Here is a 72,089-nt window from a genome sequence, read left to right on the forward strand (position 1 = left end):
TATGGAGTGTATAAAACAATTTACATCACAATGATATATAATTGTTATTTTGCAGTTGAAAGTCTTGTATTTAACTGCTAGGGTAGACAAATAATAAAATCACAAATCTAAGAACTAAGCTAAACCTCTGTAAATAACTTTTAAATACACACCGCGTGTTCTACCTTTCAAGAATATCAATTAGTTTCTAAGGCTTTTAGACATCACGGTTGCTTTAAGATTTCTCTTTTCATGAGATTTTCCAACTACCAGCACCCCCACCCCTCCCACCCCCAACTTAGATCAACCACGCCTTTTGTATTTCTGGAATAATGTTATTGGGACTTCATGAATTTTGCAAACAAGCCACTCAAATTACACAACAGGTCATTTAAATACAAACTGAACCAATCCCCAAGTCTCAATATATTTGAAATGGGTATTAGATTACTGGTAAGACAGTAACAATAAACTTTAACATTACATTAACATAGTTTAATGTAAGCCTTTGGGTTTAGCTGGTGTTTAAATTTGCTGAGTTTTATAAAAGCAGCCACCCAACCAAAACCTGGACAAAATGAATGATCATAATGAATGGCAGAGCAGGCTCAAAGGGCCAAATGTCCTACACCTGCTCCTATTTTCTGTTTCTATGTTTAAAATCCATCATATTTTTACCATAATTCTCTCTGGCCAACATTTTTCTGTTCCTCTGCTGCCATCTGCAGTTATTCCTTCACACCTGCATCCTGTATTTCCCCTAGTGCTCCCTGCTTGAAGTCTAACTGTACATCTGATTCCTGGCTTGATGCTTACCGCTGCGTCAAGCTCTGCACCAATCTGTTCCTCACCTGTACCAATAGAAACACAAGGGGTAGAAGCATTTATTGCTCACTCTGCTTGGAAAAAAATTCATGAGCCAAACAATGTCTATCATCTGGGACAAGGTAACTTTTCAATTAACAAAATACCAGAGTGAGTGAGAAATGAATACCTGGCATCTACAGGTCCCTCTCCAATTCACTTAGCAGATTGAAATCAAACTCCTCCAGTGGATTCAGGATGCTCTCTCGAATTGCTGAGTTCTCTCTCTCTCTCTGGTTTGTGTTTAATTTTTGTGCAATCATGAAGAGGTTAGTGAAGTACTGAGTGTGTTCCAAACTCTACTATTGTCATTGGCCAATCTGCCTCCCAAATCAAAAGTACAAGAACGGACAACTGGGTTTTGATGGAAATGTTTGGGGCCCTATCCACTGTCATTGCAAGTTGGGAATCTAGGAGCAGGAGGAGGCCATTCAGCCCCTTGAGCCTGTTCTGCCATTAATTCAATCATGGCTGTTCTGTATCTTAACTCCACCGACCTGCATTGGTTTTATAACCCTCTATATGCATTGTGGAATATGGAGAACAGGACTGTGCATAGTATTCTAAGCATGGTCTAATCAAGGTTCTATACAAGTTTTCAATCCTATTCCTCCAGAAATGAACCTCAGAAGTTTGAATTTTTAAAGCCTTGTTAGTTGCATTAGACGGAATCACCCCAGATTTGTACAAAGTGTGGTAGCGGACGGGGAGAAAGTCATTTACCTGCCAGCCGCAATGGCAGATTTTCACATTGTATCATCCCATTCCCACCTCATTGATTATGCAGCCACAGGAAGTACACTGCCTCACTGGTGGGCGGCCTCTGATTTGCCCGCTAAGCTGTTACCTCGCCGCTTTCTCATGTAGGGCGCCATATTTAGACTGTAGCCGTGCACACACTTCTCAAAGCTTGCAGCCTAAGATTGCTCCAGTAAAGACATGGCCCCAAAATCCAAGAAGAGTGCAGCCGCCTGACTCAGTGACACATCCCTGGGATGCCGTGGAGGTCCGCCGCAATGTCATCTACCCCCTCTCTTGGAAGGAGGCCCATCAACCTCACCACTCCGGCTTGGGAGGTGATGGCAGAGATGGTCAGTGTCAACACTGCACACAAGAGGTCAGCCATCCAGTACAGAAAACAGATGAATGATCTCATTCGTGCTGCCAGGGTGAGGCAACCATCTTATCACTCTAAACTCACACTTACAAGGCCATCACACGTTCACTGGCACCTCACTCACTGACAAGGGACATCACCACTCACTCTCTCACACACACCTCACATCTCCATCTGACCTCATCTCCTCTGAAGACTGCCTTCTCAGCCCTCACAATCTTGAGACTACAGACTTCCTGGCATATCCCCCTTCCCGAGTACAGCCCTCACCGTGCAGCCTCTTTCTTTGCCTGAGGCCACTTCTCCCCCATCCCCAAGCAATCCCTAGCCCTACAGCCATTGAAAAGCCACCGTCTCCTTAGGGCTGGTCTGGTAGGTAGAGAAATGCCCGTGAGCCCCCTGTAAAAGTGATGTGGTGCTGTCTGCAAAGCCTGGCGCTGATGACTGCAAGTGCTGCCCAAAGCAAGCTAGGCAAACAAACCTCAAACTCTCGAGCGAAGTGCAGGTCGCCAGGTGCACCTTGCTTACGTACATTCGTGAAACTTGCAATTTTTAGCCTTCTCGCCATATTGTCATTCCCCCCCGACCATCTGCCCGCCATGACGCCCGATGCCAACGAGGCCAGAAAATTCTGGCTATTGCTACTTTTCACGATTTGGGAATCTGTACTCCTAGATTCCTTTGCACAGCTAACGCATTTAGGTTCTTACTCCCCAAAGAGGATGTGACCTCCTTATTCCTCCTACCAAAATGCACCAGCTCACATTTATCAACATCGAAATCCATTTGTCAGTTACACGTCTGTTCTGCAAACCCATTAAAAAGTGTTATATTTTGCAGCAGTCCTTTTCCATATTAATATAGCCCACGATGTGGTGTTAGTCCTGCAGATACTTATTGTTCAAGGCTGAACCAGACTGTCCTCAATCTTGGTATCATATACGAACATACAAATTAGCAGCAGGAGAAGGCCCATTGGCCCGTCGAGCCTGCTCTACCATTCAATAAGATCATGGCTCATCTGTTTGTAGGCTCCTGCCTACCCTTTGTTAATCAAGAATCTATCTAGCTCTAGCTCTGCCTTAAGAATATTCAAAGACTCTGCTTCCACTGCCTTTTGAGGAAGAGAGCTCCAAAGACTCACAACACTCTGAGAGAAAAGATTTCTCCTCATCTCTGGGTTAAATGGATGACTCCTTATTTTGAAACTGTGACCCCTAGTTCTAGATTCTCCCAGAAGAGGAAACATCCTCTCCATATCCATCCTGTCAAGACCCCTCGGATCTTAAAGGTTTCAATCAATTCACCCCTTACTCTTCTAACCTCCAGTGGATACAAGGCTAGTTGTCCAACCTTTCCTCATAAGACAACCCTTCTCTGAACTGCTTCTAATTCATTTACATCTTTCTTTAATTAAAGAGACATATACTGCACACAGTTTTCCAGATGTGGTCCCCCAGTGTCCTGTACACCAGAAGCATAACCTCCCTACTTTTATATTTAATTCCCATTGCAATAAACGATAGCATTCTATTACCACTGGAAAAAGTGATATGTTGAAGCTTTTCATCTTGCACTGATCAGGACACTTCACAAGAATACCAATAAAAGGGGAAAATAACAATTTACACTGTATGTGAAGAGAGTGCTGATTGGTTGGCAAGTGGACTCTGATTGGTAGAAAGGTTACCATGGAGAATGCACCAGTGACGGTCACTGACAGTTGACTACCAAGTACTGTTTGAAATTTAAACCAGGCAGCTTGACCCTGGTTGGTCAAGGCATTGCCCTGAGGAATGAGTCAGCGAATGGCTGTCACTTATTTTATTTAGCCGAAACAGGCACAATGTGCGTACATGTTCTTTCTGTCTGCAAAGAACAGTGTCCTGTGTATTAATATACGTAGCTTTCAGTACATACAAATGCGCCACAATATGAGCCCGGTAAACAATCTTAAATTGGTTATCAGCATAATTCTTAGCACATAGAGGGTTATTAGCAAATGTTGACCAATCGTGGAATCACATCTAAGGCTGGACATTAAGTTTTGAGTTTTGCAAGCATGGGCTGGTTGGGTATGGTCTGTACCTTACCCATTGAGAACAGCAGTTGGTACATGCTGTTTGATACGATCCACCAGTCTTTGGAATCTCCAGCCTATATACCTAGCATAATACTGGCACTCAAATTCATATACCACATTACTCATTTGTGTGATAGGCAGAGCATATTTTTGTCTTGACGGCAGCATCCTGTTAGTGTCAAATACCATTCAAGTTACTACTGCACAGTAGCAGCGTGAAACAGCTAGCTTCACCTGTTGCTCAAATTTTTGAGAAACCTTGCCCTTACAGGGTAATCTGAGGTGGATTGGACACTTTTTATAGTAGAAAGTGATGGCCTTAGGCCTGTACTTAAAGTTGCACCTCTACCAATCAGAGTCCACTTGCCAACCGATCAGCACTCTCTTCACATACAGTATAAATTGTTGTTTTCTCTTAATATTAGTATTCTTGCGATATCCTGATGAGTGTAAGATGAAAAGCTTCAAAATGTCTCTTTTTTCAGCAATACTCAAGTTCTGTACTACCAAATACTCTATTAGCTTTCCTAATTACTTGCTGTGTCTGCATACTAGCCTTTTGCGATCCATGCACTAGGACCCCTAGTCCCCTCTGCATCTCGGAGCTCTGCAATCTATCATTTAGATAATATGCTTCTTTTTCATTCCTCCTGCCAAAATGGACAATTTCACATTATACTTCATTTGCCAGATCTTTGCCCACCCACTTAACGTATCTATGTCCATTTGTAGTCTCCTTCTGTCCTCTTCGCAATTTACTTTCCTACCTATTTTTGTGTCATCAGCAAATTTAGCAATCATACCTTTGGTCCCTTCATCCAAGACATTTATATTAATTGCAAAAAGTTGAGGCCCCAGCACTGATCCCTGTGGCACACCACTCGTTACATCTTGCCAACCAGAAAAAAACCCATTTAGCCGACTCTCTGTTTCCTATTAGCTAGCCAATCTTCTATCCATATGTTACCCCCTACACTATGAGCTTTTACTTTCTGCAATAACCTTTTGTGCGACACTTTATCATGAACATAAAGCAAAATAGTAAAATATTTTACGGGCATCCAAAAGCGGAAAGTCGTAATGGGAGTAGAGCCACTAAATAATGGACAAGATAATATCAGGAGCAACATTAGAGAAATGGCAGATTAAACAATTAATTTGCTTCAGTATTTACTGGGGAAACAGGACAGGTGGGCACAACATTGGACAATGAGGTTAGAATTAAGAGAACTGCATTTAAAATTAAAAGAGGTGAAATATTAAATCAAACTTAAAGAGGATAATATCCTGGTTTTGATGGATTACATCCACACATTTTATAAGAATCTATGGAAGAGATAGCAGAGGCATTACTATATGTTTTCAATAATTCTCTGGAAAAATGTGTAGTGTCAGAAGGCTGGTGGAAAGCTGCTGTTATACCTATATTTAAGAAGGGAGATAGAACATATTCAAGAACTATAGACCAGTCAGCTTAACATAGGTGGTAGCAAAAATAATGAAGTTTCTACTAAAGGAGAGAATAGAATAACAACTGGAAACCAAAATAATGAATAGTCAGCATGGTCTTCTAAAGTGAAAGTCTTATTTGATCGACCCTGCTGATTTCTTTTTGAAAAGGTAACAGCGAGCAGACAAGGGAAATGCAGTCAATGTAATTTATCTAGATTTTCAAAAGGTCTTCAATAAGGTACTGCATAATAGACTAATAAATAAGGTTAGAGAATGTTGGGAATTGGGAACAAGTAGCAGAATGGACAGCTAGCTGGCTTCAAGATGGAATGAAGAATGGCAGAAGGATGGATGTGGTGTTCCACAAGGATCAGTTTAATGGAGTATATGATGTTATTCACTTTGGTAGTAAAAATAGAAAAGTAGATTGTTTTTAAAGGGTATGAAACTTTTAAATGTTGGTATTCGGAGACACTTGGATGTGCTTGTTCAAAGAGGTAGAGCAAGCAATTAGGAAAGCAAATGGCATGTTGACCTTTATTGCAAGAGGTTTGGAGTGCAAGAATAAGGAACGTTGTAATTATATAGGACTTTACTGAGACCACACTTGGAATACTGTGTGCAATTTTGATCTCCATATCTAGGAAGGATATACTTGCATTGAAAGGGTGCAGCAAATGTTCACCAGATTGCTTCCTGAGATGAGGGGAATGTCCTGTGATGTGTTGCCTAATAAATTGGACCTATATGCTCTATATTTCTCTGTATTTAGAAGAATGAGATGTGATCTCATTGAGACATACAAGATTCAGAAGGGGCTTGACAGGGTAGATACTAAGAGGTTGTTTCCCCTGGCTAGCAAATCTTGGGGGAGAATTTTCTGGTTGGCGAGCAGGAGTAGGGCCCCTGCTTGCCGACACGTAAAATGACGCGCGGCGATGTCGGGCATGCGTCCCGATGTCACTGCGCATCATTTAGATTCTCAGTTCGGCGGGTGCGCAGCTGACTCGGCTGCACACCCGCCGAACTGTCAAAGGCCTATTAAGGCCTGTTTAAAACTAATTAAATCAGTTAAGTGAGCTGCTCATCCAACCTTAAGGTTGGCGGACAGGCAAAGAGCCCAGGGGGCCTTTGCATTTTTCATGGAACCTCATCCACAGGCAGGATGAGGATTCATGAAATGTTTATAAATTAAATACATTTTTTAATTAATGTTCCTTGACATGTTCCAGCTCAAGTGAGACTAGCATGCGTGAAAGAGCGCAGGCCCAGACTCAGGGAATAACCCCCTCGCCCGCACAGGGGGCGCTCAGCACTTCCGAGCAAACGTCACGCTGAGCGGGCCTTAATTGGCGCTTGCTCCCGCCTGCCCCTGCACAACCCCCCACAACGGGGGAAAATTCAGTCCTTGGAGAATGTTCACTCTGGGAGGTGGGGCAAACTCACATGTTAGGTAAGCAAACATTCAGGCTCCACAAGCAGCGACTTTCACAGTGAATGAAACTGCAGAGCCACTGGCACACACAACTGAAATGGTTAGTTCAAGCCAGGAAATATTCTGACTTAGCAGACCCACCTTGGTAGAAAGTGCCCCATAAGATCAAATTTTTGCTCCAGGCGTGAGTGTGGAAAAAAATTGGAGGCATCCACAGGGGTGGCCGACTGCCAAGGCAGGCTGGTTAAAAAGCTTTTGTCCCAGCTGTTTCATTAAATTTTAGACCCTATAGCCCTCACCCCTCACATCCCATCACCCTCATAATCCACTTGCCATGTCACATCCATGTTCCCCATGCCAACTCATGGCTCCCACCCACCTCATGGTCCCTTATAGCCCCAATGCCAACTTGATGTCAACCCATGTCAACGCATGCCAATCCACCCACCACCCTTGGCTCCTCATCATCCCCATGCCAATTTAATGCCACACCCATGTCAACTCATGCCAATCCACCAACATCCTTGGTCCTTAAACACTCCATGCCAACTCACTAAGTATCCACTGAAGGGGTTCAGATGGAAAAAGCAACCTGACATAACACATAAGAATTAGGACAGTTCAACAAAAGAGCAGATGTATGCCCCAGCCAGGATAAGGGAGTGTGCTGCAAGCGCAGCAAGATCACATAACAACATGGTTACAGTGAGTAATGTAGTAACAAGAAATTAGAACATTCAACTAAAGACATCAGTTGACCACTGTTATGTATAAAGTGATTAGACGAACTAACTGTCTCTGTGTAACCTTGTGACTAGTTTAGATGAGGAATCAGGTGTCATTATGAAAATCACAGTGGGTGTAGATCTTGGTCAACATGCTGGAAAAAAAAAGTTGATATAATAAAGAGATGATTGTTGAAATTGTATCTTGAGCATCAGAAGTTTTAATTCATTGTAACTAAAATCATGTGATGTTTAACCACAAAGCTACATGACTGAAAGTGTATTTAAGCTGGTGATTTGTTCACAGCAGTAGAGTTCACTTTGGACTGCCCATGGTGACTCTCCCTGTGTCGCTTGTACAATAAATGATTGTAAACTGTACCTGAGTCTCCAGGATGTTTGGATTTACAACATCAACTACAACACCACCATGGGCAGACCTGGGGAGCCATGTTGATGAAATAAAGGCCTAAAAATGTAATACAGCTTCACTATATTTTTTAAAATCCCATTCATTAAAGACCATCCAAAGCTTTTAAATCTCCTCAAGTGGTTCTCTCTTATAGAAACAAACTTCAATTCATAACCACACATCAAAGACAACTAATGATTTAATAATCTCTTTGAGCTGACAATCAAACTGTGAACTTAGAACCAACCCGCTGAGATAATTATAGCTTGTGGAAATCAGCCAAGCATTCATATAAAGCCCTTAGGGAAATGTCAACAATCAGCTTTGTAACTGCTAGAACAGAGTTCTTTTTAACTCTTGCTACCACTTGCAGATTTTTAAAAATGTTTTAATGTTTGAGCATTTAAATAACTTCATAGCATGACGGTTATATGGGCTTTATCCACCCATCAAGAACCTTTACATCTACTTCACAAATTTGTGACACCCACACTGCAGATTAAGGCCCTTTCTTCAGCCAAAATGGGGTCTGTTTGAACTGAACACTGAGTTCAAATAGCCCTGCTGAGTTCAGGTTTTCCTCATGTATGATTCACATCCTGCCCCGCAGCCCCTACAAGCTTAGGTGAGTGCGACTGCCCTTGACATCAAGGCAGCATTTGACCGAGAATAGCTGAAGGGAAATGGCTTACTGAGCTCAGAGTCTTTGCTTGTCTAATTCTGCATTCCCCAATTTTCTCTGACTCCTCCCGGGCAGGGTCTATAGCCAGCAGCTGCCTTTTAGCAACTCGCTCACATTGATGGTGAATCAGTACACTAGGTGTGAGAACTTGCTTCTTTACTTATTGGAGTGGTTTAGGGACTTAATAATGCTTACAGCAGATGAACCTTTCAACCCAGCATGGCAGCTAAAACTAACCAGGCATTTAGGCACTGAGTGGTTTTAAGTATTAGCAAATTTATACTACAAGTGATTTTGTGTAAAACAAATGCTGCTCTTACCACTTTACAATTGGGATTTTACTTTCCAGTTTTCTCCCAGAATTTACCTTCCCCTCCTTTCCCAACTTTAGTATTTCCCTATCACTCTGCCAACACTTGAGCACTTTGCTCACTTAAGTTAGATCTCAGGTGGGCAAGTGAAGGTTTTTCCTGATGTTGTGCTGTTTAAAGAAGCTGTAGACATTGAGTGGCATTCATCCAGCAAAGATTTTATATGAAAATAGACAACATTTTGGACGAAGATACATTGCATTCTTATGGTCTAGCTTTGTTTATTTATAACAGCAATCCTTTCTCCTTCAAAGACCTTTTTTTTAAAGGGCAGTGTGGAGAAGTTGTGCTCTCTTAACACAAGATATTTGTTGTGTTTTATTCTTGACAGAAGCCAGTGATTGAGAGAGAAGGTTCTGTAGGAATTTTATTGCTTGTGTTTTTCTGCTGGACTTACTCCACATTGTGAATGGTCTGTATGGAGAAGATGCTATGGAACTGGGGTAGCAGGCTAAGTATGACAGCACTTATTAGCTTCATCACACCTCCTGATTCTCCAGTGGCTTTCCACAATGTACAAGGCACAAGTCAGGATCATGATGGAATAACCTTCAATTGCCTGAATAGGTGCAGCTGCATTCATGAAGCTTGCTACTATCTAGGTCAGACAAATCAGTGTGCTTGATCAGTATTCACTCATTTAAACATTTATTCCCTCCATCACAGGTGCACCATGACTGTAGTGTGCACTATCTACAGGATTCACAGCAGCAAGTTGTCACAGATTCTTTGTCAACGGCTCTGACATCCACCACCTAGAACAGGCAATCCCAAACGTTACTTATTGTGTAACCCCTTCCAGATCTACCAGCTGCCCGCATACCCCTACTAGCAGACAGGTTGAATGCATTAACCCCTTTAATACCCAGGCATTGTACAAATTATAATACACAATGCAACATATACAACAATGCTTTAATAGTACTACTCACCATTTATATGGCGAATGAGGTTGTTTGGTCAAGAATAGGTGCATAATGTTTGAAGTGAAAGGTGATATTTGGAATCATAAGTTGTTTTCTACACAAAAGTGCTGACAGTACTTTGATTTAATTCCAGTGAGAGATGAAAATGCACTTTCATACAGGTGAGTTGTAGCAAAAGATTGCAAAATCTTGACAGTCCTGCCTGACAGTTCAGGAAACTGCTTGCATTTGCACCCAAAAATCAACCAGCTGTTTTTGGTGGAGCTCAATCTTGAATCTGGCATCAGTTCAAATGTTCATGAGGTTCTCTTGTTCTTTCATTAACAAGTCTTGCAGCAAGGGTAAGGTCATGGAGGGATTTGAAAACAAGGGTGGGAATTTTAAGATCAAGACATTGCTTGACTGGGAGCCAATTTAAGTCAGCGAGTGCAGAGGTGATAGGGGAATGGGACTTACTGCAAGTTATGACATGGGCAGCAGAGTTTTGGATGCCCTCAAGTTTATGGAGGAGAGACCAACCAGGTGTGTGTAGGAAATAGTCAAGTCTAGAGGTAATGAAGGCATGGCTGAGGGTTTCAGCAGCTGATGATCTGAGACAGAGGTTGTCGGAGACTAATCACACCAAGGCATCATTAATACATAGAAACCCCATTTATTACTTGTGCACAAGGGAGAACAATACAACGAGAGCTATTGTACCGTCTCAAAGCAGAATACAGAAACACTTGCTTAAAAGCATTTTACAACCAATCAGTAAATTTTGCACATCTCAATCCGCTTATTTGCATAAATTAACTGACCAATTCTTGTTTTAATTCATTTCCATTCCCACCACAACAGATGCGGTGCCTACGCACTTGGTTATCACAACTTTCATTACATTCGGCCTGAGAAAGAACAAAATGGAATGTCTCAGGGCTCATCCAACAACAGTGGTCAGACAAGATGGTATTGTTCTTCAAGGTTGCAGTATTTTTCTCTTAGGCCTAGGCATTTAATTCAATTTCTCCATTAACCATTTTAGTACTAAGTGGGTTCCCTATTTGCCTAGGCCACCACACTTCCTCCCTTTTGTCCTACAAGGACAATCCACCACCCTTAGCCAAGTTCTATGTATCGTAGCCACCGGGCTTCATCCTCAGAGGGGTCTTGATCCCGGAGGACAGGGAGGAAATAGATAGCTGGCTTGAATCAGCAAGGTAGGCACAGGGACCCAATGGCAGCCCACCCAAGTGCTACCCTTGGTATAATTTCTCCTGATGCATTGCCAGGCCTCCCCCTTAACAACCACAAAGGTGGGCTCCCGTCTCCAAATGAGCACTTGATGGATGAGGGCCCCTGTATTACCTAGGGACCATGCGGCATCTGTGGGGAAAGCCACAAAATGTATATCTGAGGAGGAGGGGTTAGACCATAAGACCATAAGACATAGGAGCAGAAATTAGGCCATTTGGCCCATCGCTCTGCTCCGCCATTCAATCATGGCTGATAAGTTTCTCAACCCCATTCTCCCGCCTTCTCCCCGTAACCTTTGATCCCTTACCAATTAAGAACCTATCTATCTCAGTCTTAAATACACTCAATGACCTGGCCTCCACAGCCTCCTGTGGCAATGAATTCCATAGATTCACCACTCTCTGGCTAAAGAAGTTTCTCCTCATCACTGTTCTAAAAGGTCTTCCCTTTACTCTGAGGCTGTGTCCTCGGGTCCTAGTCTATCCTACTAATGGAAACATCTTCCCCACGTCCACTCTATCCAGGCCTTTCAGTATTCTGTAAATTTCAATCAGATCCCCAATCATCCTTCTAAACTCCATCGAGTATAGACCCAGAGTCCTCAAACGTTCCTCATATGTTAAGCCTTTCATTGCTGGGATCGTTCTCATGAACCTCTTCTGGACCCTCTCCAGGGCCAGCACATCCTTCCTGAGATACGGGGCCCAAAATTGCTCACAATATTCTAAATGTGGTCTGACCAGAGCCTTATAAAGCCTAAGCAGCACATCCCTGCTTTTATATTCTAGTCCTCTCGAAATAAATGCCAACATTGCATTTGCCTTCCTAACTACCGACTCAACCTGCAAGTTAACCTTAAGAGAATCCTGGACTAGGACTCCCAAATCCCTTTGCACTCCAGATTTCTGAATAATCTCCCCATTTAGAAAATAGTCTATGCCTCTATTCTTCCAACCAAAGTGCATGACCTCACACTTCCCCACATTGTATTCCATCTGCCACTACTTTGCCCATTCTCCTAATCTGTCCAAATCCTTCTGCAGCCTCCCTACCTCCTCAATATTACCTGTCCCTCCACCTATCTTTGTATCATCTGCAAACTTAGCCAGGATGCCCTCAGTTCCTTCATCTAGATCATTAATGTATAAAGTGAAAAGTTGTGCTCCCAACACTGACCCTTGTGGAACTCCACTAGTCACCGGCCGCCATCCTGAGAAGGACTCCCTTATCTCCACTCTCTGCCTCCTGCCAGACAGCCAATCTTCTATCCATGCTAGTACCTTGCCTCTAACACCATGGGCTCTTATCTTACTGAGCAGCCTCCTGTGCGGCACCTTGTCAAAGGCCTTCTGGAAGTCCAAGTAGATAACATCAATTGGCTCTCCTTTGTCTAACCTGCTCGTTACCTCCTCAAAGAATTCTAACAGATTTGTCAGGCGTGACCTCCCCTTGATGAAACCATGCTGACTTTGCCCTATTTTACCATGCACTTCCAAGTATTCTGAAATCTAATCCTTAATAATGGACTCTAAAATCTTACCAACGACCGAGGTCAGGCATACTCACCTCTGCCCCCCGACTCTCTTGAATTTTGGGGATGTTCCTCGTGTCTTCCACCGTGAAGACTGACGCAAAGTACCTATTCAGTTCCTCCGCCATTTCTTTGTTCCCCACTACTACTTCTCCAGCGTCATTTTCCAGCGGCCCAATGTCCACTTTTGCCTCTCTCTTACCCTTTATATATCTAAAAAAACTCTTGCAATCTTCTTTTATATTACTGGCTAGTTTACCCTCATATTTAATATTCTCCCACCTTATTTTTTTTTAGTTGTCCTCTGTTGGTCTTTGTAGGCTTCCCAATCCCCTGACTTCCCACTGCTCTTCGCTGCATTGTATGCTTTCTCTTTAGCTTTTACGCTGTCCCTGACTTCCCTTGTCAGCCATGGTTGCCTCGTCCTCCCTTTAGTACACTTCTTCCTAGGGATGAATTTTTGCCGAGTCTCCAAAATTACTCCCAGAAACTCCTGCCATTGCTGTTCCACTGTCTTTCCTGCTAGGCTCATCCCCCAGTCAATTTTGGCCAGCTCCTCCCTCATGACTCTGTAGTTACCTTTATTCAACCGTAATACCGTTACATCTGATTCCAGCTTTTTCCTCTCAAATTGCAGTGTAAATTCTATCATATTATGGTCACTTCCTCCTAAGGGTTCCTTCACCTTAAGCTCCCTTATCAAATCTGCCTCATTACACATCACTAAATCTAGAATTGCCTGTTCCCTAGTGGGCTCCACCACAAGCTGCTCCAAAAAGCCATCTCGTAGACATTCCACAAATTCATTTTCTTGGGATCCACTACCAACCTGATTTTCCCAGTTTACCTGCATATTGAAATCCCCATGATCACTGTAACCTTACACGCCTTTTCTATCTCCTGGTGTATCTTGTGCCCCATATCCTGACTACTGTTCGGAGGCCTGTACATAACTCCCATTATGGTTTTTGTACCTTTGCGGTTCCTCAACTCTACCCACACAGATTCTACATCATCTGACCCTATGTCGTTTCTTGCTATCGATTTAATTTCATTTCTTACTAACAAAGCAACCCGACCCCCTTCTGCCAACCTGCCTATCTTTTCGATAGGATGTATAGCTCCCAGTCCTGATCCCCCTGCAGCCATGTCTCCACGATGCCCACCACATCATACCTGCCAATTTCAATCTGCGCCACAAGCTCATTTACCTTATTTCGTATACTGCGTGCATTCAGATACAACACCTTCAGCCCTGTAGTTCCCGTCCCCCTTCTCATTGTCGTCTCTTTATCTGATGTGCTTGAAGTTAGATTCCTAGCCCTTTCCAAACACTCTGTCCTATTTTGTGTTCTGGGGACTTTAATATCCTCTCCTGGGCTCTCCTTCCTTTTCAGTTTTTTCATAATTTTCCATGAAGTTGAACCCACCCCCCCACATGCTAACCTGCTGCTTTGTTTCCCATTAGTCATACTTCTTGGAGTTTTACCCTTCCCTTGCCCCCACACTTTCTAGTTTAAAGTCCTGTTGACCACCCTATTTACCCTTTTCACTAGAACACTGGTCCCAGATCGGTTCAGGTGGACACCGTCCCAATGGTACAGATCCCTCCTGTTCCAATACTGATGCCAGTGCCCCATGAAATGGAACACCTCTTTCCTGCACCACTCCTTTAGCCACGTGTTTACTTCCCTTATTCTCGCGTCCCTAAGCCAATTTGCACGTGGCTCGGGTAGTAATCCGGAGATTATAACCCTTGAGGACCTGTTCTTTAATTTAGTTCCTAGTTCCTGATGATCCCCAAACAGGTCTTCTTTCCTAGTCTTACCTATGTTATTTGTCCCGACGTGGACCACAACAACTGGATCCTCCCCCTCCCTCTCCAAAATCCTTTCAAGCCGGTCAGAGATGTCTTTCACCCTGGCACCGGGCAGGCAACATACCATGCGGGACTCTTGATCCTGCTTACAAAGGATTCTATCAATTCCCCTAATTATAGAATCCCCTACAACTACCACTTGTCTTTTCTCTTGAATGACCTCCTGAGCCACGGTGCCGTGGTCAGCTGTCTCATCCTCCCTACAGGAAAATGAGTACAAATCCAACATTTAGTCCGATTAACTTGCGAGGCTACGGCCTGCATTCGTTAAACCGCAGAATTGGTAGTCCATGCCCCCGCAAGGACCATGCAGCGTAGGATCCAAATCAAAGTCAGCATTCTGACAGCTCAGTTAAAGTTCGTGCACAAGCACTTCCCTCCGAGGTCAGCATCCGCTTGATGTGCGATGCGTTGATCCACAAGGGACGTCCTTCAACCTTCACGGCCGTATGGGTGGTGAGCAGGACTTGGAAAGGCCCCTCCCATTGAGGTTCCAAACAGTTCTTTCTCCTGAAGCTCTTTACCAGGACTAGGTCCCCGAGCTGGTATTGATGACTGTCTTCAATGGTGGGCTTTTTCAGAGCTTCTACTACCTGTGTATGCAAGCTTTTGAGAGAATTAGTAAGCGCTATACAGTAGGTATAATTCCCTCATCCATAGCGTGGATGTCCATTTCCCTAGCAGACAAAGGTGGTGCCACTGGGAGGCGCATAGGATGTCCCATTACAACTTCATAAGGGGAGAGGGAGGTGGTACGTTTAGGGTGAGAGTGCATAGTCATGAGCGCCAAGTGTAGAGCTTCAGGCCCTTTCAAACCAGTTTCTTCACATAATTTAGCTAGTTTGTTTTTCAGAATACCACTTTGTCTTTCCACCGCCCCAGTAGACTGGGAGCAGTTATGGCAGGAAAGGTGATGTTTGCATTGTAAGGCCTTCAACAGTTCCTTTATCACTTTAGCAGTACAATGAGGCCCATTATCACTCAATAAAATCTCTGGTATCCCAAATCTGGAAATGTATTCACGCAACAACAATCTTACAACAATAACAGCATCATTTCGTCAGGTGGGATACGCCTCCACCCATCGTGAGAACAAACATACTATAACTAAAACATAATTATATCCCATACATTTAGGCATTTGTATATAGTCCATTTGTAGGTGTACAAACGGGCCCCATGGCTGGGGTCCCGTACCAGCAGTCACTGTGGGCGTCTTGCTTGGGTTATGTCATTGACATAGGTATGACAGGTATTACTAATACAGTGCCTATTGGCATATTACTATTCACTATACATTCAACATTCATTCTATATACACATGTTAAACCTCTGAGCTGGCAACCAGTCAAGTTATGATTCTTGTGTCGTGAGAGATTCAATAAATGCTCATTAGTTACCCATAAAGGGACTACCCCTTCTTTAATCTGTCTTAAATTTTCTCAGGCTTGTTCCAGTGCTCAAGATCCATAGGTGCTGCATACATCATTTCTGCTCGCCTCGTCTGAAATATCTTTCCCTATTTCAATTAATTTATTGATAGTCCCCGCATGACTTCCGAGCACGGTAGCCAGACTTTGGATTAACCAATGATGTCCCTATATTGAATATCGTAGCAGCATCATTTATCAGGCTGCGCTTAACGCGGTTCCCTCCCAAGCCTGATCGCATCTCGCCCTTGAACTGAACTGCTTCAGACGTCAATTGGCACGTCAGAGCCGTATAGAGTGCTTGGGTATGGGTTGAGCACCACTGGGGCAGGACGACACCGGCCGGATACATTCAAGACTACATTATCATACAAAACTTCTGATTAACCAGTACCAAACCATTCGCCGGTCCTGGGTGCATAGGCGGACAAGATGGATCAGTCGGTGTGGTTTGAGGGGCTTCAATTATCTCTACTTGGACTGTGGAAGTAGATGTGGAAGGTGGCTGGGTAGTGGCGGACCTCTCATGCCTGATCTGAAGCAAACCCTTACTACAATTTGAAAACATTTGTTCTCCTACTGTTATATTCATCATTCCCCATTGCGTGTCGCATTCAGCACTGTCTGTGCTGTACCAAAGTTCCTCCTGCAGTGCGGGATGAGCAGTGATGATTCCCCACCTTGTTGCCAGTACTGATACGCCCACGACCAGGATCGTAGATCTGTGGAGACATTAACATCGGCTCTCATTCTCATATCTACAAATGTGCATGTATCACCTGACATAATTACCTCGTATGGTCCATGCCTGTTCGCTCCGAGCTCCCCTGACCATCACCTTATTCCCCACTTGGGGGCGGGGTCCATTGTTGCTCTTTGGATTTGCCTGTTTCCATATCCTTAATAATCTGTCAGTCTCTAACTTCCTCTCTCAACTCATGTAATTGCCTACTTAATTCCGTTACATTGTCCTGTATTTTTCCTTCCAGTGGCCCTACACCTCCTACTATAATGGCCCTTCCTGTTATCATTTCAAATGGGGTGAACCTGGTAGTCCTGTTTGGGGTAGCCCACGGTGCATCAGAATGCTGGGCAATACTGTGGCCCAGCTGTTGCCTGGATTGCTTAGGCTATAGATGTTTTTAAAGTTCAGTCATCCTTTCCACCATCCCTGTACTCTGGGGGTGGTAAGGAATATGGAATTTCTGTTTAATCTCTATAAGATTACACACTTCTTTAATGACTCTCCCTGTGAAATGAGTTACCCGATCTGAATCCATCTGGGTAGGCACCCCCACTCCTTGCCCTTCAATTACCTCAACTACAGACACTGAATAATTTTACCTCCAAGGTTTTTTTTCCTGACCACGGTCATCTTGATTCTCTTAAAGCCAGTTTCTCTATTGTCTTGATTGTTTAAAATGTTTCCTTACTCTTTAGGCAGTTCCAATGCTCAGTTGATGGCCAGATTATCAAATTAATTTCCCTTAAAGCAGTTTGCACATTATGTCCTCTTTCCCTAACTCATTCTCCTACTTGCCTCATACCATTTTACACATGCAACAGCTACCACCTTATCTTGTTCAGGTTGCCTGGAGAGACTTTAAAATAAATAAAATATTCTCATAACAGTTTTAAAAACAGAAATCAGGTATTGACATATTTTGCTTCCTTATCTTCTTCTCAAACATTTTATTGTCTCAAAAGTAACCCACTAAATTGTGTCTGACCCTTTTCTTTTAGAATTATCCCAGATTCATTAACTCGGCCAAAAATTGGATTTCTGCTAAACTTTGTCAAGGTCTTGAGCTTAACTTCATATTTTGGGAACAGACTTACAAACACAAAAGCTTCCAGCATTTGAATTAGTGCCAATTGTTGTCAAACCTTTTAAAATGAAAATTCCCTTTTGAGAACTTTATCAAGTACCAAATCTCAAATTTTTAAACTTTGTAAGAACTGTAATTTACACTATTAAAATTAAAACAACCTATTTTTCATGTGTAATGATTTGTTATCCAAGTTATAATTTCCGTATGTTTATCGACACATTATTTATCTTAGACAGCATCCTAGTGATTCAAAAGTAACCTTTAAATTACACTGCACTTTACATCTCAAGATGTCCCAAATTCAAATTCCAGTGCTTTTGGAAAGCAGATTTCCTTTAATATTTAATTCATCTCTTCATCTCTTCATAAGAAACCCCTTTTTATCCATTGAAACTGGCTAGACCTTGTGTTTATGTCGTTTGGTTTTCCTAGAATCTTTCTGAATTTCAAGTAATTTTTTTCCTCAGAATTTTAGAATACCAACTCGTATGTATTAATCCCAAACAGCTTGGAAGCTGATAATGAGGGTTATTCCCTACTAGTCAGCAAGGGGGTGGTACAAGGGTTGGTTCATCTCAAACAAAGGCAAGCCCTGTTTTATCTTTACACTACCTTCAAATTACGATTTTTGCCAGAAATCTCAACTCAAACCTTATACTCAAAACTTTGGAATGTTTGAGTATTCTTTTCTTTTAATCTAATATGGGGCTTTTGACTCTAAAGTGCTCAATTACACACACAAAAGACAATTCAGGGAAGAAAACACATTAAAGCTCACATACAAATGCTTCATTGCACACAAACAAACACATAGATAAAGGTATGTATCAATATTCCTATAATATTGAACTTAACTCTAAACGAAGCTTCAAGTAGTAGTGGGGGGAATAAAGGGATCTTGAAGGCTCCACCTATAGGGACCTTCAAACTGACAAAAACTCACATTTTCTCTGCTGCTGCTTGTCAATTGCTCATTAACCCCCTAGGGGTACCCCCTCTCTCTCTCTCTCTCTCTCTCCTCAGCACAAACAGCTCTTGTAACTTAAATCAATTCATTTTTTTTTAAGTTACAGAAAATTCAGCAGCGGACTATCTACCTCCCTTAAAGCATATTATAAGCGCTCAATTCTGTCCCGATTAAAAGTTCCATCTGGTGAGAAGCTCTCTCCTTTACCTTGAGTCCATTTAACCCAATCAGAAACATATTGGACAATTTCAGGACCATAATGGACATACATATAAGCATTTGGGGTTCCCTTCAAAGGGGAGCCTGGGGTTTCTTGGATGCCATATTACCCATTTTTATTTAATAATATACACAAAAAAAAAGCCAGTCTTTGGCGGGTCCTCGACCCCCAATCTACTACTACAAGAAACCTTCACCAATCAGTTCACTCATACGCTTCCAGGGGTCCCGGACCCCGAGCCACAATCACACACACACTCAGCGTTCCAACTACGAAGGGCTACCGACCCTGAGCATACACACACTGTTCCAACTCCAGGGGACTCGAACCCCAAGTACACTAAACTTACTTACAACTCCAGAGGACTCGAACCCCGAGTACACTAAATCTACTTACAACTCCAGGGGACTCGAACCCCGAGTACACTAAATCTACTTCCAACTCCAGGGACTCGAACCCCGAGTACACTAAATCTACTTCCAACTCCAGGGGACTCAAACCCCGAGTACACTAAATCTACTTACAACTCCAGGGGACTCGAACACCGAGTACAGTAAATCTAGGCTCCAGGGACTCCAACCCCATCCTGAGCTTACTGGCCAGACTAATCTCCTAAATACTTAAATAGATGACTTACCCTGAGTGTCAGCCACAGGCAGGCGAAGGCAGATCACAGGTCAATGAACCCCAGAAGCCCAAATGGGGCTGCTGTGGACTGAGGAGTCCTTGAACCGCGAGGTCCTAACGCTGGCACTCCATGACTCAACCCTAGGGGTTAGTCATCTCGGTGGAACCTCCAAGAAACTGTCGGGGATTAATCACACCAAGGCATCATTAATACATAGAAACCCCATTTATTACTTGTGCACAAGGGAGAACAATACAATGAGAGTTATTGTATCGTCTCAAAGCAGAATACACAAACACTTGCTTAAAAGCATTTTACAACCAATCAGTAAATTTTGCACATCTCAATCCGCTTATTTGCATACATTAACTGACCAATCCATGTTTTAGTTAATTTCGATTCCCACCACAACAGATGTGGTGCCTACGCACTTGGTTATCACAACTTTGATTACATTTGGCCTGAGAAAGAACAACATGGAATGTATCAGGGCTCATTCTACAACAGTGGTCAGACAAGATGGTATTGTTCTTCAAGGTTGCAGTATTTTTCTCTTAGGCCTAGGCATTTAATTCAATTTCTCCATTAACCCTTTTAGTACTAAGTAGGTTCCCTATTTGTCTAGGCTACCACAAGGTGAAGTCAGGCGATATTACAGAGGTGGAAATAAGTTGTCTTTGCAATGGTACGAATATGCGATAGGAATTTCATCTCAGGATCAAATGTCGCACCAAGGTTGCGAATAGACTGCTTAATCTCAGACTGTTGCCAATGAGCAGGATGAAGTCAATCATTAGGGAATGGAGTTTGGAGTAGGGAGTGAAAACAATGGCTTCAGTCTTCCCAATATTTAATTAAAGGAAATTTTTGCTCATCCAATATTGGATGCCAAATAAGCAGCCTGATGATTTAGCAACGGTGGAGGAATTGAGAGAGGCTATGGTGAGGTAGAGCTGGGTGTCGTCAGTGCATATTTGAAAATAAATGCCATGCATTTGAATGATGTCACCAAAGGCCCATCATGTAGATGAGAAATAGGTGGGGGCCATGGATTGATTCTTTGGGTCACCAGGGATGACAGTGTAGAAGCAGGAAGAGACGCCATTGTAAGTGATTCTCTGGCTATGATTAGACAGGTAAGAATGGAACCTCATGAGAACAAACCCAGCCAGCTGAATGACAATGGAGGAAAATTATGTGGTCAACCATGTCAAAGGCTGCAAACAGGTTTAGAAGGATGAATAGGAAAAGTTTACCTTTGGTTCAGTCACGTAGGATGTCATCTGTGACTTTGATAAGAAGAGCCATTTTGGCTCTTTTACTTTTAGAGCATTACTTTAATGTATCTCATTGTACTTTACGTCAAAAAAGAACAAACACGTCTAAAAATAAGATTGCTTCTGCAGTTGCTTTGGATATTTTGTTTCTTCAAAATATTAACATTTTAGATTAAAACATTGCGCAATTAATGACACTGTGTTTCTTAGTTGCATTTCAGATTTAAGCTGGGATCTGTAAAAATATATTAAAATCATAAGAACATAAAAAACAGGAGCAAGAGTAGACCATATGGCCCATCGAGCCTGCTTTGCTATTCAATACAATGATGGCTGATCTTCAGCTTCAACTCCACTTTTTTGCTTTCTGCCCTTATCCCTTGATTCTTTGAGACCAAAACCTGTCTATCTCAGCCTTAGCTACATTCAATGATGGAGCACCCACAACCCTCTGGATTAGAGAACTCCAAGGATTCACAACCCTTTAAGTGAAGAAATTTCTCCTTATCTTAGTCCTAAATCATCACCCTCTTACCCTGAGACTGTGCCGCCCTGCTCTAGATTCCCCAGCCAGGGGAAACAACCTCTCAGTGTCCATACCATCAAATTATAAAGGGATCAGATCAATCAGTCTGTGAAGTTGAGGAAAATAAGTCAAGATTTTCTCAGTAAAAGTATTGCTTTCAAAACATAAAATAATCTCAATCCTAATGTAAAAGTCAAAGCTAGCATCTTGAAAACAGGGTACTACAAAGGAAGTGAAAGTCTTGGACAACAAGCAGAGATTTTTTTTAAAAAGGTTGAATGCATTAGCGCAAAGAACATGCCAGCCCACTTGTGATCTGCCCTAGCACCTCCTGTAATGTCTGGCCACATTCTTCATATTGCGTTAAGATTTTTAATTGTGAGTCTTCCTTTTAATTTTAAATTATCTTAACAAAGTAGGTGGCAGCTCTACTTCCCAAAAAGTTCAAACCCAATCACATGCTGACTGGATTTACTGAATTTATTTCCTGAGGATTTGTTGAATATATTTATGGCTGAGGACCCTTTTATTTAACTGCCATCAGTGCCATCAATGCTGGTGATTGAAGTCCATTAGTCCATAGCTTCTAAATTAATGCAAATCTCAAGAAATTACCGTGAAATGTGAAGAAAGAAATAATTTCTGCCTTCCCTGCCTCCAAGTTTCTCCAGTCAGCTTCAATGAGATGTAAAGTAATGCTACTTGTTCTGTTCACCTTCTGGTAGTTAAGTTGCCCAGCGGTATCTATGGACACCTTGGACGAATTTTCCCCTTAGAGGTGGGAACCGTGAGTAGGGCCATTTCTGGTCATTGCAATCATGCCTTCTGCCCAGAAGTGGACAGAATTTGCAGACAGCCTGCTGGAAATGGCAGGTCAATTAGCCTCTTTCTGCACTTTAAGCATTCCATGATTCTGATTCTATGCATTAAATGAGTGTATGTGCCTGTCTTTACCAAGGAAGAAGCTGCTGCTGAAATCATAGTGAAAGAGAAGGTAGCTGAGACACTGGGTAGATTAAAAACTGATAAAGAAAAGATATTAGAAAGGATGGGTGTGCTTAAAGTGATGAGTTATCAGGATCAGGTACTAATAAGTCAACCAGGACCAGGTGGGATCTGAGGATGGTGAGGAAAATAAGGGTGGAAATTGTGGAGGTGCTGGCCATAATCTTCAAATCAAGTCCTCCTTAGATACAGGGTGGAGCCAGACAACTGGAAATTACCAATGTTACACCCTCGTTCAATAAAGGGTAGAAGGATAAACCCAGAAACTACAGGACAGTCAGTTTAACCTCAGCTCTGAAGAAGAATCATACGGACTCGAAACGTTAACTCTGTCTTTCTCTCTGCAGCTGCTGTTAGACCTGCTGAGTTTCTCCAGCATTTTCTGCTTTTGTTTCAGATTTCCTGTAGCCGCAGCATTTTGCTTTTACCTTAGAGTTTAACCTCAGTGTTGAGGAAGCTTTTGGAAACAATAATCTGGGACAAAATAAAGTCACTTGGATAAATTCAGCTTAATTAAGGAAAGCCAACACGGATTGTTAAAGGTGAAACATGTTTAACTAACTTCACTGAGATGAAGCAGTAGAGAGGGTTGATGAGGGTAATGCTGTTGACATGGTATACATGGACTTCCAAAAACTTTTACATAAAGTGCCAGCAAAAAGAAGCCCATGGAATAAAAGGGACAGTGGCAAATGGATATGATGTTGGCCAAGTAACAGAAAACAGAGGTGAACAGTTGTTTTTTGGACTGGAGGAAGGTAAGCAGTGAGCTCTCCTAGGAGTCAATACTCGAATCATTGCTTTTCTTAATCTATATTAATGACCTACACAGGGCACAATGTCAAAGCCTGAAGATGACATAGGACTTAGTATTGATGTGAACTATGAGAAGGATAGGGATAGTCTTCAGGAGGATAAAGACAGGCTGACAAATGGACATGACAAATAAAATTTTAGACAGAAAAGTGTGATTTTTAAAATTCATTCATGGGATATGGTCTTTGCTGGCTGGGCCCATCCCTAGTTGCCCTTGAGAAGGCAGTGGTGAGCTGCCTTCTTGAACCGCTGCAGTCCCTGTGGTGTAGGTACACCCACAGTGCTGTTAGGGAGGGATTTCCAGGATTTTGACCTAGCTACAGTGAATGAACAGCGATGTATTTCCAAGTCAGGATGGTGAGTGACTTGGAAGGGAATTTCCAGGTGGTGGTGTTCCCATCTATCTGCTGCTCTTTTCCTTCTAGGTATTGGTTGTGGGTTTTGAAGGTGCTGTCTAAGGTGTCCACAGGATTCCTAGCCTCTGACCTGCTCTTGTAGCCACAGTATTTATATGGCTAGTCCAGTTCAGTTTCTGGTCAATAGTAACTCTGAGGATGTTGATAGTGGGAGGTTCAGTGATGGTAATGCCATTGAACGTCAAGGAGTGATGGTTAGATTCTCTTTTGTTGGAGATGGTCATTGCCTGACACTTGTGTGGCACAAATGTTACTTGTCACTTGTCAACCCAAGCCTGGATATTGTCCAGGTTTTGCTGTATTTGGACATGGACTGCTTCAGTATCTGAGGAGTCGCAAATGGTGCTGAACATTGTGCAATCATCAGTGAACATCCACACTTCTGACCTTATGACTGAAGGAAGGTCATTGATGAAGCAGCTAAAGATAATTGGGCCGAGGATACTACCCTGAGAAACTCCTGCAGTAATATCCTGACCTCCTAGAACCACAACTATCTTACTATCTTCCTTTGTGCTAGGTATGATTCCAACCAGTGGAGAGATTTCCCCCTGATTTACATTGACTCCAGTTTTGCTAGGGCGCCTTGATGCCAAACTCAGTCAAATGCAGCCTTGATGTCAATGGCAGTCACTCTCACCTCACCTTGGGCGTTCAGCTCTTTTGTCCATGTTTGGACCAAGGCTGTAATGAGGTCAGGAGCTGAGTGGCCCTGGCAGAACCCAACGTCAGTAAGCAGGTTATTGCAGAGCAAGTGCTGTTTGATAATCCCTTCCATTACTTTACTGATGATCGAGAGTAGACTGATGGGGTGGTAATTGGCCAGGTTGGACTTATCCTGCTTTTTGTGTACAGGTCATATGTGGGCAATTTTCCACATAGCTAGGTAGATAGCTGCACTGGAACAGATTGGCTCAGGGTCCAGCAAGTTCTGGAGCACAAGTCTTCAGTACTATTGCCAGTCGGACAGGACATACCCAGAGACGGTGATGTCAGTGCCTGGGAAATTATCTGTACAATATGATTCCGTGAGTATAACTATGTTAGCTGGGCTGTTGCTTGACTAGTCTGTGAGACAGCTCTCCCAATTATGGCACCAGCCCCCAGATGTTAGTAAGGAGAGCTTTGCAGGGCTGAGTTTGCCATTGTCATTTCTGGTGCCTAGGTTGATCTGTCCAGTTTCATTCCTTTTTTGAGACTTTGTAGAGGTTTTATAGGACTCTGTTGCTTTCAGAGAGCATTTAAGAGTCAACCACATTGCTGTGGGGGCTGGGGTCACATATAAGGACAGCAGATTTCTTTCCCTAAAGCACATTAGTGAACCAGATGGCTTTTTAATGACAATCGTCAATGGTTCCATGGTCATCATTAGGCTTTTAATTCCAGGCTTTTATTTAATTGCGCCATCTACCGTGGTGGGATTCAAACCCCTGTCCCTAGGACATTACCCTGGGTCTCTGGATTACTCATCCAGCGACAGTACCACTACACCATTGCCTCCCCTTGGAATGATACATTTTGGTAGAAAGTGTTATAGAGCTGATTTTCCAGGCAATATTTCTTGGTGGAAACACCAAATTTTATTAACAAGACAGCAGCAACAGCTCAGGCGTGCATCACATTCTATAACTAAAGATGAACTCTCTCCTAGTGGTTCCCCGCGTTGCAAACTGATTGGTTTACACAGATAATGTGATCTTACAACACAGGATTATTCTTAAAGCTACAGTCCTATGTTTATCAAAACTATAATTATTACATCCCTCCCCCTTTAACTTTTCTGTACATTTTGTATTTACAAGGGTATTTATCTCATGACATTACAATATTTATACAGGTCATGAAATTATAAGCTCAGTCTTTCAGGTGGTTTCCTGACCCCATATGGAACGTCATTGTTCCATGACTTCCAAATCTTTTGCAAGAACCACATTCTCTAGAACCGCATTAACATCAGGTACCTCATTAGGCATAGGCAATTCAGTGTTTTCCACTCTGATAGTGACATCGGGCATGTCTGCCCTTGGTTGAACAACTTCAACAGGAACCACAGGTTCGGCAATGGTTACAGGTGGAACAACATTTTGTTGGGGTATCTCCCTTCTTCTTAAATGATCCACGTGCTTACGGATGATCCGGCCCTCCACTTCTATGCAGTACGACAATGGTCAGGTCACAGAGCTTACTTTACCAGGTAACCACTTCGGTCCTCCACCGAAATTCCTTACATTTTATACTGCTTCATCAACAGGAAATTGTTGCTCACGGCTATGCAAATCATGAGTCACTTTTTGGTTCCCTTGACTTTTCTCCACCTTCCCCTCCAAATTAGGAAGTATCAGGCTTAGTCTTGTTCGAAGATGATGCTTCATCAATAACTCTGCAGGTGTTGCACCTGTCATAGTGTAGCAGGTTGTTCTGTAGCGAAATAGGAAGCGAGCAAGTTTACTTTCTAACGATTCACCTGTTAATTTTTTCATTATCTATCTGGAATCTTCTTCCTTCTTGTCTTCTTCTTTTTACTACAGAGTTTAGTCCTGTCCTTCATTTTGACTTCACTGTCAGCCAGACTTCTCTCAGGTGAAATCTCAACTTGTCCTAGTTCGGTAGTTGAGCTACCCATAACTTCATTACCCGTTCGCATCTGGAAAACTTCTACAACTTTTCTTTTCAAGATCTCTTTAGCTTCATTCAGCTGATTTTTCAGCTCTTCTGTCTCCTTCTTTGACTTCCTCCTGGAATCCTGAACATTGCTGCGTCTTCTCTGCTAACTGGTTCTTCAGTTTGTTCAGAGTGACATTAAATTCTTCCTGTTTCTTTTCTTAATCTTCCAGAGGTACAAACTTTGACCTGAAGGATCCTTGTAGTGTGTGAAGGTCTTCCAACAAGTTTTCCTTTTCTTTGTGAAGTTCACTCACTTCATCTTGAAATCTGTCATTCAGCAGAGTCTCCTTCTGCTGTTCTTCCATGTCGTTGTTTAAAACAGTCTTCATTTATTCAGGTTGCTGAATGGCTACACACTCCTTATACATCCTGTTGCGGTCCTTGACTCTCCAGGCTCTTTCTGAAATACCTTGCCTTGTTTCTTTTCCAACTCAGGAACTCCTCCTGCTTCCTTTTGAAATCTCACTGGCCAATCATGTTTAATTTCCCTCAACCAATTTCGATCTAGAGGGCTTGATCCCCTGCCTTCTAACACCATTACTGGTAGTTGTGCTGTTTGATGTCTATAATTAACAGGTACATTGGTCATACCTTTTACTTGGATTTCTTTGCCCAAGTACATTTTCAACTTGGCAGAAGTTTGGTCCAATTTTAATTTTTGAACATCTTTATTTAAATATCTGAAAGTGTGTTCTCCTACTACACTGGTAGAAGCATCAACATTTACTTCCATTTTTAAGTAAAGTAACAGTGATTGGCTCTGTCTTCCTAAGTTTCATGTTGAATAAAGAATAAATGTCAGAATTGGTTGTTTCTGGCTCTTCCACATTATATACTTTATTTGATTTAGTTTGTTGGCTGGAAGCCTGTTCTAACCTCGTTTTGCAATGTTTCAATATGTGCCCTTTTTTGTAAAAAAAGTAACATTCCAACTCTTTAAATCGCCAATAACACTTGGATTTTGAATTTTCTACTGAGTTTTTTCTAAATTTTCAGGTAGCAGAGGCTGTTTCCTGCTTCACGGTGGAGACCTGGCTTTTCACGTCACTTTCAGCTGACCGTCCTGACCAACTAGGAAAACAGTGCCATTTTGTGGAGCTTGAATCGCTTGTGAATCCCTTACAGTGCTTTCCATCGCCAATGCTATTTCTAACACTTTCCTAAATCAAGATCCACTTCAGCCAATAATTTTTGCTGAATAGCATCCTCATGCAAGCCATAGACTAAACGGTCCCTGAGCATCTCATTCAGGGTTTCACCAAAATCACAATATTCCATTAGCTGTTTTAACTTCACCTTGTAGGTAGCAATAGTCTTCTGTGGGGCTTTATTCCATGAATTGAACCTGAACCTCTGCATTGTGACTGAGGGCCTGGGTTGGAAATGTCTCTTAACGAGGTCTACTAATTCACTGAAGGTTTTCGAATTAGGGGAATTGGGACCATCAAGCTTCAAGTTAAACTGTAGGTCTTGCTCTGACAAATACTTAGGAGTATCGCTCTTCTCTTTTTCTCCCCCATGATTTTGTTGGCTTGAAGGTGACACTCAAGACGTTCTATATATTGAGTCCAGTTATCTGTGCCTGGCTCAAAGGTATCAATTCTGCCAAACTGTGGCATCTCGGATGAGTATATCATAGGGTCATAGGGTCATAGGGGTCTACAGCACAGAAAAAGGCCTATCGAGTCTGCACAGGTCAAACAAGTACTTAACTATTCTAATCCTATTTTCTAGTACTAGGCCCATAGCCTTGTATGCCATGGCATCGCAAGTGCACATCCGAATACTTCTTAAATGTTAAGAAGGTTTCTGCCTCTACCACCCTTTCAGGCAGTGAGTTCCAGATTCCCATCACCCTCTGGGTGAAAAGAATTCTTCCTCACGTCCCCTCTAAACCTCCTACCCTTTACCTTAAATCTATGTCCCCTGGTTATTGATCCCTTCACCTAGGGGAAAAGTTCCTTCCTGTCTACCCAATCAATGCCCCTCATAATTTTATACACCTCAATCATGTCCCCCTCTCAATCTCCTTTGCTCCAAGGAAAATAACTCCAGTCTATCTAATTTCTTCTCATAACTAAAACTCTCCAGCCCAGACAACATCCTGGTAAATCTCCTCTGCACTCTCTCTAGTGCAATCACATCCTTCCTATAATGTGGATTCCAGAACTGCACGCTATACTCTAGCTGTGGCCTAACCAGCGTTTTATACAGTTCCAGCATAACCTCCCTGCTCTTATATTCTATGCTAATAAACACCCCACCCCCCTACAATTAAAAATGTCAAAATTGTGTTATTAGGTTTTTGAAATTCAAACAAAAACACTGGAATACTCTAATAAAGGCAAGTACCCCATATGCCTTCTTAACCACCTTATCTACCTGTCCCGCTACATTAAAGGGGCCCGTGGACATGCACACCAAGGTCCCTCTGATCCTCGATACTTCCCAGGCTCCAACTATTCATTGTGTCTTCCCATGCCTTGTTTGTCCTGCCCAAGTGCATCACCTCACACTTATCCGGATTAAATTCCATTCACCACTGATCAGCCCATCTGACTTTTATCCTCCTGTAATCTAAGGCTATCCTCTTCACTATTTACCACCCCACCAATTTTCATGTCATCTGCGAATTTACTGAACAATCCTCCTACATTCAAGTCTAAATCATTTATATATACCACAAACAGCAAGGGACCCAACACCGATCCCTGTGGAACCCCACTGGACACAGGCATCCAGTCACAAACACACCCCTCGACCATCACCCTCTGCTTCCTGCCACTCAGCCAATCCTGGATCCAATTTGCCAAATTGCCTTGGATCCCATGGGCTCTTACCTTCGTTATCAATCTCCCATGCGGGACCTTATCAAAAGCCTTGCTGAAGTCCAAGTAGATTACGCCAAATGCATTGCCCTCATCTACACACTTGGTCACCTCTTCGAAAAATTCAATCAAATTGGTCATGCATGATCTCACCTTAACAAAACCATGCTGACTGTCCTTGATTAATCCTTGCCTCTCTAAGTGTAGAATCATTCTGTCCCTCAGAATTGCTTCCAATAGTTTCCCCACCACTGAGGTTAGACTGACCAGCCTGCAGTTCCCTGGTTTATCCCTTCCTCACTTCTTGAATAACGGTACCAGTCCTCCAGTCCTCAGGCACCTCTCCTGTGGCCAGAGAGGTATTGAAAATTATTGCTAGCACCCCTGCTATCTCCTCCCTTGCCTCACTCAACAGCCTGGGATACATTTCATTCGGGCCTGGAGATTTATCTACTTTTAAGCCTGCCTGACCACTTAGAACCTCTTCCCTTTCTATGCTAATTTCTTTAATTATATCACAGTCCTTCTGCCTGATTTCCATACCCACATCGCCCCTCTCACTTGTGAACACCAACACAAAGTATTTATTTAGAACCCTACCTATGTCGGCTCCACACACAAATTACCACTATGGTCCTTAATGGGCCCTACTCTTTCCCTAGTTGTCCTCTTACTCTTAATGTACTTGTAAAATAACTTTGGATTTTCCTTTATTTTACCTGCCAATGTTTTTTCATGCCCCGTTTTTGCTCTCCTAATTTCCTTTTTAAGTTACCCCCTACACATTCTATACTCCTCTAGGGCTTCCACTGTTTTGAGCCCTCAGCTGCCACAAGCCTCCCTTTTTCTCTTCATCCAATCCTGTATATCCCTCGACATCCAGGGTTCCCTGGATTTGTTGGTCCCATCCTTTGTCTTTACTGGAATATGTTGGCCCTGTACTCTCCCTATTTCCTTCTTGAATGAGTCCCACTGCTCTGACGCAGGTTTACCCAAAAGTAGCTGCTCCGAGTCCACTCTGGCCAAATAATATCTTCCTTTCTTCTTAACTATCTTAGATACTCACAATTACTGGGTGAGGGACAGCACTGGATCTGATTTATCCTTGTCGCCAGTTTGTTATAGAGTTACTTTTCCTGGCAACGTTTCATGGTGGAAACATTGAACTTTATTTACAAGACAGCAGCAACAGCTCAATAGTGCATCTCGCTCTATAACTAAAGAAGAACTCTCTCCTAGACGTTCCCCGTGCTGCAAACTGATTGATTTACACAGATCATGTGATCTTACAACACAGGATTATTCTTAAAGCTACAGTCCTAGCTTATCAAAACTATAATTACTACAGAAAGGTAATATAAAATAAATGTTAGATTTCTAAAGGGGGTGCAGGAACAATGAGACCTTTGATTTATATGCACTAATTGTTTTTTTAAATTTTTTTCATGGGATGTGAGCACTGTTAAGGCCCATCCCTTATCGCTCTTGAGAAAGTGGTGGTGTGCTGCCTTCTTGAACTGCTGCAGTCCATCTGGTGTAGGTACACCCACAGTGCTGAAAGGAAGGGAGTTTCAGGATATTGACCCAGCAACAGTGAATATAGTTCCAACTTAGGATGGTGTATGGCTTTAACAGGAACTTGCAGCTGCTGCTCTTGTCCTTCTAGGCGATCACAGGTTTGGAGGATGCTGTTGAAGGAGCCTTGTCGAGTTGCTACAGTGCATCTAGTACACGGTACATACTGCTGCCACTGGGCATTGGTAGTGGAGGGACTGAATGTTTAAGATGATGAAGAGGGTCCAAATCAAGCAGTCTGCTTTGTCCCAGGTTGTTTTGACCTTCTTGAGTGTTGTTGGAGCCACACTCATTTAGGCAAGTAAAGGGTGTTCCATCACACCCCTGACTTGTGCCTTATAACTGGCGGATAGGCTTCGGAGAGTCAGAAGGTGAGTTACTTGCCATAGAATTCCCAGCCCCTGACCCACTGTAGCCACAGTATTTATATGGCTGGTTCAGTTTCTGGTCAATGGTAACTCCCAGGATGTTGACAATTGGGAGATTCAGCAATGATAATGCCATTGAATGTCAAGGGGAAATGGTTAGATTCACTCTTGTTGGAGATAGTAATTGCCTGGCACTTACTTTCCACTTGTCAGCCCAAGCCTGGATGTTGTCCAGGTCTTGCTGCATTTGGGCTCAGACTACTCCAGTATCTGGGGAGTCGCCAATAGTACTGAACATTGTACAATCATTAGTGAGCATCCCACTTCTGACCTTATGATGGAAGGAAGGTCATTAATGAATCAGCTGAAGATGGTTGGGCATAGGACACTACCCTGGGGAACTCCTTCAGCGATGTCCTGGGACTGAAATGATTGGACTCTAATAACCACTCCACCGTCTTTTGTATTAGGTATGACTCCAACCAGTGGGGACTCTTCTCTATGGTTCCCATTGATTTCAATTTTGCTAGGGCTCCTTGATGCCACACTCAGTCAAGTGCTGCCTTAACGTCAAGGACAGGCATTCTCACCTCACATAGTGGTTCAGGTCTTTTGTCAAATTTGGACCAAGGTTGTACTGAGGTCAGGAGCTGAGTGGCCCTGGCAAAATCCAAACTAAGTATTAGTGAGCAGGTTGCCTGTATGTAAGTGCCATGTGATAGAACTGTTGGTGACACCTTCCATCACCTTATTGTTGATCATGATACGAAACTACACGGAGGCATCCTAGATCAAAGCACTGGCATCTCCTGGATTATGTCATTGTTCAAATAAGTGCTGTCTGTATCACTCGATTCATGCAGGGGTTGGGGGGGTTTAATGCCTGCTGGATAGATCATTGACTTTTTCGATCAGTGACGAACATCTCCTAGCACCAAGACATCACAAGGCCCAAAAGTTCAAGTGGAAAAAAATCAATGTCTCAGCCCTAAAGCAGACTGACCAAAGAGAGGAATTCAAAGTGTAGCTCATGACATCTGGAAAATTTCCATGCATCCAATTCAATTCCAAACAGTGGGATCAAATAAAGTCAGCTATACTCGACTCCTGTGCCCAGACCGCTGGGTTGGAGCATCGTTGTTACCAGGACTGGTACAGTGAAAACGATACTGAACTATGTGACCTCATTGCTTGGCAGAACAACCCAAGGTCACAAGTCCAAGAAGGCAACATTCCAACCACCCAAACCTGATGCCCAATGACAAATCCAGAAGAAAAAGTACATATGACGGTCCCAAGAGATCAAACAATATGCTGACCATCATGGCATGGAAAGCTTTTCTGAAGCCACCAGGGCCATCTTTAGAATGAGGTCAAAAGGACAAAATCCCTGTCATTCACAGGACAGTGTTTCTCTTCTTAAGGACTACAATGCCATCTGTCAATGCTGGAAATAATATTTTTAACACTCCTCAACACTGTTAGCTGATATTTTCCAGGCTATCCTCCAGTGCTCTGTGGTAGAATCCACGGGTGAACTGTCATTGATGAGAGAGCTGCAACAAACAATCAAATTGATGAAAAACAACAAAGCCTGTGGCTCAGATGGTATTCTAGCTGAGGCCTTTAAAGCTGGTGGGCTTTTGATCAAGACTTCACACACTCATCCTACGGATTTGGGAGGAAAAATAACTCCCCCCACTTCCCCCACCACCACCCTCAACCACCGACTTGGAAAATATGACAATTCTAACTATCTTCAAGAAGGGTGATAAATCATGCTTTGGTAACTATCGAGTTATGTGCCTCTTGTCCATAGTATGGAAAATCCTGACATGCATTCTGCTAAATCACATACTTCCTGCGGCTGAGAAAATCCTCCCTGACACAATATGGTTTAAGGCCTTCCAAAGGAACATCTGGCACGGTCTTTGCTGCCAGACAAATCCAAGAAAAATGCTGAAAACAACACATGGACTTTTTCATTTCATCATTGACCTGACCAAAGCATTTGGCTTAGTAAATCACGAAACTCTGTGGATTGTGGTCCAAAGATTTAGATGTCCAATAAACTTTATCACAATCCTGGAAGTGCTTCATGATGGTATGACTGCAACTGTCTTGAGCCGGAGATCTGCAACAGATGCCTTCAAATTCCGGACCAGTGTCAAGCAAGGCTGTGTAATAGTCCCTGTACTATTTGGAATCTACCTGACAGTGCCTATTCACCTCATCAAAGCTCAACTGCCTTCTAGTGTGTGTATTAAATATTGCCTATATGGAAAGCTCTTTAACCTCAAGTCATCTCAGTGCCAAAATTAAACTGAACACCATAGATATACATGATCTACAGTTTGCGATGACTTCAATGTTGTTATCCACTCTGCACCAGCTGTGCAAGCCACTCTTGATCCCTTCAATTCTGCATACAATAAACTTGGTCTGTCCTTGTCTGTTGCCAAAACAATACTCATGTATCAACCCACATCTGGTAAGCCAAATATTCCACCTCCCATATATGTTGAAGGAGAGACCATGGAATATGTTGAGCACTTCCCATACCTTCACAGCCACCTCTCTCAAAGGGCTATCATTGATGAGAAGAGGCAACACAGGATCAGCTGCATCAGCTCAGCTTTCTACAAGCTACAGCAGCAAGTGTTTGACAACAAAGGCCTCCACAAATCAATAAAAGTCCTAGTGTACAGAGCAGTTGCTGTCATCACACTCCTTTACTGCAGTGAGACCTGGACTGTCTATCAGCGACACATAAGAGCGCTAGAGAAATTCCATCAGCAATGTTTCTGCTGTATCCTCCAATTTCAATGGGAGCAAGGTCAAACAAACACTAGCGTCCTTCTTGAAGTCAGTTCCACAAGCATTCAGGCAAAACTGCAAAATCAACTTCAATGAACTGGACACTGTGCCTGAATGGTCAAAAAGCACCATGCCTGCCAGGTCTTGTTTTCTCAACTCTCAAATGACCAGCGTTCCAGGGAAGACAATGAAAATGTTTTAAGGACACTCTGAAGCTCTCCTTGAAGCATGGCAAAATTGATATTAATGACTGGGAGGAGTTTGCTACCAATTATTCAAAATGATGACAACTTGTCCTACAAGTTACACCACACTTCGAGTCCCAAAGCCTTAATGGTGAGGCAGAACTGTGCCAGAGAAGGAAAGAAAAGGAAGCAAATCCTGCACTCCAAGTCCCATTACCTCATGTGACATCCCGCTCCACATGGTCAAAGATCTGTGAGACAAGAATTGGCATACTGAGTTAGATGAAGACCCATGATAGAAACTTGCGACCCTGAGTAGATTCCATCCTCAAATCAAGGGACAGTCAATGAGTATTGACAGTACACTGATGGGATGCTAATTGGCCTGATGGTATTTATCCTGCTTTTTGAGGACAGGACACAGCTGGGCAATTTTTCATGCTTGGGTAAATGCCAGTGTTGTAGTGGTACTGGAACACTTTGGCTAGAGGTGTGTCTAGTTCTGGAGCACAAGTCTTCAGTCCTATTGCCAGGATGTTGTTAGGCCCCATAGCCTTTGCTGTATCCAGTACCTTCAGCTGATTCTTGATATTAGATGGAGTGAATTGAATTTACTTTTTGATACTGAGGAGGAGACAAAGATGGATCATCCAGTTGGCTCTTCTAGCTAAGGATGGTTGCCTTATTGTTTGCACTGATGTGCTGAGCTTCCTCGTCATTGAGGATGGGATATTTGTGGACATTCCTTCTCCGGTTAGTTGTTTAATTCCCCACCACCATTCACGACTGGATGTAGCAGGACTGCAAAGTTTTGATTTGATCTGTTGGTTGTGGGATCACTTAGCGCTGTCTATTGCATGATGCTTCTGCTGTTTGGCATTCATGTAGTCCTGTCTTGTAGCTTCATCAGGTTGACACCTCATTTTTAGGTATGCCTGACACTGTCCTGGCATACTCTCCTGCACTCCTCATTGAACTCCTCATCATTCAAGATAGAAGGCAGGGAGTTGTAGTAAAGGGGAAAAAGAATGTTACCACTTGTGGAAAAGAGCATGTGGGCCATCAATATAAGATAGTCATCAAGAAATCTAATAGGAAATTCAGAAGGATAGGTTGGGAAAATGATTGATAATACATGCAGAATCCTGGAGTTCAGAAGAAGCATAGAGACAAAGCAACAAAGTTATGATGAAATTTATAAAATGCTGGTTTTAACTGCAGTAATGCATCCAGTTCTGGGCATCACACTTCAGGGAGGATGTGAAGGTTTTATGGTGGGTACAGAATAATTGACAAATAGGGTTCCAGGGATGAGGGGCTTCATTTACATGGTTAGATTGGAGAAGGTGGGGTCGTTTTCTTAATCAAAGAGGAGAAACTTGATAGAGGTGTTCAAAATCATGAGGAATCAGGTCAGAGAAGATAGAGAGAAACTGTTCCCATTGGCAGAGGTCTAGAACCAAAGAACATACATTTCAGGTGATTTGCAAAAGAACATGGTGAAAATGCAGCATGTGGTCAAGATCTGGAATGCACTGGCTGAGGATGTGGTGGAATCAACATAGTTTCAGAAGGTGAAGGTGTTGCCCTCATAATAGATTAATGAATAAGGTCAGAGAATGTGGAGTCAGAGGACAAGTGGTAGAATGTATTGCTAACTGGCTTCAAGATAGAAAGCAGGGAGTTGTAGTAAAGGGTAAAGAGAATGTTTCCGTTTGTGGAAAAGAGCATATGGGCCATCAATATAGGATAGTCATCAAGAAATCTAATAGGAAATTCAGAAGAAATTTCTTTACCCAAAGAGTGGTGAGAATGTGAAACTCACTACCACAGAGTGGTTGAAGTGAACAGTTTGGATGTATTTAAGGGGAAGCTAGACAAGCATTTGAGGGATAAGGGAAGAGGTGATTGCAATGATAGATTTCAATGAGGAAAGATGGGAGGAAGTTTGAGTGGAGCATAACAAGCAACTTGGACTGGTTGAGGTGAATGATCTGTTCTTGTGCCATACTATGTAATCCTAGGCAATTTAGATCTAGAATTGGGAGTACAATTTCAAAATTTGCAGATGACACCAAATTGGGGGAGGGGTGGATTAATAAAGAGAGGGACTGAGATAAAATATGGGAAGACATTAATGAACTTGTAGAATGGATATGTATTGGCAAATTAACTTCAATATAGATAAATTTGTGGTGGCACATTTTGATAGGAGGAATATGAAAGTCACATATTCCTTGGAAAATAGATGCCTAAATGAGGTAGAAGGCCAAGAGATCTGGGGCACAGATACACAAAAGAGCAATTCAAGTTAATAAAGTTATTTTTAAAAAGCAAAGAAAGAATGGGGTTCTTTTCTAGGGTGATAAAGTGGAAAAACAGGTAAGTAATTCAAACTTGTATAGAACTTAGTTAGGACACATTTGGAGTACCTGTGAACAGTTCTGGTCTCCATTCTATAGAAACAACCAACAGGGACTGGAGAGGATACAAAGAATATAGACAAATTATACCAGAATTTAAAGGTTATATATATTAGAAAAGATTGAAAAGGCTGGAGCTCTTTCTATAGAAAAGAGAAGACTGAGAGGTATACTCGATAGAGGTCTTTAAGATTGTGAAATGGCCTGATAGGGTAGGCATAGGCAAGATGTTCCCACTTGCAGGAAAGACCAGAACAAGAGCCATTAAAAAAGTGTTATATTGTTATATTATTCCAAAATGATTTAGGGACTATATTGTCAAGGTACACATGTATATCCAGGGTGCCACATCACTCACTACTGCACTACACTGTCAATGTACTAAAGTAACAATGTATCACTCTGCAGGCACTGCATGTCCAAATGCAGCAAGACCTGGACAATATCCAGGCTTGAGCTGACAAATGGCAAGAATTCACAGCACACAAGTGCCTAGCAATGACCATCTCCAATAAGAGAGAATCTAACCATCGCCCCTTGACATTCAATGGCATTACCATCGCTGAATCCCCCACTATCAAAACCCTGGGGGGTTACCATTGACCAGAAACGGAACAGGGCTAGCCATATAAATGCAAGAGCAGGTCAGAGGCTTGGAATCCTGTAACAAGCAACTCACCTCCTGACTCCCCGAAGCCTGCCCACCATCTACAAGGCACAAGTCAGGAGTGTGATAGAATACTCTCTACTTGCTTGGGTGAGTGCAGCTCCAACACTCATGAAGCTTGACACCATCCAGGTCAAAGCAACCCACTTGATTTGGCACCCCTTCCACAAACATTCTCTCCCTCCACTGTGGACAAACAGTGGCAGCAGTGCGTGCCACCTACAGGATGCACCACGGAAACTCACCAAGGCTCCTCAGGCAGCACCTTCCAAACCCACAACTGCTACCATCTAGCAGTACAAGGGCAGCAGATACATAGGAACCTGGAAGTTCCCCTCCAAGCCACTCCCCATCCTGGCTTGGAAATATATCGCTGTTCCTTCTCTATTGTTGGGTGAAAATCCTGGAACTTCTTCCCGAACAGCACTGTGGGGGTACCTACACCACATGGACTGCAGCAGTTCAAGAAGGCAGCTCATCATCACATTCTCAAGGGCAATTAGAGATGGGCATTAAAAGCTATCTTTGTGTGCAGGTGCGGGTTATGGAAGCACCCCCACCGCCCCCCCCCACCCCCCCCCCCCCACCCCCCACCGCCCCCCTGCCCCCTGCCCCCACAACCAAATAAATACACACACCTTCTTGGGGAAAGCCTGCTGAGAAGTCTGGAATATTCTATAAGGTTAGTGTTAATTGTTTTGTCACCTCCTATATTGTGATGTAGATGTGTTTTTAATGCAGTGGTTCATCGAAAGAGATCTGTCCTACAAAGGTAAATCGACTTTGAAATAAAAACAGAAAATGCTGGAAAAATTCAGGAGGTCTGGCAGCATCTGTGGTGAGAGAAACAGATTTAACGTTTCGAGTCTATATGGCTCATACAGATTCGAAACGTTAATTCTGTTTATCTCTCCACAGATGCTGCCAGACCTGCTGAGATTTTCCAGCATTTTCTGTTTTTATTTCAGATTTCCAGCATCTGCAGTATTTTGCTTTTATATAAGTTGACTCTTACATTGACCAGCTTTCGGTAATTGTTGTCATGCATTGGCAATCTGAGAGGGCAGGGAGGATACGTTGCGGGGGGGGGGTGGGGGGCGGGGAGTATAGAGGTGCCATGAGGTGGCAAGGGGAATCTGAGGGGGCATAGAAGATCCATGGGGGCATAGAAGTGCAATGGGATGGCATGGGCAATCAGGGGGCGAGGGCTGGCATCGGGGGGTGAGAGGTGAGGTTTAGAGGGCCTTTTAATGACTTTAGGAGCTGGGCTACTATGTTGGAGAGCTGAGGTGGGCCTTATAACCCATTCACCTCCATAACTCACACTCCTCACACGTTCCATCACAGCTCACAAACTGCACTGCGAACCCAACCCCTGTGTGAATAGATAAGAATTCCAGGTAAAGTCACATGTGTCGGATGCGTGTTTTGCAAGCTTCAAAAGTGCGCAGGTCGGGTTTTTCCAAGCCCAAACAATAACCCAGCCCATCTTTTTAGGGATCATCTTTTGTCTTGACTTTCTTTCCAAAAGTATGTTGGGCAGAACTGTCCCAGGTTTGCACTAAGTGTGATAGCGGACGGGAAAAAGAACGTTTTACCCACTGGCCACAACAGAGGCTTTTCATGCCACATCGTCCCAATCCCACATCATTAATCATACATTCCCGGGAAACATGCCATTTCGATGGCAGGCAGCCTCTGATTCGTCCACCCTGCTGTCACCTTGCTGTTTCCTCACACCAGCTGCTATATTTAAAGTGCAGCCACACGTGCACTTCTCAGTGCTTCCAGCCCAGAACTGCTGCACAGAAGATATGGCCCTGAAAGGCAAGAAGACTGCAGCCCCCTGATTCAGTGAAAAGTCCCTCCAGCGCATTTTGGACCCAGGGAGGCCTATCAAGATGTCCTCTACCCCTGCTCTGGGCGAAGGCCAGCAAGCAATCCAGCATGGGAGGCCGTGGCAGTGGTGGTCGGCGCCAATGCCCTGCAAAAGAGTACAGCCACCTTAGTAACGCAAGAGGATGAATGGTCTCATCCATTCTTCCAGGGTAAGGCACTCTTCTCATCATTCTCACCTCACAAACCCATCACACGTTTATAGGGATCTCACACCTCAAGGGACAACACCATTAACTCTCACACACACCCTCACATCTCATATCCTCTCAAGCTCCGGTCCTCATCCCATCCATGGCTCCACTCACCACACAAACATTCCATGCAGTGCCATGCATCCTGCTCACACACTCTCCATCTGTTTTCATGCAGGAGAACCTGGCTTAAAGCAGCAGGAAGAGGTCCCAAACCGAGGGTGGAGTGGCACACATTAGGCCCCTCACTCACTTTGAGGAGTGTACCATCGCACTGACTGGTGAGGACATGGACCATGCCTGTGGCGATGGTGAGTCGGCGACAAACACCCATTTGAGGATCCTGCACCACATCATCCCTCTCTCAACGCATCTGTGAGTGCTTTCTCTTCTGCTTTTGACTCTGCTACCATGCACTAATTATTTCTACTTTGTTTCACAGGTAGCTCTGCCAAGCAACTGATACCCTCAGCCAGCCAGTCCCTCAGCTCCATCCAGGTCCCCACGTCCAGCCAAGAGGACACCTCCTCCATTGAAGTGCTGGAAATAAGCAGCCTGGAAGATCCATCACAGCGCTTACCCACACCTTCCACCAGCACATAGACACACCTTGGTGGGACCTAGATCTAAAGCAGGCTCGGGTTCACAATCTGGTCGCCACTGCGCAGACACATGTCCGCAGCAGGAGGAGGCAGTTTCAGCCGAGCTCCCAGGAACTCGAAGGACTGCTGTGAGGTCCGAGTCAGATGGCGAGCCTCTGGATTCGGCTTTCCAACTCATCGTGGAGAGTTAGCAGAAGGCGGGAAACATCACGCAGAGCTGTTGGAAGCCCTCAACAGAGTGGCACGCAAGTCAGAGGAATGCGTCTACCTGCTCTCTGGTGAAGTGATGCTCACATGTGCAGGCTCCATGGGAGGGATGGTGGATGCCATGGAGACCCTGGTCCAGCAGAATGCAGAGATGCGCACAGACCTGCACTCCATCGTGGTAGCCATGGGTGAGTTCCTGCAGTGGCAATGCACAATGGAAACAGGGCACCTCAATGTCCCAGCAGGTGCTCCTTCCTCTCAAGGAGTCAGGTTGGGACCTTTGGGCACCCAAAGGGAGCTAGAGCAGCAGCTGTACACCTCTGGGTCATCCACTCAGGAATCTCAGGGGCTGTCTTCTCCCTTTGCCTCTGATCCCCTCATCCTCATCCTCTGTCACTGCTCAGGGAGCAGCTGGTCCACAGGAGGACAGCCAAAGCAAACTGGGACCCCTCAAGGGTTGCCTCTCCAGAGGACCCACGCTGAAGTCATCAGAGGCAACAGGGCCAACCATTGTCTCCACCTCTGCTGCAGATGTCAGGCCAGTATCTAGAAGTATTAGGCCTAGAAAAGTTAAGAAATTCTGATCACAGTTAGTTGCACAGGTGAACACACTTTGTCACTTTATAATTTGAAAATATATTGACTTTCACTGAATATTGTGTAAGATGTCTTTCAGCTTCATTTACAGGCTTTGCAAGTCCTCCCACTGCATCCCTCTCCGCTTCCACCCTCTCCTGCCTCCGCCAGTAGCAGTTCAGATGCATGCAGCTGGCCCAATAGTCAGTCTGGAGGGAGAAGTGTACGTGTGGCAGAGTCTTTCACAGCCTTGTGCAAGCAGTCTCCCATGCATGCGGATCCTTCCTCAATCTCACTCTTCTCAAGATCCTGAGCATTTTCAATGCTGGCGTTCTCTTTCAGTTGTCCACCTGAGCTGACCTGCACCTCCACCCAACCATTGATCACACTCCATACAGCACCTGTTCCTGCCCATCACAAGTCACCTTTCACTTTCAGGTTTAGAAGAAACATGGTGCATGTAACATTCTTCTTTAGATCCCCCTGTCCTTTGCCCTCCCCTCCCCCAGTCATCCACATCCTTTTCCCCATCACCGTTGACCCCTCCCGGCATCACCTTCCACCTCACCACCATCACCTAACAGCCAGAATCCTTTTCTTTTGGGGATGTCCAGGAGAAAGCGCATATTCCCTACCTGCCCGAAAATCCCACCCCCATCCACACTAACCTCCCCAACCTCCTCCTTCCCACCCCCAGGGTCCATGTCTACCTCCAAGTCCCAATCAACCACCCTTGCCGTCTCATCTATCAATACCGTTGGACCCTCACCTTTGCACCCTACTGGCTCACTCCGCCCTCTCTCATTCGCACCATTTCCTCCTGCCATGCCCACCCTCATTTCACTCCCCAGGAGGCAGTCATCAACTCCATAGACCCATGTCTCCATCTTGCATGTTCACCTGGACATTCCCCCCCGCATTATGCTTTCCTCCTTGGAACTCCTTCCCCCACCTTGACTTCTTCCCCCGCTTACTCTGTCCCTCTTCCTTACTTCTTCCTCCGTTCTTACTCCTTCCCCCCTTCTTACTCCTTCCTCCACCTTTACTTCACCTTCCACCCTTACTCCTTCCCACTTCCTGACTCCTTCCTTCACCTTTACTTCTTCCTCCACCTTTACTCCTTCCTCCCCCTGGACTCCTTCCTCCCCCAAACTCTTTCCCTTACACCTTCCTCCTCCCTTACAACTACTTCCCCAGTTGCCGTATTCTCCCCCGTTACCTCCTCTTCCCCTGTACTCCCTCCCCCCATCCAACCTCACTCCCCTGACATCTTCATTCCCCCCCCAACCTCACCCCGCCCCCCGACACTTTTGTTCCCCCATCCCAACTTCAGCCCCCGATATGCCTTCCTCTCCCAATCAAACCTAGACCTTCCTCTCCCACACTCATTCCATTACAGCTTCCTTTCCCACTCACAGCTGGACCTTCCTCTCCACCCACTCGACGATCATCTGTTGCAGACCATGGCCAAGACACTGAGGCCCCAAAGTAGACTCTCAACAGTGATTTTCCACCTTACGTGAGCTGCTTCGCGACAAAGCCGTGTCCATGAGAATACATCCAGCATGCGATGGATGTTCCTCCAGGGTCCCGTTGATGTTGGGCTGCAGCATCTTCTGCTCCTTGGATGTCCGCAACGTGAGCAAGGCCCTGATGGTATGTCCTGACTTCTGCACATCACAATAGTCAAGACGTGTTCTGCACCAATGTGTTTTCCGGCCGACGTCGGCAGTAAATTTGATGTGGGGAATGATTCTGGAAAGCTGGGCTTATAATAATACACAAATGTATTACAATAAAATTTCCGATGTCCAGCAGTGGGAAACACGGTCCGCCATTAACGAGCAGAACAGATGATTCCAAATGTTGAAAAGCCGATTTTTGGCCTTCCTACTCATGCCCGCCATGGCGCCCAACACCAGCGGGCCTGGAAAATTCCGTCCATTTTATTCATTTTCTTTTATTTAGGCAAGGATTTTACGGTCCCACTGTGGCGGGACCCGCAGCTGGCTATGCAGTGGGCCAGCCAAAACTCCATTGACTTTTGGCGGGACCGGACGATCCTGGTGGCAGGTGGAGCCAGAAAATGCTGCCCCTAGGGTTCAGCCCCTCAGTGTACTATGGCTGAAAGACCTCAGAAGGTACCCTTTCCCTATTATGTCTTTGTGGCCCCAAGCTTTAGTCTGTCCCTCAGCACATAGTCTTGGACCTTGGAATGTGTCAGTCTGCAACAACTAATTGTGGACAGCTCTTTGCACTGGAAGAACAGCAAGTTTCGGGCAGACCAAACATTGTTTTTCACGGGGTTGATGGTCCTCCAGCTGCAGTTGATGTTTATCTCAATGTGCGTGTCTGGGAACAGCCTGTAGAGCAAGATTCCTCTGTCACAGAGTTGCTCAGGGTGAACCTTGACAAAAACCCCTGCATCGCTTTCCACACCTGCTTTGCAAAGGCAGATTCCAGAAGGAAATAGACAACATTTTGTTCACCACCACAGCTCCTTTGAGGGCAACATGCGGAGGGGGCAAGACTGAGAGTATGCAGGAAAAATTTGATGGAGAGAGCCCTTCTCACCATCTGCTTTTGTCTTGACCAGTCTTACTTTCTGTGACACTGAGAAAATCACATTTTCTCAGTGTTTCTCAGTGTCACAGACAGGAAGACCACAGTCAAGACAAAGACTGATGGTTTGCTTCTGCTGCCACGCTAAATTGGTGAGGGTGTCCAGATTCATGGTTGGACTCAATATATTTTTAAATCCCCTCAGCTTGAATGTTTTCCCTAGCAATACAGCAGTAGCTGTATCATGTTAGCTTTACTGAGTAACGTGGAAGTCCCGCTCTCAGTGCAGGCTGACTGGTTGAAAAGTGTGATTGACATGTAATATGCAAAGACCCAGATATATTACAGCCCCTGATTGGCAGTTAGAAGTGCCAATCAAAACACTATGCTCAGTGTTCCATTTTTTTCCTCCCCCTTTTTTGCAGTAGGTTGAGTTCCTGTCTACGCCTGCATTAAAGTGGGAGGAGTGAAGACGGTGAGAGCAGGAAAGAGGTTTGTACAGATTTTATGTAATCGAATTATTGATATGTTCAAGCAATCTGACAATTCTGTGGGGTATCAGGAAGGGAACAGAAATGCTCCTGGTTCTGTGTGAGAGGATCTAGCTGAGAGGCTTCTGTGCTTCTTTGTATTGAACTGTTTGGCTGGAGCTGAGTGTTGGATATTGAGTGTTTTTGTTGGAAGCCAAGATTTGCACACATATTTTTCCTTCTGATTTACAGGCTGAATTTTGTTCATGGGTCATTACATTTGAAGGTGAGGTGTCACTATATGAGAGCTGCAGAATGTCTGAGGATTCTTACAGATTGCCTGCCTGTGATGATAATCCATTTCTAGTGAGACACATTACCCTCTGAGAAGGCCTGCTGCACAAGTAAGTCTGAAGCTGTTTACTAGTTTCTTGTAAATGAAATGTTTCTTGTTTAAGAACCAGGGAAAATCTGGGCATAGTCCTCTGACATGGTTGTAAGATTAAGATTGATATTGGCTCCTTTAATTTTACCATAGCACATTCAGGGTTAAAATGAGCTACAGTCCCAGGAAAGTGGTCATCTTAACTGACTAAATTAAGCCAAAAATATAAAGAGACAATTATGCACCAGACTTCTTTATTCTTTCCTAGGATGTGGGCATCGCTGGCAAGGCCAGCATTTGTTGCCACATCCCTAATTGCCCCTTGAACTGAATGGCTTGCCACACCATTTCAGAGGGCACTTAAGAGTCAACCACATTGCTGTGGGTCTGGAGTCAGACCAGATAAGGATGGCAGGTTTCCTTCCCTAAAGGGCATTAGTGAACCAGTTGGGACAATCAACAATGGTTTCATGGTCACCATTACTGAGACTAGCTTTTCAATTCCAGATGATTAATTCAAATTCTACCAGCTGCATAGTGGGATTTGAACCCTTGCCCCCAGAATATTAGGCTGGGCCTCTGGATTATTAGTTCAGTGATGTTACCACTATGCCACCAACAGTCAATATCTATGAAGAGAACAGTCATACTTTCTTGTTTCTGACTTGCAACATTTGTAGAATTTAAAAAAATTAACTTGTTATATACTTTATCCAGAAGAAGGGCGAGTTGTTAAATGCCATGTAATTTGTTTAAATGTGTTTGATTGGCAGTCTTTTTAGAGTGCGCAGCTGTTTAAGCCAGAATTTTAATTTCCAGCAGGAGTCCTGCAGGTGAGGGCCTAGGTGGAGGTGAACAGGACTTTATCTCAAGGGCCCATGTCAGTCTCCCACCTGTAACGGGTGGTCTTCAGGAGGCTCCTGCTGGAGACACAGTGGATTGCTTCCAGGCAGTGAAGAAAGTGATCTTGGAGGGAGAGGAGAGGGGGATGCACATGTGGGTAGTCAAGGTGTGATGGGGCAAGGGGAGGAAAGCCTAGGACAGGGGAGTCAAAGTTTGTGCTCCCAGCCCACAAGGAAACAAAACTAAATTAAATTTACTCACTTATTGGCCCCAGTCATTTCTGCCATTTCTGTTAGATTTGCCTAGAGAAAAGGTAGGATGGCATCCCCACACAGGTTTCGGGTTAAAATTACAATAATTTCATCAAAGTCCTATTTCTATTTTCAAAGCTGGATTCTGCTACATTCTAGCTGGTCTCCTGCTCAGCTTCTCAAAAGAGATTAAAATCCCAGCCTGTAGGAATATGGTGGGACCACAGTGGACAAGGCAGTGCAGACATTCCAACCGTTTGCCCATCTGGTTTTCGCTAGACAGTTAGAGTTAAAATTAGCCCATTAAATTCTGTTTGTTCCTGACCTCTGTTAGCAGCCTTTCATTTTTCAAATCAGTAGCTGCAGCCTTTGAGGAGAACATGTATGTGACTTTTGATTTTGTCAAGCCAGGTAACTTCCATAGATAATGAAAAAAATAATAGCACCGCTCCACAAGGAATGACTTTGTTTTCTCCTTTAGCACAGGACTGGAGAACTATTAAATATTTTCACTGTGATCAATCCCTGTAAAATACATGTTGCGTTATTGGTACTGCTCAATTGTTCTACTGATATTTAACCAATATGTTTGTCCATTAGTCTAAGATAAGGCCCGGTATTATTCTGCCAGCTGTTGAAGAAAAGGGTTCTGTGATGATAAAAAGAACAGGAAGCAGACGCTGAAATCATTTTGAGAATGATTCTTATTTCATTATCTGGGGATGCTATAAATTTTACCTAAATGGCGTGCAAATGAAAACCACATGGATGGCAGGAATGGGAATTCATCGATATCTAGATATAGAAAGGTACAAAGAAACTCAAAAAACAAAGCGGAAATATAACATAGAATTCCCAGCCCTTAACAGAGGTGCCATTAGAATGACTGGCCCCAAATATATTAACAGCATGACATAGATGGCTACTTGAAGCATTTGCATAAATTATTTGTACTTGGCAAGCAGAAGCACAATTTCAAAATTGGCAGATTATACAATATTTGGGATGGGTACATACAGTTGTTATTGAGGAACACTGGAATAAAATACACAAAAACATGATCAAATTTTCAGGCTGGACATCTAAACAGCAACAAAAACAGAAAATGTTGGAAAAACTCAGCAGGTCTAACAGCATCTGTGGAGATAAAAACATAGTTAACGTTTCGAGTCCATATGACTCTTCCTTTCCAGCATCCACAGTATTTTGCTTTCATCTAAATAGCAAACTGATTTCAATATAGCAGTGCTTCCCAAACTATTTTTCAATGTGACTCCATTTTAACTCTTGAAAATTAGTGTGACCCCCGGACGCCAACAAAAACAAATCAGTAATAAAGAAGCATAGTAACATTCAGTATATAATGATTAAAATTCAACATACAATATATAGCATGAAAATATGAAAAATCTGTGTTTTTAAAGTAGTTTGTAAAAATTTTAGTATTTCATGTACTTACCAGTCTATAACTTAATCTGATTGAGCCACTCCAGCTCATGGACTTGGCAGGGAAGCAGTAGAAGCGAGGGTTGAGGCTCTTGAGATGCCTAATGTTAGAGCCCAAGCGGGCAGCAGAGGCATCGCATGGAGTTTGTGGTCGGGGCCAAGCTTTAAGACTCAGTAAGTGGCCACAGGCAGGAGGCCATGGCCCAGTGAGAGAGAGAACAAAAAGACAAGCAGGGCGGAGCAAAGTAACATCGCACCCGGCTTCAGGGTTTTATCTTTTTATATTTTATCTTTTTGAAAACATAATTCTTTTTTGAATTCTTGTGCAATCTATAGCAAATTGAACAACTTCTGCATGAATGGCTGTGCATTCACTCAAGTTATTGTAATTTTCTTCATTTGACTGCTGTGTCCGGCATTGGCTACTGCCTTCAAGAGGCAACAAGACAATTTGGGGAGAAGAGGAAAGAAGAAACTTCTTTTCATGTCATATTTAACATTCCTTCATAATAAATAACTGCGTGCAGCAACATTTAAAAATAACATGGTTTAACACTGAGTACAGCAATGTTTGTAGACTTGATGTGTAATATTTCTAGGAACTTATCTTCATCCAAAGGCTTGCAGGACATTTCATCCCTGCTTCAATTCTTGACTTTCCCTTGTGACTCTACAGCTCTCACAATTTTGCAGCTCAGAAGATTTTAGTGCCTCATAGCATCTTGGATGATGCATAATAGGGGTCCTGCTGGTCCTGCTAGGGTGCGGCAGGGTGTCGAAGGAGTGACATCAGATTTTGCCCTGCTCCTTGCTGTGCTTGGCAGTGTTCTTGACCTTGTTGAGGCTGGACAGGCCACCATAGGGCCACATGTTGAGGTGACAAGTGCAGGTGACGGGCAGCCACATCTAATCAATGCCATCCAGGATGATCTGCTTCAGCACCGAGATGAAGTACACGTCAAACTGATTGCTGGCCTCCCGGAAAGCCTAAAATCCTCACTGGGCCTCCTCCAGTCCTTTCTGTATCAAACCAGCAGCAGACGTGGTTCACCTGGTTCTGGGAGCTCTGCGCCACATGAGGCTTGTATCAGGCCATGACAACTAATTGAGCCCAAAGAAGTAGTTTCTATGGAGACTGAGCTAGGCCCTGCGCTGTTTCCTGGAATTTTGACCCAGTCTTGGAATGGGAAGAAGAAACAAACATGTACATACATGGCCTTCCGCAGAGACTGTCAACGATCTGCAATTAACAATGAAAAGTGGATGACCTTGAAATTCAGCAGGGGTTTTCCCAATCTTCAGTGGGAGATCGGTAGACTACTCAATGAGATAGGTGCTACTGGTCTCTCTCTGGAATTACACTGGGAGGTGAAGAAAACTGCTCCCCACCCCCATGCCCAACAACATAAAAATTAATTAGATTTTGATGTGATTATCAGATAAGGATTTGTATTAACATCAGAGATTAGCTGGAATAGTGGAATTTCCTTACTAGGTGGTCATCTATCTGGGATGCCCAGAGTATATTCTGTTCCTTTGTAGTGCCAGGCAGGAGACACTAGGTTAAACTAATTAGTAACCAATCTGTCATTATGTCAGTAACAGGAGGTTTTGTAAGAGAGAACAATATTTTAATATATATTAATAGACATTCCTCGCGATTCCACTCGCCTATCTCTGCGACCCCAATAGGGGTCACAACCCACAGTATGGAAACTGCTGCAGCAGAGGTATGTGTGAGGTGCATTTTGGTCAGGAGAATAAGGAGGCCATGTATACCTTGGAAAGTTAACAGTCTAAAAAGTGTAATGGAACAAAGGAATCTAGGTGGTACACATTCACAAACCATTAAAAGTAGTGACACAGGTTTAAAAAAGGTCATAAAAAACAAACAAAGCACTGGGTTTCATTTCTAGAGAAATAAAATTCAAAAGCAGAGAAGTAGATAAACTTTAACACAGAGGAATGTGAATTGATACATTTGGTAGGCAGAAAGAAGAGAGCTAATATAAACTAAAGGGTACAATTCTCAAGGGGGTGCAGGAACAGAGAGACATGGGGAGGTAATATGTGCACAAATCATTGAAGGTGGAAGGGCAGGTTGAGAAAGCATTTAAATAAAAAAAGTCTGCTTTATAAATAGAGCACAAAAGCAAAGAAAATATGATGTACTTTTATAAAACACTAGTTCAGCCACAACTGGAGGATTGTATTCAATTCTGGACACTGCCTTTTATAAAGGATTTAGAGAGGGAGCAGTCACTTTCAGGATTTGGTTTGACACATCTTCCTTACATGACACAAGGGGCAAGTTACTAACATGAATCTGCTAAACATCACATGTATCTAAGGCACACAAACGGAGGCAATCACGGTGTGGGAGCTTGGGTCACCCTCGCAATAAAAGGGCACATAGATTCTTATTCAAAAGGCATTAACCTGCTGAGATTACAATCATGAAATCAAAATGTATTTACAAAGGTTCATGATATATACAGTGAGTGAACACCTGTGCCACCATTGTGCTCTCAGTATTTCTTAATTTTCCTAACCCTACTGCTATGTCTTGCTGCAACCCCAACATTCGCAGCAGACGTGGAGGCAGCCTGCTGAATGCTATGCCCTATTGCCTGAGATGACTTTGGCGGGCATCCTCTGGAGGGCCCCGCCTGCTTTAGGTCTCCTGCTGTGGGGCAGGTGCACCGTCCTTAGCCTGTGGAGCTGAAACTAATGGGGTCACAGGCAGAGGGGTTGGGAGTGGCTGGACGCTCTTGCGGTCTCCTGGGTAGATGGCTCCGGGTTTTCCAGCTGATGGTCGTTCTCCCTTTGGGCGCCAGAGGACCGCTACCTGACTCGAGGAGAAACAGCACCTGGAGGGAGGTCAAGGTGCCCCATTTCCCCCCCTCTCACCTAGCCACTAATGGATCCCACTAATGCGTAGAGCAATGGAGTACAGGTCCAAGTGTATGTCCGGCAGAGCCTGCTGGACCAGGGTCTCCAAAGCGCTGCCACCTTTCCCATGGTGACCTCGAGGCACTCACACCAGACAAAACATGGACAGACTTCTCCATGCTTCGTCCTAGTCTGTTGACTGCCTCTTGCAGCTCTGCCTGATGTTCCGCCTGTCTTTGCATCACCAGCATGTGGGCAACGGCTCATCATCTGACTCAGACTCAGCAGGTGCCTCCTCACCTGTGGGAGACTGTGTTCTCCCACAGTCCTCCTAGTGCATGAGACCTAAGCTGCCACTGCCTCCGACTGCTGTGGAGACATGTCACTGAGGTAGTCTCCAGAAAGTGATCCCAAGCCTAGATCTAGGACCCATTAAGGTGTGTCTGTGTGCTGGTGGAGGGTACAGGTGAACGCAGTGACGGGTCCTCATCTGAGGTGGACCAGGGGGCTGGGGCTGATGGTCTGGTTGGACCTCTGTCTCGGCCTGCTGATGGCTGTAAGAGAGAAAAGATAAATTTAATTCATTGACAGGCAGAATGCAACATCGCACGTCACTCACTGTGAATGTCGAGGTGTGGTCGACTAATGAATTGGCAATGGGTAGATTTTGGAAGGCCGATCTTGCCTTCACCACAGGAGTGATCCCTGTCCTTCCTTGCTAATTATCTGCCTCCTCCTCGAAGGTACTGAACTCTTGGATGTCCGCCTTTCATCTGTGATCTCTTCCTCCTGTTGTGGGCTAGCTTTGCCTGCATGAAGACAAATGGATGGAGTGTGATGAGAACGGATGGAGGAGAAGTTGGTAAGCATGCATACCTGCTGTGTGCGCTGAGCCCTTCCTAGTAAGGGCAGAAGACGTTGATTGTGCAGGATAATACATGAGATGGCGGTAATGTTGAAGTGTGTGTAAGACATTCAGTACTGATGTCCTCTACTCTAATAATGTGTGAGATCCCTGAGGAGTGTAACCCTTAGAGTACCAAATGCCATTATGAGTTTGTGAGTCCAGAGAGAGCAGAAGGTTGACTTACCCTGGCGTAAGGGATTAGATTGTTCATCCTCTTCCTGCATTGTAGGGCATTTCTTTTTTCGGTCCCAACAGCACAGATCTCCAATGCGACCTCCTCCCAGGCAAGCGAGGTGAGGTTGGTAGACTTCCTGGTTCCATCCCTTGGGAAGCGGACATGACGGCATTTGTGGAAGGCATTGAGGAGAGCCATCAGGGAGTCATGACTGAACTTTGGGGCGCATGGCTTCTTTCTCCTGGGGACCATCTCAGTATGTGCACACTACACAGCTGGGCTGCAGAGAGTGAATATGTGTGTCCGGGTGGCGTTTAAATATGGTACTAGGATCTTCGCCCTCATAAGGTAACAGAGAGGCGGACAAATCCATGCCTGCCCCACCATGTGATTCGGAGAGCGGCTCATCGATGTGTACTTAATGAGGTTCCATGCGTACAGTCGGGCACGAGAACCCACCCTGGCACCCAGTGGGAAACATGCCGACTATCCCGCCAGCCACCACACTTAGTTTTCAGAATGGAAAATTCCACCCAGTGAGACTCGTTGATGTGGCCCAGGAAACCATGGCCCTTCCTCAGTAGACTAAATGATATAAATATCAACAGGGAAGTTGAGGCGCTTACTCAGTGGGACTAGATGATATGACCAGGGAAGTTGATACCCTTACTTGGGGGGACTGATCAATACTACCAATAAAAATGTGACCTTCACTCAGTGGACTAGATGATATGGGCAGGGAAGCCTCACTAAGTGAAAGCTCTGATGGTTCTTTTTCTCCAGGTGAAACCCGATGTGGGAGATGACTATATGGTGTTCCAGAGTATGCAATACTGGATTATTTTAACTTTTTAAAGGATCTTACTATTATAGAATTGAAAGGTTAGGGAAGAACACCATGGTATAAAAAAGGAATAGGTGTTAGAAATGAAGAAACCGGGAAACAGGTTGGAAGGAGAAAATGAAGTTTCTTTGAGGAAGTAAGTTAACAATAAACAATTTGTTTCTAGAAATTTATGAGGCTGTATGTTTGAATTTGCTGGCCCTGTGTAAAACTGTCAATTTGGCTGAGACACCCACCATAGAAACTACTTCAGCTTTCCTCTCCAGTGAAAACTACATGGTCTGTAGATTGCCTTCATTTCTGCTATTTCTTGGATTGTCATTATATTCCAAATGCAGCCAGAGAAAGTTCTTGTGCAAGGAAACGACTGTATTTCTAATTTTCCCAGCAAACTATATGGTCTGACGAGTGCCTACACTTCTGCTATTTCTTGGACATTGACACAATATTCCAACTGCAGCCAGACAACATTTTTGGACAGGAAAGGATTTTATTTCTAGTTTTATTAATTATACATTAATGATCTAGATGAAGGAACTGAGGGCACCCTGGCTAAGTTTGCAGATGATACAAAGATAGGTGGAGGGACAGGTAGTATTGAGGAGGTGGGGAGGCTGCAGAAGGATTTGGACAGGTTAGGAGAATGGGCAAAGAAGTGGCAGATGGAATACAACATGGGGAAGCGAGAGGTCATGCACTTTGGTAGGAAGAATAGAGGCATGGACTATTTTCTAAATGGGGAGAGAATTCAGAAATCTGGAGTACAAAGGGACTTGGGAGTCCTAGTCCAGGATTCTCTTAAGGTTAACTTGCAGGTTGAGTCGGTAGTTAGGAAGGCAAATGCAATGTTGGCATTTATTTCAAGAGGACTAGAATATAAAAGCAGGGATGTGCTGCTGAGGCCTTATAAGGCTCTGGTCAGACCACATTTAGAATATTGTGAGAATATTTTGGGCCCCGTATCTCAGGAAGGATGTGCTGGCCCTGGAGAGGGTCCAGAGGAGGTTCACGAGAACGATCCCAGGAATGAAAGGCTTAACATATGAGGAACGTTTGAAGACTCTGGGTCTATACTCGATGGAGTTTAGAAGGATGAGGAGGGATCTGATTGAAACTTACAGAATACTGAAAGGCCTGGATAGAGTGGACGTGGGGAAGATGTTTCCATTAGTAGGAGAGACTAGGACCCAAGGGCACAACCTCAGAGTAAAGGGAAGACCTTTTAGAACAGAGATGAGGAGAAACTTCTTTAGCCAGAGAGTGGTGAATCTATGGAATTCATTGCCACAGAAGGCTGTGGAGGCCAGGTCATTGAGTGTATTTAAGACCGAGATAGACAGGTTCTTGATTGGTAAGGGGATCAAAGGTTACGGGGAGAAGGGGTTGAGAAACTTATCAGCCATGATTGAATGGTGGAGCAGACAGTATGGGCCAATTGGCCTAATTTCTGCTCCTATGTCTTATGTCTTATTTATATTTAACTGCCCTAACTATACATCCTAATACCCAATTAACTTTCACAACTACCTCACAATACTGATCATGAACATTTAATGACCTTCTGGTCAATCACTGTCATGAACCTCAGAGCTTCTGGTCTAGGGAGAGAGGAGTTGATTATTGGCCTGTGACACTTGTCGGAAAGAGCAAATTTGTGGGTGTTGGGTGAGGGCAGCAAGGAGCTTGGCTCCAATCTGTCACAACCTCCTAAGAAAAATCAACAGCAAACAGAAAGAATCAGAGGAGATACATGACTTTTCATTTTTATTTTACAGAATGGTTGCGCTGTATTAAGCAATACTGGGATTACAGGAAGGAAAGACCCTACAGATAGATCCTGGTCATTATCAAAGGAATTGCTTCATAATAAAGTCTTCTGCAAATCTACTTCAGAAGTGAGGTTTTGGCAAAGCCTTACTCCCATGTGTACTGTAATATAAGAGCAGTAACATGGGAAAGAAACCATATAAGTGTGACATGTGCGGTTGGACGTTTGCACAGTCGTCGGAGCTTGTGAACCACCTACGCATGCACACCGGTGAGAGGCCATTCAAGTGTGAGGTGTGTGATAAGGGTTTCAGTCATTCATCAAGTCTCGTGAAACACCGGCACGTTCACACAGGTGAGAGGCCATTCAAATGTAAGGTATGTGAAAAGGCCTTTGCACAAGCATCAACCCTCCTGCAACATTGGCGCATCCACACAGGTGAGAAACCATTCAAATGCAAGGTTTGTGACAAAGCTTTCATGAAGCAGTTGCACCTAGTAGAACACCGGCGTACCCACACAGAGGAGAAAGCCTTCAAGTGTGATGCCTGCAGCAAAGCTTTCATAACATCAACAGGCCTCCTGGAGCATAAGTGCATTCGTAAAAGTGGGAAGTTGTTCAGGTGTGAGGTTTGCAACAAAGATTTCTGCAGCTCCGCTTACCTTGTTGTACACCAGCGTATCCACACTGGTGAGAGACCGTTCAGTTGTGAGGTTTGCAACAAAGGTTTCTGCAATTTATCGTACCTCCGAAAGCATCAGCGTGTCCACACAGATGAGAGACCATTCAGGTGTGAGGTTTGTAACAAAGATTTCTGCAGCTCCTCATACCTCCGAATACACCAGCGCAGCCACACAGATGAGCGGCCGTTCAGGTGTGACATTTGTGATAAAGATTTCTGTAGCTCATCATACCTTGTAGTACACCAGCGCATCCACACAGGAGAGAGACCGTTCAGGTGTGAGGTTTGTGATAAAGCTTTCCTGAGCTCCTCATATTTCCTGAGACACCAGTGTGTACCCACAGGTGATAAACCATTCAAATGTGAATTTTGCAATAAAGGTTTCACCCAGTTGCCAGACCTTCTAAAACACCAGCATACCCACACAGGTGACAGACGCTTTCAATGTGACTTCTGCCAGAACTGCTTCACCTACTCCTCCTCTCTAGAAATACACAGACGCGTTCACACAGGATAGAAATCCTTCCATTCTTCCTTTCAGTACCTTGAATAATTGGAGGCATACCTGCCATTATGAACTGGAATGCACAATGTAAAAGGGTAGTGGAAGCAGATTTAATGGTAACTTTCAAAATAAATTGGATACGTATTTGAAAGGGAAAGATATGCAGGGCTATGGGGAAGGAGCAAGGGAAGGGATTAATTGGATAGCTCTTTCAAAGAGCCGGCAAAGGCACAACAGCCTCCTTCTGTGCTGTGAGATTCTACCATTCTACAGCTCCAGCATGAAATCCAGCATTGCACTGCCAACTCCCTCTTGCAGTACACTGGAATGTACTTCTCTGAAGGGGGACGTGGAGATTATTTAGGAAAAAAATTATAAATATACTGAGCGCCCCAGTGTTACCTCCTCTTGTCTGTTCATCTGTCATCTTTAGTCATCTAGAGAGTCTTGTCAGATAATTGTGGGTAGCATATGCCTGAATCTTGGATATGTGCTGCATGACGTTAAGAATTCCCTCAACATACTTGTGAAATTCCTCACTTATTCTGTTTAAGAAATATTTTTGGAAGAAACTTCCACAATATAACTTCCCTTTAAAGATGTTATTTCCTAAATTCTAAATTACAAGGTTTACAGGTATCTTGCTTTGAACATGATTTGGCCACAGGAACCATTATAGCTGTCTGACCACTAGTCACTTGAATGACATGGTTATGATGAACAGGCTCTCCACTCTATCTAATATTGTAAAGTATTTCCATATCATATTCACTGATATGAATTTGTAGCAGAACCAACACGTAGGAATTTTTAAGTAGAGCTTTCTGTTTAGATTTTATTTTATCTTGATGTGAGGGTTTGAGCATAAATAACCTGCACCAACTATTTTGGAGTGAACATTTAGATTCGGAAAGGATACCTAATTTGCTTGTGATACAGCAACCATAAGGGGGTCAGTTGGCTAGATGGCAAGTGCGTGGTTCAGAATATTGCCAATGATGGATTTACTTCCCATTCTGGCTGAGTAGACTTGGGACCTGCCTCTTCTCCCTGCATCTGAGAGTGAAAGGCAATGGCAAACCAAAACTGAAAAAGCTGTCAAGGAAACTGCTCAGGATGAAACATCAGCAGACAATGAGCTAAGGACCTGAATTCCTGAATGAATGAATGACAACCATGTTACCATTGTTTGACTTCAGACAATGTTTGCAAGTTTAACAATGTGAGAGAAGACAGAATTAGTATCTCTCTACCGGATGCCTCAGCAGTGAATATCCTTCTGAGAAAGTAGTTGGTTCAATATTAACATCAATGACAAAACTGGCATATTGATGAGAGCATCCTTCAAGGAAGCTTCAAACTTACTTGAAACAAAATTAACATTATACATACTAGGGACTGCCTTAGTTCCGTGGGTTCACTTAGCTCAACCTAATATCAGTATAACCATGGGCCATGAAAACTTCTTGGAGTTGTAGAACCCATGCTTAAGTCATCCAGAATTCTGTGAAAGATGGAAAAAAAACTCCTCCAAGATCTTTTAAATATCTTGGTTTTAGAAAACGGTTTAAACATTGATGTCAGTAAATACGTTGTTGTTGGTTATCTTGTGCAAAAATTTACACCTTGCAATAAATTTGATATTTAGCTTTAGTCTAAATCATATGGTCTGTTAGCATGCTGCTTTTCACATATTGAAACAACAAGGAACATATACCAAGCATCACCTATGTCTTCTATTGTGAAATAGTTCGATGAATTGTTATTGGACAGAATTTTATGGCCCCTCCCACCGGCGGGATTTTTCGGTCCCACCAAAGCCAATGGACTTTTGAACAGCTCACTGTATTTTATAGCCCCGCCTCCGCTGCAACAGGGCCATAAAATTCCGCACATTCTTTCTGCTGCAGCTGCTCTACTGTACCTGCTCTCAACCTATCACTTTTCAGTTGGTAATGGGTGTGAATCTGCACAAGGAATATGCTTTGTTGCCACCAGCGCGAATAAAGAGTATTGGAGGAAAGCTGAATTCATAAGCTAACTACACTATTAATTGCTGGAAACAGGTGATCCATGTTTTTGAATTATGTGGCTATTGGGTAACCATTTGTAACTAGCTGCATTTTAACACCTAATTGTAATTGTTAAATTGTGACTTTATCGTTTTTATATTCTGGATATTTTTTATAATTTTCAAATGCTTCTGCTTCAATTGGTAATTCTCTTTATGTGCTATGCAGAGCTTTCTTTAGTTTCTACTATTTACACCTCCATGCTTGAGACATTGGCCCACATTTTTGCAAAATTGAAATGACTCTGGAGCAATTTCAAAATGGTGGGTGGGACCTGATTCTGTGATTCCCGCCCCCACTCCTGGCACCTCTAATTTACCTGCACACTGCGCTCCCAACCTGACTAGCTCCTTTGCAAGGGTGAGAGTCTCCTTGGCCCTCACAGTTTCCATGGAGTTAGGCCACCTCTGTGACTTGTGGTCCATAGACCTCAGTGGTCACAAACTATAACCTAGATTTGGGAACCTTATGAAAGGTAAAGTGAAAAGGTGTTACCAATGCCGCCAACCCCTCCCTGCCCCCTTCATTCTAACTCAGTGTAAGCTCATGCCAACTTATGGTTCCACAAAGAACATGGACAGAAAGAACATGTGCACACATCGCACATTATAGCTAAACAAAATAAGTGATAGCCGTTCGCTGGCTCATTCCTCAGGGCAATGCCTTGACCAATCAGAGTCAAGCTGCCTGATTTAAATTTCAAACAATGCTTGGCAGTTAACTCAGTTATCATTAACTAGTGCATTCTCCATGGCAACGTCTCTACCAATCAGAGTCCGCTTGCCAACCAATCAGCACTCTCATTTCATAAGTATAAAGCTGTTGTTTCCCCTGACATTGGTAATCTGGTGATTGTCCTGATGAATGCAAGACAAAAAGCTTCGACAAAATGCCTTTTTTCAGCAATACTCAAGTTCTGTACTACCAAACAACTATTTGTAAAACATTTATAATTCTGGTTCTTTTAAATATTGCTTCAAGTCTTCTTGAGCTCTGACTCATCAGCCACTAGAGCTTTGGATCTTTTTAACCTACTTACCCAGGATTATTTGGTCTTTCATTCCAAGATCACTCCAGGATGTCCCTACTCCATAGCTTTCAAGTGTGTATTCTTGTCTTTGACATCTATCTTCATTTAGTTTTGCTAACATGCCCAGGAAGAACAAACAGGAAACCCTTTTTTGTCACTAATTTTAGGTGCTGCACTATCTTATGTCTCCATAAGTTGTACTTCAGTTTCTGAAAGTGGGAGGGCACCATATTGGCTTTCATTTTGGAGTTTAAAGTACAATATAAACTTTTTTAATAAATAATTTCCTAATTTGCTGAATTTAACATAACTACTTATTTAGAATAAATAAGATTTTATGTAACTTCATATGTAAAGAGAATAAATTTTAAAAATTACAACTCTTATTTACAAAACCATAGTTTAGTTTCACCTTTTTAGTATGTTTCCCAAAATTTTGCCAGAGCCTGTGGAAACACCAGAATAGCAGCAGGGTGGAACTTACACACACACACTAGTGACACACACTGCTAATTTCACCAGAGTATAGTCCACTGGCCACTTCCTTCCAATTTGAGTCCTTACCCATCACCTCCTACCACCTAACCAAGTCAATAATTTGCCTTCAATTCCATGACCTTTAAATACTGTAGCTAGAATTAATGTGGAATCTTATTGAATGCCTTCTGGAAGTTCATATAAAGTACATTAATAGACATTCCCCTGTCAACTACTTTGAATTTTTTGAGGAAATAACTATTTGGGATCATTAGACATGATCTACCCTTTACAAATCCATGTTGTCTTTTGCTAATCAACTTGAATTTCTCTTAAACACTCAGACACTCTATTCTTGATTATAGATTCCAATGACATCCCCAGTACAAATGTTAGATGAGCCAAAGCCCAGTGAGAACGGGCCCCTTCTAATCTCATCCTGGGACTGGATCCATACCACAATTATGCCCCAATCTCAGTAAAGGTAGCTGGGTGGCTCTATTTCCTTTTTATTGAATACCAAACAGTGTGTTTTCAGATTTCCAACAACCTGTTGGGTTCATTAAGACTCTCAAACTGACCCTGCACCCCCCCCCCCTCCCCACTATTTTATATTCTGGAAAAAAAGTTGAATATGGAATTTTATGGAGTTTAAGAAGTGGCCACTCAAAATGAAGCAGGAATTGCCATACAAAAATATCAAATTAATCGCAGCATCTTGGCATATTTGAAAAGTGTACCTTAGGTTTCCTTTTTGACCTATTACCAGCAAGAGTACAAGAACAAAAACTCCAATGTTTCTAATCCTGACTCAGCTCATTTGCTGCTGAAACCTTCATCCATGCCTTTGTTGTCTCTAGATTTGACAATTCAATTAATCTCCTGGCTGGCCTCCTATTTTCCACCTTCCATAAACTTGAGCTCATCCAAAACTCTGCTGCATGTATCTTAGCTCACACACTAAGTGCCGTTCGCCTATCCACCCTGAGTTTGCTGACTTGCATTGGTTCCCTGTCAGACAATGCACCTATTTTAAAACTATCATGCTTATTTTCAAATCCTTCCATGGTCTACTCCTCCCTATCTCTGTAACCTCTTCCACCCCTACAACCCTCTGAGATCTCTATATTCCTCTGATTCTGGCCTCTTGCCCATCCCTGATTTTCATCACTCCTACCATTGGCCAGCTGTGCCTTCAGCTACCTAGGCCCTGAGTTCTGGAATTCATTCCCTAAACTTCTCCACATCTCTATTTTTATCTTTGTCCTTTAAAACCAAACATGTGACCAAATTTTTGGTCATTTGTCTTAATATCTCTTTATGTAGCTTAATTTTAAATGTTCGATAACACTCCAGTTAAGTGCTTAGCATGTTTTGCTATGCTGAAGGCATTATATAAATTCAAGTTGCAGTTGCAACATTATATCAGATTTGGGCTAATGAAAACCTTCAACTTTTAGTTGGCTATTTAACTCTTTAAGCACCACAACTGAGTTTTATAGAGGCAGCCACAAAACCTGGAGAAAAGTGTATCATTTTTTTTTCCAGAAGTGGCTCCCTAGCCAGTTGTGTTTTCCTGCTATCATTTGTAATTGCTCATTCTCAACTCTGCTGTTTCTTCATGTTCCCTGCTCTGGCTGTAACTGTACATTTGATTCCTAGGTGACGTTTGCTCATGGAATGAATAATGGTGTTTATTCATCTCTTTCTATCTGACCTATTCTCCTTAATAGCTTGAAAACCTTGATCAAACCCTTAATCTTCTAAATTCCAACGAGTACAACACTAGTTTGTTTATCTCACCTCTTAATTTAACCCTTGGAGTCCAGGTATCATTCTGGTAAATCTGCGCTGCATTCCCTCCAAGGCCAATTTATGCTTCCTAACTTTAAAACTGAGGCTGGGATTTTCCAGCCTTGTCGTGAAAGGACCTGCCATGGGGGATGCGGCGGGTCAGCCAAAAGTCCATTGACTTTCGGCAGGACCGGAAATCCCCAGCCTGAGATTGAAAGACTTTTGCTCACTAAAGGTATTAAGGGATTTTGGCCAAAGAATGGTATATGGATATAGATCAAACATGATCTCATTGAAAGACAGAACAGGCTAGTGGTGCTAAATGGGCTGGTCCTGTTCCTATATTATTTAAAACATTCTTGGTGCATAGTTCACTGGCCAAACTGTGTCATAATGTTTTAGGAACTAAATTTCCAATAGAGTGAATATAATTCCAGGTATGTTACCTCCTTTATACCAGGGTCCAGGATGTCACTGAGTAACTGCAAAACAATGAGCTAGAGGGTGAACAGTCACAGGTTGTGGTCAATAACAGTACCAATAACAGGGATAAAAAAAAGGGTTGAGGTTCTACAGACAGATTTTAAGGAACTACGCAAAAGCATAATTAACAAGACCTCAAAAGGTAGTAAGCTCTGGGCTTCTCCCAGTGTCACAAGTAAGTACAGAAATAGCAAGGTAGAACAGGTGAATGCGTGGCTGGAGAGATATTGCAGGAGGGAGGATTTTAGATTCCTGTGGCATTGGGGCCAATTCAGGGAGAGGTGGGATCTGTACTGGCCAGACAGGTTGCACCTCAATTCAGCTGAGACCAATATTTTAGCAAGGAGGTTCCCTAGTGTTGTTGCACAGGACTTAAACTAATTTGGCAGAGAGATGGGCACCAGGATGTAGGATTAAAAAGAGGAATCAAGGTTCACAAAGGATTGGAGGAGACAGATAGCAATGGAGTAAATATTAGTCTGGTATTAATTAGGTGGATGCAAGGTGGTCAGGAAAGATAGGAAAGGAAAGAAAGGGGTGATGACAATAATGATTTTTTTAAATCTTTCATGGAATGTGAACGTCGCTGGCAAGACCAGCATTTACAGCTCATCCCTAATTACTCTTGAGAAGGTGGTGGTGGTGAGCCTCCTTCTTGAACTGCTAAAACCCATTGGATTCACCTACAGTGCTGTTAGGAAGGAAATTTCTGGATTTTGACTCTGACACAATGAAGGAACAGTGATGTACAGTATTTCCTCACAACATCCTAGTTACGTTCTCTGAAATAGCAACTTTAAGTGAAATGACTTCAAGCAAGTCACAGGTTCCATAGGAATCAATGTTAAAATCGGAGTTAGGTTCTTCCAGACATTCCCCACCCAGAAAAAACATTGTACAAGTTGAAATACTGGCCCATACATGTGCAGTACTGTACATTCCTATTAGAAATAACTTATAAAATATAATAGATGACTACATATAAAATAAATACTGCATAAATCTAAATTAATGCCAGACAATTGTCATCTAAAATAAGTATTAATAATACCTTTCCAGCCCAAAGAGAATGGAGGAATTGCTGGATCTGGTTCTGGGGAATGAGGTGGGTCAAGTGGTGCAAGTGTCAGTAGGGAAACATTAAGGGAACAGTGATCATAGCATCATGTGGTTTAGCTTAACAATAGGGGAGACAGTGGTGTAGTGCCAATGTCACTAGACTAGTAATACAGACAAATGCTCCCAGGACTTGGATTCAAATTCCACCACAGCAGCTGGTGGAATTTAAATTCAATGAATTAATAAATCTGAAATTAGAAGCCAGTCAGTGTAATGGTGACTGTGAAACTATCATCAATTGTCATAACAACTAATGCAGAAAATCTGTCATCCTTAACTGGTTTGGCCTGTATGTGACTCCAGACCCACAGCAATGTAGTTGACTCTTAACTGCTCTCTGAAGTGGCCTAGCATGCCACTCAGTTCAAGGGCTATTAGAGAATTAGTAGCAAGCTAAATTAAAAATTCTTAACTGGGGGAGGGTCTATTTCAGTGGGTTGTGAACAGATCCGGCCTGGGTAAATTGAAATCAAAGATTGGCAGGCAAAACTGCAGTCTGTAAAATGGAGATGGTTTATATACACTCTAAATACATTCCTATGAGGAGGAAAAGTAGAGCAGCCAAAACTAGAGCTTCCTAGATGATGAAATAGAGAGTACGATGAAGCAAAAAAAGTGGGGGTATGATGGATATCAGGTTGGTAATACAAGTGAGAGCCAGGCTGAATATAGAAAATTCAGAAGCTTTCAGAAACGGTAATTCCAGACTAAATTAACAGTCATTTGGCCAAATGTGGATTAATTAAAGAAAGCCAGAACAGATTTGTTAAGGGTAAATTGTGTTTAACTGACTTGATTGAGTTTTTTGAAGAGATTACAGAGAGGGTTGATGAATACAATGTGTTTAATCTGGTGTACATAAACTTCCAAAACCTTTTGATAAAGTGCCTCTCATAGGCTGAAGTTGGTTCAGTGACAGGAAGCAGAGTAGTAGTGAAGTTGTTTTCTTGGACTGAAGGAACAGTTGTGCTCCCCAGGGATCAGTACTATGAACACTGCTTTTCATTATATTTATTAATGACCTAGGAGAGGCTCTTCGTCATGGCGGAAATCTCAGAAATGACCAAAAATTCTAAATCCCACCTCTGAACCTGGCATTTCCCATCTTCACAGGAGCAGGACTGGCATTGGGCCAGGGTTTTCATATGCACGATTTGTGGAGGCAACTGGCCATTTAAATCAACAGCTGCCTCAACTGAAGTGGGATTTTGGAAGAAAAGGAGTGTGGAATCCAGACTGTGCAGAATAGAACAGGTAAGAGGAGGTTTGAACTTGGGTGGATTCATTTGGATAACCAGGGTACCCTTTGGAGAGGTAAGGCACCCTTTAGGATTGCTAAAAGTGAACATGATTATGCATTTTTTACACACAACATCAATGGAACTGTCAAGCTGTCAAAGAGCTGTCCAGCTGTCAAAAAAACTGTCCAGCTGTCAAACCTGTCAAAACTATCCAGGAAGTGTCAAAGCTGTCAAGGAACTGTCCAAGGGTACCAGGTGGGCTGTCATGGAGGGGGTGAGGGCATAGGGTGGTGGGTATTGGGTTGGTACTAAGGTGGCATAGGGCATATGGGAGCCATGGGGGTAGGTAGGCACTAGGTTGGAATAGGGTGTATAGGGGCCATGGGGGTGGGTGGGTGGGTGGGAGGACATAGGTTGCCATGGATGGAGCATAAGGAGTGTGTGGGGTGGTGCAATGGTAGGGGAATGTTTTTTGCTTTGTTATTATTTTTTACTTATTCAAACACAGTGCTGGGAGCGCAGAGGCAGGCCTTACACTCAACCTGTCTCTGCACCCAGCAGCCTGTGCATTGGTTTCGGGGTTGCCTGCCAGAGTTCTGATTCAGCCCACCCCCCGCTGCCCCCCCAACAAAAATCCAACCTGCAGGTGGACATTTTTAGAGGTCGGGTTCACCGTGCCAGGAAATCTCCCGACTCGGTGAACCCGACCTAGATTTGGGTGTGCAGGGCACAATTTTAAAATCTGCAGGTGACACAGCGCTTGGAAATGTAGTGAATATTTGAGGAAGACAGTGAAAGCCTCCAAGGGGACAGAGAAAATTGGTGAATTGAGCTAACATGTGACAGATGAGACTTAATGCACAGAAGTGCAAAATGATATCTTTTGTAAGAAGAAAGAAAAGAGGCAATATAACCTAAAGGGTACAATACTAATAAGGTTCCAGGAGCAGAAAGTCCTGGGGATTTAAGTGCACAAATCATTGAAGGTGCCAGTGCAGGTTGAGAAAGCGGCTAATAAGGTATATGGGATCCTGGGCTTTATGTGTAGGGCATAGAGTACAAAAGCAAGAAAATTATAATGAATCTCAAAAAACACTGTTCCAGTCACAACTGTAACATTGAGTGGAATTTTCCGATCCATCCCGTGGCGAGTTCCATGGCGGGTGGGAGCAGAGAATCCAGCGGCAGGCAAAAAGTCACAAACCTGACGTAAAAACAGGTGCAATTCCCGCAATGGTGTTTATGGCAGGTCAGTTATCCCGCCAACAAGTGGCACAAACGCCATTTGCATTCATTAACATGTCATGAATGCTCATTAAAACAGCCGATTGCCAGAATCTTGTCATCCTTCCAATCTTCTGTCACCTCAGCGGGAAATTACAGTGGCCTCAAATCCATTTGAAAAGGGATGGCATGCACAAGTTGGACCTCAGTTCGCTGGTAACTTCAAGGTGAGTAGAACATACATAGCCTACCTGTCATAGTTCTGTGCCGGCTTTGTTGCAATGAATGCCACTCTGCTGGGGTTGTAGGGTTGATCTGCTCCTGCTGTTTGCCTACATTGTCCCATGGAACACCACCATGCTGTGGTACACATGCAGGCCTCAATTTCAGAAACTAGCACTTCAACCGGGGGTAGGCTGTGAGGCGAGGGTGGGGTTGATGAACATGAGTGGGGAGGCAACAGGGAGGAAAGGCTGTGGAATGGCAGTGAGGAGGAAGGGTGAACATGGGGGCAATGGGAAGGGAAGGCTGTGGAATGGCAGTGAGAGGGAAGGGTGAACACGAGGGGGGCCTTTCTGGGGTCACTCTCTAACCTCATTGCACAGGAGTGAGCAGGATCTGCTTACTAAGAAAGGAGGAAGACCTCCTTGTGATGAACACCACTGAAGGCCAATGGCTTCATTAGCACTGTTAAAAGGGTACTTAGAACTCAGTGGCTTCACATCACAGTCGCTGCATCTCAAGGCAATAGTGAAGGAGGCACAGCTGTATCATATATGGCATTCCATCAGTGAAGGCCTGTCACATGTAAACCAGATTTGACACTCCTAACAGGCCAAAGGGCATCCACTCATTGACCATAAGCAACTGATTGGCCATTGATGTACCACATCAGAGACGAGCACAGAGCTAGGTTGGATCACTCATCTCACTGAAACTTTAGCATCCCATGCAAGGCTCAAGATATTACACATCTGTGATGACATCTTGGTCACTTTAATGTGTGTGCTAGCATCTCAGCGACAAGGCAGCGTCAGCCAGCATGCAAGTAGGTCAGGAAAAACTATGGACCCTTACAATTTTTCAAATGTGTCATCTTCTAAGCTTCACTTTTTTGCCCCTTAATGACTTCAATGTTTCCTTTCAGAGAAAAGGCAAAAGCAGATATGGATCCAGGCTCAATGCTTCCTTTGTCAGGGTCCTAATGCAATGGAGGAGGTTAAGGAACGAGAGGTGACTCCGCGCGCAGCTCCAGCAGGAGGGACATAGTCAACTGAAGCCAGAGCATGAACAGGAGGGTCAGGAGGCAAGACCCAGACAATAAGGGCGACTCGCCAGACCTAGGCTTTACCGTAGAAGCGTCTCCTATTTACTAATGAATGTGAGGCAATGTCATGCATGTCTGCATTTGTTCCGAGTTCTGGTACATCACATATGCCACATTCTTCAGTGACCTGATGCCATGTGGAGTTGGAGGGTATCCCCTGCCAGTGGTTTTGAAGGTGGCCGCAGCACTCAACTTCTTAGCCTTTGGTTCTTTCCAACGATCAACAGGGGACCTGTGCTGCTTCTCTCAGTTCGCAACACATTGATGCATAAAGGAGGTCACAGATGCCTTTTACAGGAAGGCCCATCTTTATGTCAGGTTTTCTCTGGACGAAGATAGCCAGGTTTCGAGATTCACTGGCTTCGCTGCCATCTCAGGCATCCCAAGAATGCAGGGTGCAATGGACTGCACCCATGCGGCTATATGGGCTCCATGGCAGCAGGTCCTAATGTTTATAAACTGCAAGGGCTATCATTCCATCAATGTACAACTGGTGTGTGATCACCATAAGCACATACTGCACATTTGTGCATGCTACCCTGGGAGTGGCCATGACTCCTACATCCTGAGTAACTCTCAGATGCCTGAGATTTTCAAAGGGCCATTACATTTTCAGGGATAAGGGGTACACACTGAAACGCTGGCTGATGTCACCCTCAAGAGTCTTTCTGAGGAGAGATACAAAACTGTTCACAGCTTCACACACTCCCTTATAGAGCAGACCATGGGGCTTCTGAAGATATGCTCCAGATGCTTGGACCACTCAGGTGGCTCACTACAATACACTCCTGACAGGGTTTCCTGCATCATCGCAGTGTGTTGCGCCCTTCACAATCTGGCAATGCAAAGAGGTGAACCACCACCAGAGGATGAACTGGAGGAGGATGAGAGCTCGTTGGAGGATGAAAATCTGGAGGCCCAGGAACCTCACAAGGTTGCTGAGGGGTCAGTATGAGCACGATCACGCCATGGAGGAAGGAATATGTGGGAGACTTGCCCATGATACATTAATTGCTGACAGGTTCCAAGAAGAGTAAAGTTAAATAAAGGAATATGGCCACATCTCTCCTAGCCCTCAATGCCATTTTCTTTCAACTCCGAGGATGTCCGCCCACTTGTAGCGAGAACAAATCCCACATTCACACTTGCAGATTCTGGCCTCATGAATCACCAGGCAATGATCTTTGCTTTGGTTCGTGGAGCCCTGTGAGTGATCTCACTTTGGGAACTGAGAGTCCACTTAGGAACAAAAGTGATGCGTGATAAGACTTGAAGCTTCGCCACCGTCTGATGATGCAAACACTGCTACGACTGAGATGTGGACATGCCTAGAAATCTCCTCCTCCTATGCATGTCTTTTCTTTTGCCACTACCACTGAGGGGACACAGATGCCACTAGAATACCAATGCTGATGAGCTGCCCTCACTCAATGGTGTTCCATGAGAAAGAAGGGTTAAAAACACTTACATCACACTCTTCCAATAAAGATTTAAACACTTCCCTCTGACATTACATAAGGGTGCGGAGACTAGTTCAACTGAGGTTGAAATCACGTTGTGAATCTCACAATGGGACACTATCACTGAATGGGAGGAAAGCTAAACCACAAAATAAGAGGATTAACAAAGTGCAAAATCACAATGCCTTCAGTTGACAGGAACATTCACATAACCATCAAATGTATTAACAAAAGTGCAATTTATTTACATGTCTAGCACACCTGTGACCCAAAAGTGACATAAATCTTATAGGACAAAATAGGACAGAGTGTTTGGAAAGGGCTAGGAATATAACTTCAAGCACATCAGATAAAGGGACGACAATGAAAAAGGGGACGGGAAATACAGGACTGAAGGTGTTGTATCTGAATGCACGCAGTATATGAAATAAGGTAAATGAGCTTGTGGCGCAGATTGAAATTGGCAGGTATGATGTGGTGGGCATCGTGGAGACACGGCTGCAGGGGATCAGGACTGGGAGCTATACATCCTATCGAAAAGATAGGCAGGTTGGCAGAAGGGGGTGCGGTTGCTTTGTTAGTAAGAAATGAAATTAAATCGATAGCAAGAAACGACGTAGGGTCAGATGATGTAGAATCTGTGTGGGTAGAGTTGAGGAACCGCAAAGGTACAAAAACCATAATGGGAGTTATGTACAGGCCTCCGAACAGTAGTCAGGATATGGGGCACAAGATACACCAGGAGATAGAAAAGGCGTGTAAGAAAGGCAAGGTTACAGTGATCATGGGGGATTTCAATATGCAGGTAAACTGGGAAAATCAGGTTGGTAGTGGATTCCAAGAAAATGAATTTGTGGAATGTCTACGAGATGGCTTTTTGGAGCAGCTTGTGGTGGAGCCCACTAGGGAACAGGCAATTCTAGATTTAGTGATGTGTAATGAGGCAGATTTGATAAAGGAGCTTAAGGTGAAGGAACCCTTAGGAGGAAGTGACCATAATATGATAGAATTTACACTGCAATTTGAGAGGAAAAAGCTGGAATCAGATGTAACGGTATTACAGTTGAATAAAGGTAACTACAGAGTCATGAGGGAGGAGCTGGCCAGAATTGACTGGGAGATGAGCCTAGCAGGAAAGACAGTGGAACAGCAATGGCAGGAGTTTCTGGGAGTAATTTTGGAGACTCGGCAAAAATTCATCCCTAGGAAGAAGAAGTGTACTAAAGGGAGGACGAGGCAACCATGGCTGACAAGGGAAGTCAGGGACAGGGTAAAAGCTAAAGAGAAAGCATACAATGCAGCGAAGAGCAGTGGGAAGCCAGGGGATTGGAAAGCCTACAAAGACCAACAGAGGACAACTAAAAAAAAAAATGAGGGAGAATATTAAATATGAGGGTAAACTAGCCAGTAATATAAAAGAAGATTGCAAGAGTTTTTTTAGATATATAAAGGGTAAGAGAGAGGCAAAAGTGAACATTGGGCTGCTGGAAAATGACGCTGGAGAAGTAGTAGTGGGGAACAAAGAAATGGCGGAGGAACTGAATAGGTACTTTGCGTCAGTCTTCACGGTGGAAGACACAAGTAACATCCCCAAAGTTCAAGAGAATCGGGGGGCAGAGGTGAGTATGGTGGCCATTACCAAGGAGAAGGTGCTAGGAAAACTGAAAGGTCTGAAGGTGGATAAATCACCTGGGCCAGATGGATTACACCCCATAGTTCTGAAGGAGATAGCTGAAGAGATAGTGGAGGCGTTAGTGGTGATCTTTCAGGAATCACTGGAATCAGGGAGGGTCCCAGAGGACTGGAAAATCGCTAATGTAATCCCCCTGTTTAAGAAGGGAGTGAGGCAAAAGATGGGAAATTACAGGCCGATTAGCCTGACCTCGGTCATTGGTAAGATTTTAGAGTCCATTATTAAGGATGAGATTTCAGAATACTTGGAAGTGCATGACAAAATAGGGCAAAGTCAGCATGGTTTCATCAATGGGAGGTCATGCCTAACAAATCTGTTAGAATTCTTTGAGGAGGTAACGAGTAGGTTAGACAAAGGAGAGCCAATGGATGTTATCTACTTGGACTTCCAGAAGGCCTTTGACAAGGTGCCGCACAGGAGGCTGCTCAGTAAGATAAGAGCCCATGGTGTTAGAGGCAAGGTACTAGCATGGATAGAAGATTGGTTGTCTGGCAGGAGGCAGAGAGTGGGGATAAGGGGGTCCTTCTCAGGATGGCGGCTGGTGACTATTGGAGTTCCGCAGGGGTCAGTGTTGGGACCACAACTTTTTACTTTACACATTAATGATCTAGATGAAAGAACTGAGGGCATCCTGGCTAAGTTTGCAGATGATACAAAGATAGGTGGAGGGACAGGTAGTATTGAAGAGGCGGGGAGGCTGCAGAAGGATTTGGACAGGTTAGGAGAATGGGCAAAGAAGTGGCAGATGGAATACAACGTGGGGAAGTGTGAAGTCATGCACTTTGGTAGGAAGAATTGAGGCATAGACTATTTTCTAAATGGGGAGAGAATTCAGAAATCTGGAGTGCAAAGGGACTTGGAGTCCTAGTCCAGGATTCTCTTAAGGTTAACTTGCAGGTTGAGTCGGTAGTTAGGAAGGCAAATGTAATGTTGGCATTTATTTCAAGAGGACTAGAATATAAAAGCAGGGATGTGCTGCTGAGGCTTTATAAGGCTCTGGTCAGACCACATTTAGAATATTGTGAGCAATTTTGGGCCCCATATCTCAGGAAGGATGTGCTGGCCCTGGAGAGGGTCCAGAGGAGGTTCACGAGAACAATCCCAGGAATGAAAGGCTTAACATATGAGGAACGTTTGAGGACTCTGGGTCTATACTCGATGGAGTTTAGAAGGATGAGGGGGGATCTGATTGAAACTTACAGAATACTGAAAGGCCTGGATAGAGTGGACGTGGGGAAGATGTTTCCATTAGTAGGATAGACTAGGACCCGAGGGCACAGCCTCAGAGTAAAGGGAAGACCTTTTCGAACAGAGATGAAGAGAAACTTCTTTAGCCAGAAAGTGGTGAATCTATGGAATTCATTGCCACAGAAGGCTGTGGAGGCCAGGTCATTGTGTGTATTTAAGACAGAGATAGATAGGTTCTTGACTGGTAAGGGATCAAAGGTTACAGGGAGAAGGCGGGAGAATGGGGTTGAGAAACTTATCAGCCATGATTGAATGGCAGAGCAGAGTCGATGGGCCGAATGGCCTAATTTCTGCTCCTATGTCTTATGGTCTTTTTAAACTTTCCTAACCCTACTGCTACACCTGGGTGCAGCCCCGACATCCACAGCAGAGGTGGAGGCAGCCTGCTGACTGCTATGTCCTGATGTCTGTGATGACCTTGGTGGACGTCCTCTGGTGGCTCGAGGCCTGGAGGGTCCTGCCTGATAAGGGTCTCCTGCTCAGAGGCATTAATGCCCTCAGCAGCCTGAGAAGCTGGAGTGGATGGGGTCACAGGCAGAGGGGCTGTGGTTGGCTGCACACCCTTAGAGTAACCTTAGAGGAGGCCCCCAGGGTGTCCAGCTGATGCTCATCCTCCCTGTGGGTGCCTGAGAGCCCCAACCTGATTCCTGCAAGAGATGGTGCACCTGGAGGAAGGGTCAAGGTGCCTCATCCCCATGTCGCTTATATCTTGATGCTGCCCACCAGGGTGTGTGGCTATGGAGTGCAGGGCTGAGTGCAAATCCAACAAGACCTGCTGGACCAAGGTCTCCAATATGTTCATCAGCCTTTCCATGGTGGCCTCGAGGTACTCACAAGTCGGAGCCATGACATCAGACAGAATGTGGATGGACTCCTCCATTGTTTGCTCTAGTCTGCTGAGTGACTGCCGAATCTCTGCCTGATGTTCTGTCATTGCATCTCCAGCATTGATTTGGCAGCTGCTTCAAAACGCTCATCATCTGATTCGGACCAAGTGCCAGAAACCTGGGCTGTCCCTGCCTCCGACTGCTATGGGGACGTGTCAGTGAGGTGTTCCCCAGAAAGTGAGCCTGAGCCTAATCTACATCTGTGCACTACTGATGTATGTTTCTCTGTGCTGGTGGAGGGTGCGTGTGAGTGCCGTGACGTATTTCTGGAGTTTCCTCCTCGGGGGCAGTCTGTGGGCTTGCACTGATAGTGCTGGATTGGCTTGGGGGCCTCGATCTGCTGGTACTTAGAAAATAGAAAATAGAGTTTCATTAATGAGCATAAGACTGCACATGAGTCACTGGAAACATCAGGATTTAATGAAGTGATCGAGCTCTGATCCGTACTAGGTTGCCTGGAGAGGCTGACCTTCCTTTCCCCACAGAAGCGATCCCTGTCCTCCCCAGCCAGCTCGGCTGCAACCTCCTCAAGCTCACTGAGGGTGATGATGTTGCCCGTTCCTTCCCCGGTCTGTGCTCTCTCATGCTTGTTCTGTGCCAGCTTGGCCTGTATGAAGAAAGAAAGGCATATGATGAGAAAGGATGGAGCAGAGGTTGGGTGAGATGCATGTCCCCTGTGTGTGGTGAGCTCTTCCAAGAAGGGCCAGAGGATGGAGTGTGAGCAACATGATAGATGGGATGGTGGTGATGTGAACATCTTGGTGAAAGAATGGGTGTTGATAGGTGTCCCCCAGTAATGGTTGCATGAGACCCCTGAAGAGAGTTGCCATTTGAGTATATGATGCGATGATGAGAGTTTGATATTGGAGGGCGTTGAAGGATGACTTACCCTGGCGGAGCAGATGAGATCATTCTTCCTCTTCCTGCACTGGTTAGCACTTCTTATGCAGTTGCCAGCCGCGCCCTGCTCCACAACTGCCTCCCAAGCCAGAGAGGTGAGGTTGCTGTGCTTCCTGCAGCCATCCCTGGGATAGAGCATGTGACTTTGCTCCTGCGCCCTCTGATCAAGGCCTGGAGGGACTGGTGCGTGAAGCAGGGTGCTGCCTTCCACTTCAGGCTCTCGGCTTTCCTCTTCTGGCTGCCAGACATCTCTGCTGGGCTGGTGAGTGAGATTGTCTGTTGGGCTGGCCTTTAAATATGGCGCCTGGACCTTCAAACCTGCCAGCTGATGGCAGGTGGACAATTCAGCTCCTGACCCTCCAGGATATTGGGACCGATGTGCGCCTCTGCATAACTAATGACTCTCCAAGCACAGAATCGGGCGCGAGTTGCTGCCATTATGGACAGCAGTCTGGGCATTGCCGAAACTGTCTGCCACAGCACTTAGTTTCATGGTGGGATAATTCCGTCCATTGTGTCCAATTTTGGGTACTGCACTTTAGGAAGGAATTGAAGGCCTTAATGAGGGTCCAGAAGAGATTTTCTGGAATGAT

The 72,089-nt window shown here is 43.9% G+C and overlaps 2 protein-coding genes across 3 annotated transcripts in view; both read left to right on the forward strand.

Moving 5' to 3' along the window:
- The first annotated feature begins 43,799 nt into the window (after positions 1 to 43,799).
- LOC144695838 (uncharacterized) lies at positions 43,800 to 56,206 on the forward strand. 2 transcript variants are annotated; one of them, XM_078566863.1, is made up of 3 exons: positions 43,800 to 43,865; positions 44,096 to 44,247; positions 53,362 to 56,206. In XM_078566863.1, the coding sequence occupies exon 3, from the start codon at positions 53,537 to 53,539 to the stop codon at positions 54,551 to 54,553; it is 1,017 nt and encodes a 338-aa protein (XP_078422989.1). In that variant the 5' UTR covers positions 43,800 to 43,865; positions 44,096 to 44,247; positions 53,362 to 53,536; the 3' UTR covers positions 54,554 to 56,206. The 2 variants fall into 2 exon arrangements, with proteins under 2 accessions (XP_078422989.1, XP_078422990.1); XM_078566864.1 differs by lacking the exons at positions 43,800 to 43,865; positions 44,096 to 44,247 and adding an exon at positions 46,043 to 46,131.
- A 6,537-nt stretch (positions 56,207 to 62,743) lies between these two features.
- The window catches only part of LOC144695837 (uncharacterized), a 24,061-nt gene continuing 14,715 nt past the window's right edge, over positions 62,744 to 72,089 (forward strand). Inside the window, exons 1-2 of the mRNA XM_078566861.1 lie at positions 62,744 to 62,770; positions 64,128 to 64,208. The gene's annotated coding sequence lies outside the window, so the exon portion shown is untranslated. The remainder of the gene's footprint in view (positions 62,771 to 64,127; positions 64,209 to 72,089) is intronic.

Source organism: Cetorhinus maximus, chromosome 21 (assembly GCF_964194155.1).
Source record: "Cetorhinus maximus chromosome 21, sCetMax3.hap1.1, whole genome shotgun sequence".
NCBI lineage: Eukaryota > Metazoa > Chordata > Chondrichthyes > Lamniformes > Cetorhinidae > Cetorhinus > Cetorhinus maximus.

Bases quoted from the DNA above. Each gene is read 5' to 3' on its own strand.
- LOC144695838 (XM_078566863.1), top strand. From the start codon at position 53,537: ATGGGAAAGAAACCATATAAGTGTGACATGTGCGGTTGGACGTTTGCA.